Source organism: Quercus lobata, chromosome 4 (genome assembly GCF_001633185.2).
Source record: "Quercus lobata isolate SW786 chromosome 4, ValleyOak3.0 Primary Assembly, whole genome shotgun sequence".
NCBI classification, from domain to species: domain Eukaryota; kingdom Viridiplantae; phylum Streptophyta; class Magnoliopsida; order Fagales; family Fagaceae; genus Quercus; species Quercus lobata.
This window is the reverse complement of record NC_044907.1, coordinates 26,008,636-26,080,724: the sequence shown is the minus strand read 5'-3', so window position 1 is coordinate 26,080,724 and position 72,089 is coordinate 26,008,636. Positions and strand designations below refer to the sequence as shown.

The 72,089-nt window shown below is 34.6% G+C and overlaps 1 protein-coding gene, 2 long non-coding RNA genes and 2 pseudogenes across 3 annotated transcripts in view; 4 read left to right on the top strand and 1 right to left on the bottom strand.

Moving 5' to 3' along the window:
• The first annotated feature begins 26,621 nt into the window (after positions 1–26,621).
• On the top strand, positions 26,622–38,799 carry LOC115984386 (annotated as a pseudogene).
• LOC115984389 lies at positions 34,887–37,622 on the top strand. The gene is made up of 2 exons (XR_004090536.1): positions 34,887–34,975; positions 35,621–37,622. It is a non-coding gene; the product is annotated as an uncharacterized LOC115984389 (long non-coding RNA).
• A 1,443-nt stretch (positions 38,800–40,242) lies between the features above and the next one.
• Positions 40,243–41,550, bottom strand: LOC115984909 (F-box/kelch-repeat protein At3g06240-like). Its single transcript, XM_031107894.1, has one exon. The coding sequence runs from the start codon at positions 41,548–41,550 to the stop codon at positions 40,243–40,245; it is 1,308 nt and encodes a 435-aa protein (XP_030963754.1).
• Positions 41,551–54,264: 12,714 nt separating this feature from the next.
• LOC115984387 overlaps positions 54,265–72,089 on the top strand; it is a 22,555-nt pseudogene continuing 4,730 nt past the window's right edge.
• Positions 71,127–72,089, top strand: part of LOC115984390 — a 2,080-nt gene continuing 1,117 nt past the window's right edge. The window contains exon 1 of the long non-coding RNA XR_004090537.1: positions 71,127–71,246. This is a non-coding gene — a long non-coding RNA (uncharacterized LOC115984390). The remainder of the gene's footprint in view (positions 71,247–72,089) is intronic.

Here is a 72,089-nt window from a genome sequence, read left to right as displayed (position 1 = left end):
AGGAGGAGATCCTTTTTTATATAAATAAGAGTTGAACCCCAAGAGCATGGGATCTAGAAACCCTCACAGAAAAGTGTGAAATTTAAAAAAGATCAAGTGAGGAATAGTTGTATTAAAAAGTCCATCATCAGCATGCCCAAGGACAAGTAATGAATAGCATATCTAGCATCTTATTCTTCTTAAGTTCTCATTTTCCATTTGCATAAATTTTTTTCTTTTTGAATTCTGTATTTGTACAAGTTCTCAACCCATACTTATAAATTAATTGTGACGGTTACTACCTTATTAACTCAAAGGAAAAGTGACCCACACAAATTGAATTGACTTGTGGGATGTGCCATAAGGTCTCAAGTTCCATTTACCACTAGGTTTATACTAAAAGAAAAAAACCTTACTAGTTTTTTAGTATGGTTTTAAAAATGGAGTTGTTCAATGAACTAAAAAAATGAGAGGTTTAAGATATTGAAGACAAACTATGATAATTTCACTATTAATTTTATATTTTTTGAAATACAAATAAATAGATTAAAAGTGTAAAATTAGAACAACTGACTAAACAAATACTTAATATCTTGAGAAAATTAAACAATTTTTAAATGTATTTCACATTTTTTTGAACAAATAAAAATAATAAAACATAAATAAATAATCACAAATGTGTGTCTGTGTGTCTATATATATATATATATATATATAGATACACACATATATATATATATATATGTGTGGGTTAAAAAGATCCAACCCAAAATCCAAACCAACCCACATGGATCAAATTGGGTCAGGTTTGACCCATGGGATTGACAGTTTTTTTAATTACAATTATTATTATTAAATTGAGCATTAGAATAACACCACTACAAATAAGAGAAAATTATAATCAAATAATCCTAAGCACAACATCAAACCAACACAAACTATACGAGGAAAGCTTAGGGTTTGGGTTTTATTTAGGAAAATGGGCAAAATAAATAAATAACAAAATTATATAATATATTTTTAAATATGTATTAAATATAAGTGGGTCGGGTTGGATTAAGCGGATTTGTGATTCTAATGACCTAAACTCAACCCGACCCACAGAAAAATAAATAAATAAATCACAACCCAATCCAACCCATCAACTCCTAAAAAATGACCCAACCCGGTAGGTTGGGTTGGATCGGGTTGGTTGCATGGTATAGCTTGATGGATTTAAATAAAGAGGTACCGTACGGTGGAGTATAGTTTGGACTTTGGAGGACAAACCAAATTCTCAAAACGATGCCGTTTGTTAGCCCAAATGTTTCAGTATGCTCCTTTAGCGCCAACTCCCACTCTCTTTTAAATGAACGATTATATATATATATATATATATATTTAAACAGAGCTCCTTCACACTTTTTTGAGACCAGAAGAAAGACAACCAATTGCCCATAGGAAGAACAAGAAATTGTTGCAAATACTATTTTGGTAAGCTTCTTTTTGCTTTAGGTTTTAATTTTCTTGTAATTGCTGTTTTTTCAGTTTTTTTATCTAATCGAAGAAGAACAAGCAATGCAATTGCATCAACGCAGTGTCCGCAAATACTGTTCATCTCCTACCTTTAATCCTCAAACAATGAGGTTTCTTCTTCGTTTCTTTACTCCTAAAATCTCAAAACCTCTTCTTCACCTCAGTAGCAACATGACCTTCCATTTATTTTTTGAAATACAGGGCTCTAACCATTTGACTCTGTTCATTTGGTCACCAAAGTCCACAACCAATACATTTCATCTCCTACCTTTGAGCCTCAAACAGTGAGGTTTCTTCTTCGTTTCTTTACTCCTAAAATCTCAATACCTCTTCTTCACCTCAGTAGCAACATGACCTTCCATTTATTTTTTGAAATACAGGGCTCTAATCATTTGGTCACCAAAGTTCACAACAAATACTGTTCATCTCCTACCTTTGAGCCTCAAACAGTGAGGTTTCTTCTTCGTTTCTTTAATCCTAAAATCTCAAAACCTCTTCTTCACCTCAGTAGCAACATGGCCTTCCATTTATTTTTTGAAATACGGGGCTCTAACCATTTGACTCTGTTCATTTGGCCTCAAAGTCCACAAATACTGTTCATCTCCTACCTTTGATCCTCAAACAGTGAGGTTTCTTCTTCGTTTCTTTACTCCTAAAATCTCAAAAGCTCTTCTTCACCTCAGTAGCAACATGACCTTCCATTTATTTTTTGAAATACAGGGCTCTAACCATTTGACTCTGTTCATTTGGTCACCAAAGTTCACAACAAATACTGTTCATCTCCTACCTTTGAGCCTCAAACAGTGAGGTTTCTTCTTCGTTTCTTTACTCCTAAAATCTCAAAACCTCTTCTTCACCTCAGTAGCAACATGACCTTCCATTTATTTTTTGAAATACAGGGCCCTAACCATTTGACTCTGTTCATTTGGTCCCCAACGCAACGTCTCCACAAATTACTGTTCATCTCCTACCTCTTCTTCACCGCACCTTTCTGTATTTTATTTTAATTTTGATTTGCAGAAGATGCTGTCTCTCTTGTTCCTCTTCTTCTTGATGTGTTTCTGTTTGTAGCTCAACTATGTTATATTAACCCTTGTTCTTCTTATTATCATTCAAAGTGGAACTAATGAAAATTCTTGAAAAGCTCCATTTTGATCAGGAAATTGACACTTATGACTTTATGTTTGTCTTCCTGTGCTTCTGAAACAGATATTATGAGGTGTACTATGTGCAGCCAAATCATAAAAAAGACATGCGTAATTGATTGTCCTTTCAAAAAATATTTTGGAGATCAAAATAAAGAGACGTTACGGAAAATCAGAGACCATTGCACACTCAAATTGATGAGAGAATTTTTGACTGATGATTATCCTACTGATGAAATCAAGGAACGGGTTATAGAAGGGTGGTATGGCTGCGTCAATAAAGAAGGTTCCCAGACAGTGCCATGCGAGACATACAAAGCCCTGCCTGAAGTACATTTGGCTGCGAAAATTTTTGTCAAAGATGAAAATGGGAGTCCAGTAATTACATGGGCTTGTTATTGGGCTTTTAGAGGAAAAATCATTTGTAATTGGGCCACCTGGTTGGTCGGCCCAGTTTGATAGTTTCTGCTTTAATGCTATTTTAGTTTGTGAAATTGTTCTGTCACGTGCATTTGTCAAATTTGTGTTCTTTACTTGTCTTTCGGAAAAGACTTTCACGGAGTGCGTGTTTTTTTCTTATGAATAAAAAAAATTTCCGAGGAGTGCGTGTTGTTGCTTGTATGTATTGTAAACTCTGAATTTGTAATGAAATTGTTCTGTTATATTTTGTGTTTACGAAATATTAATTATTACTATTAGAGTTTAACTAAGTTACCTTGGGACATATATGGTTAAAGGATGACATTTGTGGCTTCAGGCTACAGAGCAGATTGCAGTACCAGCAGATAGAAAAGGAAAAACAGAGAACCTACAAGTCGTATTGTATAAATAGTTCTAGATTTACATGTAGTTTAACCTTGATGTAATTAGTTAGTTAGTAGTGGACACGTGTTAGCTTTGTATTGGTAGATTGTTAATTAGTTAGGTTGTTAATAGTCAGTCAGTTTCTCACGCCTATTCTCATTGTATATAAGGAACAGTGTTCATTTTATTTAATACACAGATTCATTCACATACAAACTTTTCTCTCTCTCTCACTCTTTCTGGTCTCCATGAGTTCCACCCTTGTTGAAGGTGTATGTGCTTGAATTCTACAATATATTAATAAACTTTTTAAGAAATATTTATACAAAAATAAAAAAGTAATTGATTTTTTTAAAGCTTTTTCAATTTCTTGTAAAAAGTTTCCTAAAATAGATTATTAGAGCATTTATTAACAGTCTCTTACTACTATTATTATTATTTTTCAATGTCCTATTACACAAGCTCAATGTGAGTAACTTCTAAGCTTTCTGAAGTTTCACTCAATCACTGATTGAACCAATTCGACATCTGAAATTTCTTCTGCTTATGAATCTGCTATGGTGATGTGCAAATAAAAATACCATTACCGAGTACCAAACAGACTAGGGAGTAATAAAGAGTATATATTAAGAATAGGGATTTCAATCAAACACTAGTAGTAGTCAATCGACAATAATGTCGAGTTCGATGAGTTCAAAGTGGAGGTGGGGGCGAAGGTATTCGATGTGGAGGTGGAGCTGGGGGCGAAGGTCGAGAAGATCCAGATTAAGGTTAAGCTCCAATAATAATTTATTTTTACCAGAGGAGTTGCTGGAAGAGATCCTGTCATGGCTTCCAGTTAAATCATTATTTCGTTTCAGGTGCGTTCAAAAGTCAATGTCTACTCTTATCCGAAACCCAACTTTCATTGCCAAACACCGTCTTCACCATCAAACAAATACAGAAAATCCAAGTATTTTGGTCGAGAGCTCTGGTTTATTTTGGTAGAAGAGTCCAACAGAATACATCATGTTGTGTTATCAACCAAAAAAAAAAAAAAAAAAGACAAAAACAAAAACAAACCAAAAAAAAGGAATACATCATTTTGTCACTTGCTTTGAGCACTCTAAGAGAGAAGTAGATCAAGGCAAGAATTTTAAAAGAGCGTGGGGCTGAAGAAGTTGAAGGCTCCTTGAAGGAAGGAATAAGAAAGAATGGGATTAAAAGGATTGGGAAGGCAGCAATTTGGACAAGAGTAGCCATCCATTTACTATTTCCACCCTGGTCATAATTAAACCTCCGAAGAAGAACAGCAGCAGCTTGACCCACAATGAGAAAGAAAATGTTTCAACTAAAGTGGCAAATTGCACAACATGGGACTAAGTTTTAGAAATAGATTTAAGCAAGTATACCCAAGTACATCTGGAATAATCATCCACAATTATAAGAAAGAATTTGAAAACATCAGTGGTAGGAACGGAGAATAGTCCCCACAAATCAGTGTATGAGTTCAAAACAAGCATGAGAAACATTAGTACAGGAACGAAAAGGAAGCCTTTTTTGCTTAGCAATTGGACCAATTATACGAAGATCATCTTTACTGCTATTTACGATAGAAAGCACCTTATTAATGAGAAAGTATATTATGTTTTGGTAATACCAGCTTAGCATCTGTTTTGGTATTTCTTACCTAAAATGAGTGATACCTGTTTCAAAAAACTACATTAAACTACTCTAATAAATTATTATTTTATCTTCCTGATAGTATAGAAGATTATGATTAATTTGTTGGAGTAGTTTGATATGATTTTTTGAAACAGGTGTCACTCATTTATTGGATAGAAAATACCAAAATAGATGCTGAGTTGGTATTATTGAAACATGGTATACTTTCTCCTTATTAAGAAGGGCTAATTTCTCATTAGAGGGATGACCTAAACAATAGTGTCAAGCATTTAAGGGACATGTATGTATAAAAGAAACAACTGATTTGAACATATTTGACTTGATGTCTTGCTGCAGGAAGTAGAGACTGCCATGTTCTTTACCTAGACCAATCATGATCCAATGAGCAAGGTCCTGAATGAAGTACAAATTAGAAATGAAGAAAAAGCAGCAAAATAAAGATTTTGTAAAATAACTAATGGAAATTGAATTGAAACTAAAGAAGGTACATAAAGTACACCAGTCAAGATAAGAGTTTCACTAAGTTTAATTGTGCCCATTTGAGATACAAATGTTGTTTTTCCAATAGATAAATGAACAACAGTATTGATGACAAGAGTATTTGCACACGTTTCTTTCTTTTCTTTTTTTGAGAAAATTTTTTCATGTTGATTTGGCAATGTGGTGGTGTTAACTTTGGTTGGATTTTTGAGTAGGTATAATTGGATTCCTTTTTTAAGTTTTTTTTTTTTTGGGAGGGGAGGGGGCTCAAAAATTCAATTTTTGGGTCAAAAAGTAAAATTTATTCAAGTCAGACTTTTAGTTTCTGTTTCTCAACCAAAAAAAAAAAAAAAATTGACTCTTTAGTTTTGGGCTAAAACATATAAATAAGATAGGCATAAAAAATTAGAGATATGGTGCTAGAAAGTAATGAAAATGATGAGAAATATTCAAAACAATACCTTAAAATTCTAGTCATTATGTTTATATTTTTAAAGAGAAGAAAAACTTGCTACAATTCAAAACTTATATTATATTTAAACTTAATAAAACATGTAATATGTGTTCCATGTGTGTGTCTATATATATATAGGGTAATATTTAAAATATTCAAATTAGCAAGATTTTTTTTTTTTTTTTTTGAGAAACAAACACACACATACACAGGAGGGAGGGAAAGGGGTTTTAACACAAAATTAGCAAGAATTGACTATGTTAATATTTATTAAAAAATAAAGAAAAAAAGAAAAGAAGTCCTTTTAGGAATTGTGGCAGCACAGATTTGGTTCAACCTAGGCTTAGGATCACAATTAATTTGTATTATGGGTTAACAATAATCCACATTGAAAAATTTAAACAAGAACTATGCAGCTTTGAGAATAAAATAACATAGAAATATTTATTCATAAGGTTTGTTGGAACGGTTTTTTTACAGAGTTTCTCCCTCTTGTTTTTCCAAGAAATCCCCTCTTTATATTAGTTTCCTCCCTTTTATATTCCCCCCTACTTCTCCTTCATTCTTATCATTTCCTTCATTTGACCTGTTTTCTTCTTCAGCATAAGCTCCAGCACGAGCTGTGCTTATATAGTTAGGCTATCCCATCGGGCTTTTCCTTCCTCAACATTATGATGAATGGAGACTTTTGGGGCTTTTTGTCTGATTCTAATCAGTTATCCAACATTAAATGCAAATGTATCAAACAAATTATTGTAAATCTATCAGGAAGCTTTAGAAGGCATCCTCGAATAATCCCGTAAGTTTCGAAATTCTTCCTCGGAAGGTCAAAAAACATGTTGACTTTGCTTGCTCAGTGTAGATATTTACTTCGGATAGGATCCACGGTAATTTACCATTGGACCCATGATGACATGCCCTTTGGTATGTGGTCCAAGGTATGGCTCCTTTGGGGAGGTTTTCACCCTAAAGGAGTACGTATTGGGCCTAGTTTAGCCCATGGCCTAAATAATTGATCTACAAGGCCCAAATAACATTCTTTAATGTCATCACATTAAAAATAGGTTTACCGTTTACGTGGTCAAACTAAATAGGTTTATGGGCCCTTTGGTCTCTGTCGATTCATTCTTTAATGTTATGTTTACCCTATATTTTATTTGACCACGTAAACCTATTTTTAAAATGCATTATACTAGCAGAGCATCTTTATTTATGCATGTTGTATGACCATAGCCCCTAAAACCGTAGAGAGATATTGCTTTTATTCATTAATTTCTATAAATTTATTACTTTGGCTATTGTTATTTTTTACAATTAAATTTAATAAAAATCAATGGCTAGAAAAAATGTGTAACTTATATAAAGTTACACTAGATGTGACTTGAACTCATCTTTTACTTTACATATTCATCACACAAAAACAATTTCATCTTTTTTTTTTTTTAACCATACATTTCAAAATTTATTTGAGAACAATTCAACTTAAAATTTTAGTTGTATTTTCATTTAAATCCCTTATTTTGTTTCTAAAAAGGAAAAACTATTCCCTTATTTTTAAATTTAATTTGTTAGACAACCTTTTGGAAATTTTACCCTTTTAAAAAAAATATAATTGTTCTTTTTATCTAGCTTATTTTCAAAATTATATAAATCAATAAAATAAATTATCTCCAGTAGAACATCCCCAATAAATATTTGACTTAGGTGTGGTTTGGATACGAATGATTTCGTGTTTGCATTTTTTGCGTTTTTTTTTTTTTTTTTTTCAAGCTGTGATTGTTGACTTTTTCCAGTGAACAGTGCACACCAGTGGGTTCCATGCATTGTTCATGAGACCCACAAACTTCACTTTTCAACAACTTTTTCATTAAAAATGAGTCCCACGGTACTATTCATACATTTAAAAATTATTTTGTTACAATATTTTCAGTTTTCAACTGTATCCAAATGGACCCTTAAATCATTCTCATAATGACAAAGAAAGTTTTTTTTTTTTTTTGGGGGAATATAGTTAGATTAATTTGTAGGAAATATTATTATGGAATCAAAGATATTCTAGTCGAGAAAGTCTATATGCACAACAAAGTTTTACAATATTTTCACAAGCTCTTTTGGGTTATGGTGAGTGTCAATATAATCGTTAATATATGGTAAGCTTTTATCTATTGAAAAATATTGTGAAATTTTGATATGACAGAATAATGAACCAACTCAAAGTATTTTTTTACATTTTTCTTTTTTTAATTTTAGAGTTTACAAAACCTAAATTTGCTTGGATTTAGATGATTAGATCCCTTGCAATTATTGTATGATCTTACAGTTAGAAATGTGAAAAAAGTCAAAAAAGTTAAAAATTAAAAAGTCAATTATTGTTGTCATTGGAGTCCAATACGCTATTTAGGGAGTAAAGATGAGACTATGAGGGTTTGGGGTACATTTCGGTAGGTTGTTATCTTTCTTTCTTTTTTTGGTTATATTTTATTTTATTACTTGATTTGGTTTGAAAGTTTACATTTCTCTTCTACATTGATGATTCTAAATTCAAATGTAGAAGACGAATCATTACCACCAATGTGATTGTGTTTATATTTAGGTACATGTTGATTTGGGAAAATTAAACTTTACCATCCTAAACTATATCCCAGATTACACTTTGCATCCTAAACTTTTCAAATGCACATTTTGCACTTTAAACTATGACCCTTGTTACATTCTGCATCTCGACATTAAGTTTGCTATTATGTTGGATGGAAATCTCAAGCACGTGACTTGTGAGTCTTCCTTAAATGGTACAAAATAAAAAGAACAACTGCCCCCATTCCCAACTCATTTCTTCATCCCAAACCCAAAATTTCCAACATTCATATTATCAAATGTTATTAAATTTTATATAGATATATATTTTTTTTCAAATCTTTTGAAGCAAAAACTTGCACATAGAATCTTGGAACTTGCACAAAGAAAGCAAAAAAATACATGGAAAACTAGCACTTAAAAATATGAATGAAAGAGGTTGTTTGCAAAATTGGTGGGCCTAATGCTAATTTAATCCGTTAAGCTGTGGGATCTAACGACACATAATCCAAAAAGAGCCAAGCTTGTGTAGAAGAGAAGAGAAACTAAACCCACATGTAAAATAGGTTGAAACTTATCAACCTGTCAGAGAAGAGAGATGGTGCCCTGGATGCTTTTGTTTTGGGTACTTACTATTTAGGGTTCTATTATTTTATATTATTTTACTTTATTTTTGTGAGAGCGAGAAGAGTGGTTGGCCAAGACAAAGGAGAAGCTGTAACGCAAGAGAGGAGAGATGTGGGACAAAATTGGCTAATCCCCTTTTCATCCAAATTATATAGCCTTAAGCTCCCCTTCCCAAATTAATTAGGGAAATGCCCCTCTTTTAAAACTCGATTTACTCAAAATCAAGTTAAGCCCTATAGTGGCATTTTTACAGAGCTTATAGTGACGTTTTAAGGACTTAAAATGACGTTTTGGAACTCGGCCTCCATGAACTTGCCTATAACTCGATTTCATGGAGGTCGAGTTCCAAAACGCCACTATAGGTCCTTATAAAGTCACTATAAGTTCCTTAAAACGTTACTATAGGCTCCTTAAAATGCCACTATAGGGCTCTGGAATTTTTTTTTTTTTTTTTTAACTTGATTTTGAGAAAATTGAGTTACAAAAGAGAGGCATTTTTCTAATTAGTTTAGGAAGGGGGGGCATAAGGCTATATAATTTCGGCGAAAAGGGCATTGGCCAATTTTGTCTGAGTGATGGGTAAGAAGTGAAGAAATAAATTTTTTTTCTTTGATTCATGATTGGGAAGAGGGGCATTTGGTCTTTTTATTCTGTGCCACTTAGGCAAGACTAAGTGGAGTCACATGCTTGAAATTTCTGTCTAACATAACATGAAACTTAACATCAAGATGCAAAGTGTAACAAGGGACATAGTTTAAGATACAAAACGTTTTTGGGTGATAAAGTGTAATTTTCCTTGTTGATTTGGTTTGGTGTATTCACTTCTTTCCTTTTCAAGAGCAATCAGTGTTTAATATGGATTTTGCTTTGTGTTAAAAGAAATGAAGGAATGGAAAATTATAATACTAAACCCAAAATAAATAAATAAAAAGATATAATTTATATCTATTTCTATCTATACTTCTATATCTATCTATTCCATTTGGAAATGTCCCAAAATAAAGTTCATTACACAAAATTTATAAATAAAAGTATTATCTTACCATTTACTTTATTTAAAAAGTCAATATTATTATTTGTTTAAATTAATGAGGATAGTTTTTTTTTTAAAGAAATCTTTTTACTTGACAAACAATGCATTAAATGATATTCTCTTAAAAAGTTAAATCATGACAATTTGGACGAGGCTCGTGAGTACTATTTAAGAGGCTTTCCCAGTTTAGATTCCTACTTTTGGATACTCAAAATACCCTTAAATGCACTAGTTTAAGAAGTCTAAATAATAGGGTTAGACATTAAAATTACTAATTTAAAAATTCCTAAATTTTAAAAAGCAGATTTCTCCATTTTCCATGTTTCTTTGTCAAATTCAAATTTAAAAATAAAACAATTTTTTTAAGAAATAAAAAAGTTCTTTTTTAGATTTTTTTTTTATATTATTATTTAGAATCACCTCAAATTTTAGATAGTTTCAAACTATTTTCTTTCTCTCTCACGGTATAGTAGTATACTAAAAACTTCTTCTTTCTTCTTCTTTTTTTAATAAATAAAACAATTTTAAGATATGGGACAACCATTATGCCAGATAATATTACAGAAGAATTTGAAACATGAAGTCAAAGAACAACTACAATGACAGCACATTATTCTCCGCATTATTCTTCCTAAGCAAGGGCATAACCTATAAGATGAGGAAGATAGGTAACAAAACATGAGTGGAATAACCAAATAGCCTAACTTATGACTACAGAAAACAATCAGTAAAAAAACCTCCACATTGCATTAAGCCGTAACCTGCCCACCATTAATAAATCTAATTAATCACTTGCCAAATAATTGATTAACTTCCCATCAAAAAAATAATTGATTAACTTAATCACAACTGGGCCTAAAACCCCAAAATTTGGGATAAGATTCTTAGGAGAAAGAAAAATGGAACGGAATGAAAGAGGTGGATTATTCTTATTTGGAATTTTGGACATGCAATGGACAAGGATAATAAGGAACATCATGCTAAGGGGATTGAGAAGAAAAAATAAATTATGTCAAGAAAGTGATAGAATGCTCTTGGTACAGTGTACTAACCACACAATTCATTAGGTGAATTCCCAGCCTAAATATAAAGGTTGAACAGAACACAAACCTGTGGCTTGGCTAAAAGAAGCACATCATGATGAATACCAGAACATGAAAAACTATCTTTCTAAATGTGTAAGTAAAAAGCTCAACAGCATGAACAATTTCACAAAAACTAGCTAGCAATCACTGAGGTTAAACCAACCCATCTAGGAACTTTTACAACATTGAAATGCTAAGAGGACCACAAAAACTATAATAAAGTCATCTACCTACAGTAAATATGGTTCCACCAAAGTAAAGGAAACTTAATTTATCAAATTAGCAAGTGGTACGGACCCTCAAGTGACCAAGTCTGTGTGAATTTCCCTAAAACAAACAGACACCAAAGCAAACAATAGCTGAGATGTTATTGCAGAAAAAACTACTCAGATTAATAACCAGACCTCCCCCAAAATTCTATCACAATTCCAATGCATAAAAAATCAACAATTTACGGATCCATCAACAAATGACAGAGATTGAAGAGGAATATAGAATTAAAATTTAACAAATACATCATCCATATGATATCATCTCTAAATCACACATAACTTACTGAAAAATTATTTTTGATGTAAATAATTAGGAGCTCAGGGCTTCAGGCACCTGTGAGTGAAACTAGGCTCTCAACAAAAACCATAGCTTGTATTGGGATGAGTGAATTTGGAAACTCTGGAATTTGAAGTTTCATAATTTCTTTAGGACCAATGTTATACAAGACTATTGTGCCATCGTCAGCAACAAGAAGCACTCCATTCTTGGAAAAATATAAGGGCCTGCCAATTCCTAACAAGGGTCCTACAACAAGTTGTTTGGTCCAAGAATCCTCAACCCCATATTCACGCATCACCCATATATCAAAGTATTTCTCTGTCATAGTCATAGTATACTCCTCATAAACAACAAATGCAAGGCAATCATTGAACACAGAAAAAACTTTGTTCCTCCGCATACTTGAAACACTGTCCACGGGGTACTTCAGTTTTCAAAACACCTCGTCTGGCAACCTCATTATTCGAAACACCTCATGACTCATGTCAAAGGATAGAATTATCTCCCTATCACAATTCTGCCCGAGTTCGTTTATGCGGCCGTTGTCAAAGAAACCGAGCCAATGAATAACACCATTGAAGTATATTGCATAACAACAAAGCAACCCAACGTTTGAACGATGAATAGTGGTGTCAATTGCTTGGGTCTAGGAATCAGCATTTACGTAGTAAACATGAAAAAAATTGTAGTAGTCTGTAAAGAGTGAATTTTGGGTAGGTAGAAAAAAAGGAAAACTTGAAATAAAGAGAAAGAGGGGGGGGGTTGGGTTTGGAGGTAGCTAAGGTGTGGGACAGGACAATGCTGACTAAAATATCCTCTAAATTTAATCCCACTTAGTTGTAGCTTCAACAGTGACATCATGCTTTCTGGGACTGAATACAATGAAGTCTATGCTTAAAGCAACACAACCTTCAAGTTCAAAACCATGTTAGTGTGAAAATCTGGCGTCACAAGATTTAATAAATAATTTTTCACAATTGATGATGTAGGCAAGCCAAAATATTGTGGCTTACTTTACAAATTAAATGGGCATAGGAGGCAGTACAAAGGATCAGGTGCTGAAGAATTGACAATTATTTTACCAAGCAGTTTTATATAGTAATTTCGCTGCCTCTCTTATTGTTTTAAACTTTGTAATGGAAAGAATTTCTAAGAGAATAAGATTAAAAAAAATAAAATAAAATAATAACAGAACAACCCATAACCAATATACAACTAATGGAAATACATATATTTTTCTAGGAAATAACGATAGCTCTAACAAGCGTGTCAACAATGAGTAGATGAAAAGCATCTTGCATAATGAGATGAAATAAGGCTTTAATTATGAAATAAAGCAACCCAAAGAAGAGGGGGAAGAAAGGCCATCTGTAAAGAGTTCTTGTCAAATTAATTGAGGGGGCAAAGTAGCAGTAGGCTTAATGAGAGCCATGAAGCCTGGAAGAATGAAGTGCTGTTTGGGATTTCTTTCAATTAACAAGGGAATGCCCTTCTATAAGCAATGGTAAAGATACTTAAAAATAAATAAATAAATAAGCAATGGTAAAGATTTTTCAATAAGATGAGCAAAACGGGAGACAAAATTTGGCATAGCATGCCAAAAGAAAGAAACAAAGGAGAAAAAAGGGCAACCCCTGCATCCAACATTCGTGCAATACAATGCAAGGGGCAATGAGACCAAACCACCCAAATGCTAGCATGTGATGCACCCAACTATGATCTCAACCTGGACACTCGTGGCTTCATGCCGTTCAAGATTTATGCTCATTTGTCTTTCCAGATGCCTTGAAAGGCTAGAATGATCTAGATCACACATACTCATAGCCCCCAAAATTTAAAAGATGCAAAGAGTAAGGGTGAGATGATTATCATCGTTTTGTTACTCTTAAGGTGGGGGATGGCTAAATTATTATAGGGCATCACAACCCACTAATCCACTATCTTTTCCATGGAAGCAATTGTGGACACCAAAAGCTCCTACCAAGGTTAGTTTCTTCATTTGGACTGCGTCGTTGGGGGAAAATTTTACTGTTGACAATTTGAGGAGGCAGCGAGTGGTTGTGGTAGATTGATGCTGTATGCGTAAGTGGAATGGGGAGGTTATTGATCACTTACTCCTACACTGCCCTATAGCTCGGGAGCTATGGAATATAGTGTGTTCACGATTTGAGGTACATTGGGTCATGCTGCATGGTGTTGTGGAGGTGGAGCTCCTCGCTAGCTGGTCCGATAATTTCAACAGACACAAAAGTTCAGTGATTTGGAGTATGATCCATCATTGCCTCATATGGGGCGTTTGAAGGGAAAGGAATGCTACCTTCGAAGGGAATGGAAGATCGATTAACAATTTGAAGCTTTCTTTCTTTCAGACTCAGTTTGAGTGGGCAAATGCTTCAGGAGTTTCTACTTTGATTCTTAACATGATTTTTGTAGTTTCATTGCTAGTTAGTTTAGATTTTCTACTGATTCTTTAGCACACTACCTGTGTGCCTTTTTCTTTTTTTTCCCCATTGTATCTCTTCTTATATAACTCAATGAAGTTTCTTACTTATTAAAAAAAAAAAAAAAAAAAAAAAAAAAAAAAAAAAAGAAAAGAGAACACTGGCATATACCAATGAATTTTATATCTTCCCATAAAATCTCAATCAATTGGACCCCAAAAATAACAAGAAATCAGAACTTACGCATTTGACATTGCCTTACAGGATACAAACCTTATGCAGACTCCAAAAAGAAAAATTGTAAACTCTCTCCAAAATTGGGCTTTTTAGAATGCAAAACCATATGTAGCAACTCCTCCAAAATGAAACCTATAATTTTACTAAAATGTTGGTCTGGTCAAATACTGACCTAGCATTTCTACATTGTATGGGATGTTAAACAGTTATGACATCATTCCAAACAATAAAACACGAACCATTATACAAATATCATCAGTTAAGCAAAATTTACTTCTACATTTGTTTAGAAAAATACATTAAAATTTAAGGGGTAAAATCCAAACTCTACGACATTACTGTGTAAATTCCAAATAATTCCAAACTTTAAGAGGTAAAATCTAAATTTTGAAATTTCAAAGTGTAAAATCCAAACATCACCAAACTTTATAAGTGTGATTTGCAATTTATCAAATAAATAAATAACTTTGTTTCTAAATTACTATTTTTTATATTAAAAAAATACATCTATTAGAAAACTTTGGTAAATTACCCATTGAAATTCAACTTTGATGTTTGAAAAATGCTACATACACAACACTTTCACAATAAATCTTAAATGACATGTCATCACAGATTATTATTAGCGGAGTAGAAAAGTAATTTTAGTAGTAGATTTAAATTAGAATCAATAACAACTAACCATCAATGATTTGTTATGAAAATGTTATGGACGTAAGTACTTATTTTAATAATTTTTCGAAAATGAATTATTTTCTGAAAAGTATTTTCTATGTTTCAAAATTTGCATCTATTTGATGTAATTACCATACATCACTACATCTATTTGTAAGTATCATTTAAAGATGCAAAAAACATGAAAACATGACATTTTATTGAAATGTTATTTTTAATTTAAACTGACTCTCTATATATCTCTCTACTTTAGAATAGAAAAATTGAGTCTATTGGGATGTTATTTTTCATTTTAGCTCAACTGAGCCTAAAGAAGATTACAAAAAATCAGGATTGTTTGGGATTATTAGAATTTTATGATCCTGAACGATCGTAACGATCCTACCAAAGATCTTTAAAAGATCCAGATCGTTTTTGGCAAGTAAGATCATAAAATCAAAAAAGTATATGATTCAAATCGTGATTTCAACAACCATGGCACTGCCTAAGCATGGTCCACAACTGCAACCTAATTTGGTCTCTTGTTTAGAACCCACAATTTATTTTTTGTTTGTCATTTTCTTCCCATTTCTAGGTTTTTTCTCATCTTGTTTTTTGATTTTTTAATCAAAATGCATTAGGTGGTAAATGCTTGCTATTCTAACACATTCATCCATCACTACTAAACTGGTTTTTTTTTTGGACTGTGAGAAAGTTAAAATAAAAAATTAGGGGCTATGAACGCATTTGAATTATTTTTTTTAACTGAGTTTGAAACAGAGATGGTAGAAGATTACTCCAAGTTGTGGAATTGCTAAAATTTAAATTAGTAAATTCTATACAAATTTCCTATAAAATCTCTTATATATACAAGTATACAATATTCACTAGAACTCTATTGTGGGGTCCCTTAACGAGTAGTAAACAATAGGGCCGGTTCTACCATATGGGCAACTAAGACAATGGCCTAAGACCCACATATAAAAACAATCCCATATCCGTGAAAAAAAAAACTAATATAATATAATATATTATATAAAAAATTATAATCTCTTAAGGCCCATTGGCACCCGGACATATAGGATACCGTGAGCTCGGGGGTCTAGCCGTAATTACCTAGCAAAAAAAAAAAATGTTGTACACTCTGTTAATTGACTCCATCTCCTAAGAAGATGAAAATACTCTTCCATTATCTCTAAAACAAAAGGCAAAAAAACATACACACTTTCCATCTTGATTTTTGAAAAAACCATACCCTAATTTTTCCCTGCTAGTCTGCTACTACTGCAGAAACTACGGCTGCTATTGTAGAAACAGAGGATTAGAAGAAAAAAGATGAAAATAATGAATTGAATCATTCAATTTTTCCCAATTCAGATTTCATACTTTCTTTGTAGTTGCTCATCAATTGGTACGGTGTGGATTGCTCTCCTTTCATCTTAATCTCCGGTTAACTTTTATTGCCTCTCAGTTTCTCTTTGTTCTTGTTGCTCAACGAAAAACTTTCTCCGTTTATTTTTTATTCTCTGCTAAAGTAATGCATGAAAGTCAACAAAAGAATTTTATTCTATCTGGTCCTTTAATATGATCCATTTATTTAGTTTTTAAATTTTTTTTTTTTTTTTTCCTTTTAATCTCCAAACTGAGCAGTTTTTACTAGTTATTTTACTCTTTTTTAGTCCTATACTCCTATCCTATGATCCTATCAGGTCCTTTACACATTAGACACTATGTACACAAGACAATTTACCATAATCCATCTTCTACCACATCATCTCTTATCAACTACGAGTTATCAAATCTATTAAATTGGTAGTTAAAAAAAAAAAAAAAAAAAAATCTATTAAATTGGTTAACCAAAACGTGCTTGGATGACTATGTGTACCATTTTATCACATCTAATAATTAGACTTTTACTTTCATTTTGCCTTTTTTTATTACATGTTTTTGTTTTAATTCAACTTTTAATTGTACAAAATGTGTAGGGTAGATAGGCATTACAAGATCGCTTGATTGAAGAGATAGCTTAGTGGTAAGAAGTTCTTATATCTCATCACCTTGCAAATTTGAAGTTGTGAGTTCGAGTAATGACAAGTTTCATTATTGAATTCAAGTAATGACAAGTTTCACTATTACTTAAGTGGTCCCACGCCATGTCAAATTTGAGTTTAAGTGGGTCGGGACAATAACCAAACCCATAGATTCCTTTTTCTATTTAAAAAAAGAAAAAGAAAGAGGATGGGTACTGCAAGTGTAATGCCCATCAACTTAAAAGGAGCTTTTGGGCCTACGGCTGTTTTATAGGAATAGTTATGGAGGCTGTATTTGTAAATTTCAGCCCAAATTTCATATTAGCCCAAGTGAAAACCTAACTGGGCCATCGACTCGTTCAAATCAATATTTGAAACCCATCAAGGCTGCTGGTTTAGCTGGCTTTGTAACTTACCGTTCTTTCAAAAGACAACTTTTTTTCAAATTTCCAAGTAATGGCTTTTCATATGATAACTATATACGTGAATTTGGTTTTTTCTTTTTTCTAAAACTTATTTAGGTTTTTTGTTGAGTTTAATCTTTTAAAAATTACCCTTTTTACGTACAAATATATTTGGGTAAACTAAGTATTTGGTCTTTATCTTTTACCATATATTTTAATTTGGTCCTGAACCTTTCAATTATGTTGATTTGATCCCTAAGCTTTCAGTGTTGGTCCATGCCATTATTTCTTGGATAGAAATTGCTAACGTGACTAATGGCAAAAATAAAAAATAAAAAAAAGTTTCTATTAATGTGGCAATAAACTAATTTTTTTTATTTTGGTCATCTGTCACATTAGCAATTTCCATATAAAAGATAATTATAAGGACTAAATTGACACAGTACTAATAGGTTAGCGACCAAATTGACACAATTGAAGGGTTAAAGACCAAATTGATATATAGTGTAAAGGATATAGACCAAAAACCTAGTTTACCCAGTAATTTTAACCATTTTTAGCAAAATAAGAAAATTAGCAACCAATTCAATCTAAATGCGCACTTTATATGCCTTTTGGCTTCTTGGAAATACCAGCAATACGAAAGTACCATATGTTCTTGACCAAGAGTCTAGGACTTTAGGAACTTATTGGATCAAGGCAGCCTGAAGTTATTGCCTCATTGATTCCACACTCTAATACTTATGGAATGCCACGAAAACAATGACTCGGAGGGATTGAGATAAAGGTTACTCTAGTAAGACAAACATTCAAAGATGAACTGACGCATTGATTCGTCCTTTAACTTGGTCTGGGGTAAGAAGGTTTTTTGGTAATAACCTAGCCTTGTAATACATGGTTTAATGTTTTATTAATAAACTATCCACCTAGCTTGAACACTTGCATATAAATAGGTCATTTTTTTTTTTTTTAGTCTCAAATAGGTCAGGGAGCTGAGTGGCACAAAGAAGAATATGTAAGAACCAATGATCAATCTTTTCCTGTCACCTTGGATTTGGGTTCATAACTACTGGAATCCTTATTCTGCCTCCACCATTATCTTTTGTGTACTTGCTTTACGTTCTTCTCTAAGCCATTCCTCATGGATTCATCTCATGATGGCAAATTGGCAATGCAACTACTTCTTGAATTTAGGTAAAGGGAATACAGGAAAACACTTTTAAGAATTGAGCCAAGACTTGAATGACAAATAATCTTACATTTGTTAACCTTACCATGGAAAAGACTCCATACTTCGTAGCAAATATGGAGGATTATTTTCCAAGTAAAAAAACCTTCCATACGATATGAGTAAAACATGACTTGTATGCCCTCAGATTCATTGTTTGTTCTTATGCACAAACTAATTTTCATCTTTTTCATTCTTACATGATGAGAATAGCAATTGAATCATGAGTTTTTCCCTGCCTTGTTGTGTTAGAGATAGTGGCTTATATTCTGAATATAAAGTACCACTAGTTTCAGGTTTAGAGGCCTTATGGACGAAGTGTACGAAGAGTAGCATAGCCACGAAATGTCATTGTAATTTCCCATTTGAGAAATTTCAATGTATGGGATTAAGATTCCTTTATAGGTACTATGAAGTTATTGTAAAACTCTTTTTATCTTTTAATAGTGAATTTTCTATTGCTTGCTCCCTTGGATATAGGTACTTTGTCGAACTATATAAATTTGTGTTTTTTTTTTTTTTTTTTTTGTTTACTAATATTGCTAAGGTGTAAGATCTTCAAAAAATTGTTGATAGGCTGGCCTAGAGTGTTATCACAATTCCTTCCCTACAATTAGATTATTTGTGCCGCTGTAAAATCAAATGTGAAGAAACAGCAGTATACATCAAAAGCACACAGAAGATATTGCCACCTAAAAGGGTGGAAAAAACATTGAAGAATTTGAAGTCAAGAAGTTTCTTACACACGAAAGTCAGGAAACTAAACGATGGGATTTTTTTCTTTCTTAAATGTGTAAATAGAAAATGGGGTTGCCAACTAAAACCACTCTAGACATCCACCATGTCATATGCACTCTATCCTTCCTATCGGAATATAGGAGAACCAAAATGAAATAATTTTTTTTCTAATAAAAAGAAAAATAATTTTATTAAGATAAAGATAAATTTAATATATTTTGAACCATAACCGACTCAATGATATTTGAATCCTCTTCTGTCTAAAATGAAAATAAGGTTGAATCCAAGCAAAGGAGGACGGATCTTAAGGGGACCACTTTCTTAACGAAGAAGATTGGAATAATGCGTAGAATCCTCATTATTCATTGCCCTGTGATTGAAATCCAACAATTGAGTATTGTGAGGGTGACACGTACGTCTGAAGTCAAATGGAACAAAATTTATAGGTGATGGTGGTGTAAAACTCTAAAAGCGTTGATTGACATTTAATTATGTGGGCATTTGACATTGGGCGATGTTAGCATTGGAATAAATGATCTCATTAAAAAGAGATCAAATAAAAGGTAAATTGGTGCCAAAAATTATATTGTTTCCTATTGACTTCATTATTGAAAATATCTCTTTCATTTGCCAAGTGATTAATATTTTTTTTTTTTAAATGACAGGTGGGTCATGTAGCTTGAACTTACCATTTTTTTTTTATAACATATATTTTAATTATATCTACCTTAGGAAGTCAGCCATCTTTCGCTTGGAGAAGTATTTTGGCAGCTCAGGCAGTGGTTCAAAGAGGCGTAAGATGGCAAGTGGGCAATGGTGAACAGGTTCAGATATGGAGAGATAAGTGGCTCCATAACCCGAGCACATATAGGGTCGTTACACCCGAGAATCCAGACCTGCAGGTGACACGTGTGTGTGATCTTATTGAAGATGACCGAATGGAATGGAAAGAGCAACTGATTCGCCAAGTCTTCCTAACCCAAGATGTGGATGCAATCTTAAGCATCCCACTAAGCACACAAGGAGTTAGAGATCGTCTGATATGGGCAGAAAGCAAGAACGGGAAGTTTACAATTAGGAGCGCTTACAGGCTGGCCCAAGAAATATCCACTGAAGGGAACTCGCCGGAAAGCTCAAATCCGGCTGCCCTGAAACAGGTTTGGAAGGACCTTTGGAATATGCGGGTGCCAAATAAGATCAAGCACTTTGCATGGAGGGCATGCAGAGACATCTTAGCCACGAAGGAGAACTTATGGAAGAGATGCATCACCAAGGATAATCTTTGTGAAGCTTGTGGGAAAGAACTGGAATCAGCATGTCATATTTTTTGGTTCTGTGATAGTGCAAAGGAGGTTTGGTCATCCAGTAAGCTGATTTTGCCTATCGAAATCAACCCATCGTGGAAGTTCATAGATGTGTTGTGGAAATTACAAAAATGGTCGGACTCATGCCCTGACTTGGTGGAGTGTATTGTCACGTTGTGCTGGGGTATTTGGAAATACCGAAATGAGAGACGACACGGTGGAGTGCGTAGAAATGGATTAGCTGTCGTTAGAAGCTCGCTAAGGTTGTTGGATGAGTTTCAAGTGGCGAATGAGAACCCACAACCCCCGAGAATGGCAAATATAACGGAAACCAAATGGTGTCCTCCACAACCGGGAAGCTACAAGGTCAATGTGGATGGGGCAGTTTTCACTAAACGGAAGCAAGCTGGAATTGGGGTGGTGATACGTGATTCGGCTGGAGAAGTGGTTGTTGCTTTGAGCCAGAAGCTTGCTCGTCCTTTAGGTGCGTTGGAGATTGAGGCCAAAGCCATGGAGGTTGCAGTCCAGTTTGCGCTGGATGTGGGAGTCAGAGACGTCACTTTTGAGGGCGACTCACTCAGTATCTGCAACGCACTTAGAGGTGGGAGTGAGGTGCCTTTGTCTGTGCAAAACATTATATTCGGACTGTTCCATCTTGTACGAAAATTTAGATCCTATGTTTTTTCCCATACCAAACGGCAGGGGAATATCCCTGCCCACTTATTGGCCCAACACGCAAGTGGTGTAGAGAGCTACGTTGCATGGGTAGAGGAGTGTCCTAGTTTAATTGAGCATGCATGTGCTAGTGATATTTGTACTTGATTTTCCCATTCTGAATAAAAGTTTTTGTCTTCTTATCAAAAAATATATATATATATGTGTACAAGTTTTTATATTTTCAAAATGTCAATATAGAAAAATTTTATTTAATATTAGTAAATTAGTATTAATTCATCGATTTAATATATTTATATTTGTGTAGGTTTAGAGCATAAAGTAGTGATCCTAATGTTTAATAAAGGTTGTAAAGCTATAAGTGTGCTTTGATCAATTAGGTTCTATTGCTATTTACTTTAAAATTTATTTTATTCTAGTTAAATTTATGTTACCAAAACTTGAATACAAAATTAATTAGTAGTTTTGCAACAAAAAAAAGTATGAAATGTATATTTAAAATGAAATTAATTATAAAATCAAGAGTTAAAGAAATATTATTTAATTAATATTTAAATATAAAGAAAGTCCCCACTTAAAATTATTGCTTTAGGCTCCAAAATACATTGAGCTAACCCTAGTACCAGTCAATTATAAACCAATAATGCATATTTTTTATTATTATAAATAAGTAGTAATATTTTTGCAATAATTCATGGGTTTGCATCTATAAATTCCTTGTTGTTGTGCATGTCTTTTTTTTTTTTGTAAAAAAAAAAAAAAAAGGATTGACTCAATACAATTTGAAGCTTAAAGCAATAATTTTAAAAAGGGATTAATTAATTAAAAAATATTTAATTAATAATATTACATCTAAATACAATATTTAAATACTTTTTTTTAGATATACAAAATTACTAATTAAGTTTTTCTATTTAAATATTACTAACTCGTTATTTTCTATGAGTAATATTGTTAAATCAAATAATTTAAAATAGTATTTTATCCATGATAATTTTTTTGAAAGGTTATTTATGCCAAAAAATTATTGGGATAAAGCCTTTTTCTATTGATAAGGGACTATTTTGGGACTTTTTCTTTTTATTGGGATATTAGTCTTTTCAGTGGAAGCCTTCGGCCTAGGCTTAGAGGCCGCCTTAATGAGAAAATATCTCTTTTAGAAGTATTCTAAGTTTAGTGCCCGTTTGTTACTGTTGTTTAAACAACAGTTTTCAGTGTTTAAACAATAATACACAATTTTTCACACAGTTTTTCACCTACACATATTTTCAAAAAATACAAATAACGTTACTAGAATAACATTACCAAATGTGCCCTTAGTATTCAAAACGATCAACATTACTTCTGAAATTGGCCCAATCAACCTAGGTACTGTTTTTAGAGATACTATTGAAGCCAGGTTGGGAGTGGTGGTTCACAACTATCAAGGACATATCTTAGCTTCCTTATCCAAGAAAGTCAGGTTACCACCCTCCACAGATGTTGTCGAAGCTTTGGCGACAACTAAACTATCCTCTTTGCTCATGACTATAGTTTTTCTTCTATTATCCTTGAGGGGGGATCCTGAAGTTGTTATCAAGGCTCTGAGAAGTGAAGATGAGTCTTTTGCTACCTTTGGTCATTTACTTTCTTCCATTAAACCTACTAAAGATTTCTTCTGTGTTATCTCTTTTTTCTCGTAGTTATAGAACATGTAATGATATGGCTCATAATCTAGCTAACATATGTGAGACATTTTAGTGATTTTTCAGTGTGGATGGAGGATATTCCTTTACACCCTGTAATGTACTTCTTATTTATTATGGCTAATTTTTAAATGAAAATTCGAGGTATTTCTTCTATTTAAAAAAAAAAAAAAACCTAGGTTCAAAAAGTAGAAGGAAGTCAAGCCCAAAATTCACTCTTCTTGTTAAATAGAAGCTAATGGTATACTTTGAAAAGAAACCTCTCTCTCTCTCTCTCTCTCTCTCTCTCTCTCTCTCTCTCTCTCTCTCTATATATATATATATATATATATATCAACAAAATATGTTCTTTACATCCCAAAAGAAGTGCATATTCTTCAATCCAACTTCAAAACAACATAGTTCAATAAAAATATAACATCTATAAAACTCACCAAATAATAAATATAAAAAATATAACATAGTTTATGTCTTTCTTATTTTGTTTTTAAGTTTAAAAAATATAGGTTGGATATAAAAGGTATTTGACAAATTTAAAATAAAAATGAATATTTATTTGTTATACGAGTTAAACGAGTTGTGGTAAAGGGTCATTTCAAGTTGACACGAATAAATTGGCGTGTCAAATGTATCAATTGGTGAGAGATCACGCCATCGGTCAAGGAAGTTCAATTGATTACATTTTCCCTTTACATTAAGGTTTTTATAACGGAGTTACCATTTATTTCATTATTATTGGAAAAAAAAATCACAATTGAAAATTTTATCATTTTATTGATTTGAGAGGAATATCCATTGTTCATAGGAAATTACATGGCTTTAGTCCCAAATACATTCTAAGATAAAGTATATGACTTTATTTCCTACTTACAATCTAGAAATTGAAAATTACATGGATAAGCAGTTAATTTACTAATTCTTAATCTAAGCTCAAAGGTTATGTTATAAGATAGGAAGGTGTTAGGGACTATCTTGTCTGGTGAAACAGGTCTTCTAGACTATGGTGGCCAATGCTTATGTCATATCATTCAATTAATCAATATATTATCAATCAATTGCATATTTATTACTTTAATTTAAATTAAAATGTTAATTGCTTGAATTTAAATGTGTGTGCATGTGATAAACCTTAATTTCATTTTTTAATCATCACATTTGGATTGAAATCAATATCCTAGATTCAAGAATTTGAGGGAATTATGAAATTAAGATTTTTTTTTTTCTTTCATATTTTGGATATAAACTTAAGATCAAAGCTAGTATTACACTTGAACATGTGACAAATAACTAAGAACATGCGAAGAACACATATGACAACATTCAAGAATATCAAGAACATTTAAGCATATTCAAGGAATTTAAATGATCAACTAGCATGATTTAATCTTAAACCAACATTATAGGAAAATGAAAAACAAACTAGGGAAAAGGATTACACATGCATGTAAGATCCACACACTGAAGGAGAAGGCTTTTGGTGGAGGTACTAAAGGTGGAGTAGAGAAGAACTAGGAAAGGGAAAGTGAGGCTCACTCAATATCTTGAGTCTTAAGAAGATCAAGATATGACAAGACTAGCTCTACTTCACTATAACTCTAGAGAGTAAGAAGAGAAAATATTTATCTGTGCTTTGGAATGTGGGAGAGAGGGGGGGGGGTTATGTAGTAGTGGTGGAGAAAATATAAATGAGCGGTCATTCAATGAGGGTTGACAAAGTTACAAAGGATGAGAGAAAGTCATGAACCTAGACCCAATTTATAGTTTAGGGAAGACTGGTGTATTAATTTCGGAGGTTGATGGGAGTGGTGAGCAAGCAAAATGACTAAAATTTTTAAAAACCTATAATAGCCCTTAAAGCCAACTTTGAAAAATCATATCTTACTCATTTTTAATTGAAATTGCCTTGTTCTTATGCTCAAATTGAACCCCCAGATGTCTCGTTTCTAGCAAAATTAACTTCGCTCACAAATTCAAAATGTTTTGAGAGATATCAATGAAATAGTGAGTAGAGGTCATTTGTTGTAAAATAGTTTCAACACAATTAACATTAATAGACCCCAAATTAGCTTCTAATTAGCATTAATAGGCCCCAATTACTTCCACTTCAGAATTAATCAGCCCCAAATCATTCTAATTATTCGAATTAAAAAGATAATTACATAAATTACTCATTGAATAATTAATATATAACCATCTAATTAATTAAATGTGAGCAACCTTATTATAATTTGTAGTCTTAGCCAATCGAATTATGACACATCATTAATTTCATATTGATTATAATTACAACCAAATTAGAATTAATTGTTCATAATTACATATAGTGTCTGTTTGGCATGATTAATTTTGTCAACTTATTTTACTATTCAGCTTATTTTTGCTACTATTTAGGGGCCCTATTGCATTTTTTGATACTATTTATGAGTCTCACTGTACTATTTCAACTAACTTTTACATTTATTTACACGACTTTTAACAAAAAAATTTCAATTTTAGTAAAATAAGCGAATCTTAAGCAGACCCATAGTCTTACATAATTTGTGAGGGCATCTTGGCTATTAAAACTTAATATGACAATAACTTTCAATTCGATGGTTCAGGTTGATTCGTTAATAATCCAAACCCGCTACGGCTCAACCCTAATCCGTAAAAACCTATATCGTATTTGTTTCATGTTGCCAAATATTGATACTCACACACAAGCATATATATTTTTTAACTTTTATCTATTGAATTACTAGAAAAACTTCTATTAATGGATGTCCTTAGCGCATTTTGTAATTAACTATTTTAAGAAAATTTTAATATCACTTTCATACAAAATATAAAAATGTGTAAAAAAAACAAAAAGTCAATTATTTTTTTATTTTCCAATAAAAAGTTTATAAAATAACAAATCCCACCAATTTTTTTTATCAAATCTCCAAAACTAAATTAGTAAAATCAAATCAAATAATCACCAGATTCACGCATTGATCAAACCGCGCATTCAACTGAACCCAAATAAAATCATTATTGCCAAAAGTGGGGTCCCTCTGATAAAATCATAAAAACCAAAAAGGAAAGTCCTGAGCAGAGAGAGCATTGTTGCGATCGCAAATTCGCAACCAAGAGAAGAGACCATACATAACCATTTCATGCGCAAAACAACAAACTCGAAATTTCCGATACAAAAACTTAGCTCAGCTCAGCGCGGCGATGCGAGGCGATACGATACGAGATCCCCGATTTTGAAGCCCATAAACGTAATTCAAAAATCTCGGAGTGGTAGTAGAATAACAGTGATATAGATCGGAAATCGGAACGAAAAAGATGGCTCCGGTATCGGCTTTAGCGAAATACAAGCTGGTGTTTTTGGGGGACCAGTCCGTCGGCAAAACCAGTATCATCACTCGCTTCATGTACAACAAGTTCGACAACACCTATCAGGTCCATTTCGCAAATTTTTTTTTTTTTTTGGCGTTTGAATGAATGTAATGAAATTGTGGTTGAATTGAAATTTTAGATTTTTCATGATGTAACAATTTTGTGTGTGTTATGTATGATACTATGATCTAGGTGTTGTGAGGGCAATGCTACAAATCAAATTCATTGAGCAAAATTGCATTGGCATTGAGATTTTTACTTGACTTGTTCAAAATTCAAATTAGAATTTAAATGATGCTAAATACTTAACTAGAAATGAGTATTTTGATGCTTCCTTGTCTCACGTAATAGAGGGTTTGACTAATTTAATTCATGTGAGAGGAGGGAGCATTGCTCCTAGAGCATCGAATAATTTTCTGCCAAAAATGCGGTATCTATAATTGGGGTCCATTCTTATGGGAGAGGACGATGTAGTACAAAGTGAGGGGGCCATCTCAATAGCTTGAACCATATAACGATGTTGAAATTAATGTAAGATTTGTGATCTTTGGACATTTTGGAGTGAATTTAACAGACATTAGCTTTTCAGAACTTGCTTTAAGAATTGCGAGATGACACGTCTCTTGTGATCCTAATTTTGCTAGGGATGTAGTTTTGCTATTAATTTTTTATTTAAGTAAAAAACAATATCGTTCAAGAAAGGATAATAAGTTTCATCATTTGGACTTGTTTATTCTTTGTTATCTTATATGTGTTATTAATTGATAACCAGGCTACCATTGGTATCGATTTCTTGTCAAAGATTATGTACCTTGAAGATCGAACTATCCGATTACAACTTGGTATGATTCTTAATTTAAAGGGGTTGTGAGGTATTCCTATTACATTCATTTTTTCACTGTTGAACCTATTTAAATTGCATTTTCAATTTTTTTTTTTTTAAATTTTATTCATTTCCACATATTAAACCTCAAATTTTGAAATGTTTGATAGGGATACAGCAGGACAGGAAAGGTTCAGGAGTCTCATTCTGAGCTATATTAGGGATTCCTCTGTGGCAGTCATTGTGTATGACGTTGCAAGTATGTTCTTTGACTCATTTCTTTTAATGATGTGGAAACTTTTTTTGTATTTCTCAATTTTCCATTTGCATATCCTTGTTCTATTCATGCATCCTAAAAAATGATTGAAGTTAATTGTAGCGTCTTGCACAAATGCAATGGTTCATATCAAACTCCTTTTTTTTTTTTCTTTTTTCTTTTTTTCCTTGACAAGTATGATAGCTCATATCAAACTTATAAGGTTGCTCATTCAGAAGCTTAATAGTTTGGCGCATAATGTTTTTTAATTGATTAGTCAAGTTTTATATGTTTAGTAAATTTCCTAATGATTTTAGGCACATTTTTTCTTTAGACAGACAATCCTTCTTAAATACTTTCAAATGGATTGAAGAGGTTCGCAAAGAATGAGGCAGTGATGTTATCATTGTACTTGTTGGCAACAAAACAGATCTAGTGGAGAAAAGGTATTGATTATTGCCTTCGCTGCAATTTGTTTTGGATAAAGTTGATTCCTTGTGTTATTTCGTTTTCACTTGGTCAGATTGTTCCCTGATCAAATGCTGACTATAGAAATGACACTTCAATTCCTTTGTGAGATTTATGGTTACCTCTTACATTATTCATTGTGAACGGTAGCCAAATCAGTTGAGTTAAAAGTGAAGCCAGCTAGAAAGACAAAAATATAAAAGTTTTCCACTAGCAAAAAGTGAGGGGAAAAAATGACGGTTTTATGCTAACTTTAAGCTCTACATTTATTGCGATTATGCTCTAGAATGTCTTGATATGTATGCCTATTTAATTTTTTCTCTTACATTTTTTATATCCTTGCTTGACCAAATTGAGGTCTACCTTAATTCCTACATTGTTAACTCTTAACTACTATTGGCAAACGACATACATACACAATTTACAAAGTTGGTAATGGAGAATATCTTGTTCATTTACATGGATGCTTTGGAGATCACTTATAGTTCAAAGTTCCCAATGGATATTTTTTTCAATGTTAGTTATGCTTATTGTGGTTAATGTTTAGTGCATTATTTTGTGCTTATGACCTGGGCATCTTGTGAATGGTTGGACAGGCAAGTTTCTATTGAGGAAGGAGAAGCCAAAGCTCGTGACCTGAATGTTATGTTTATTGAAACCAGTGCCAAGGCTGGCTTTAATATTGAGGTAAGCAATTAATTTCCTCCACTTTGGATAGCTACTTTATATAAATGTTAAAGGCTTGATGCAAGAAATCAAATACACATGATTTTGGTTTGGTGCACTTCAAACACTGCAAACTTCATTTTTGGAAAGAAACGAGTTTTAGTGAATTATGCTAATGATCTGACCGTCAAAGGTTCTGCTATTTTGCTCTTTCAAACTGTGAAATTCATTTGTTGGTCTCTTTTCAATAAGGTAAATATTCTAGATAGAGTTCATACATACTCAATGGTTACAGCAGCTGTTTCATGCTTTATCCGAATTTCAGATCTCCTAAAATATTTCATGTCTGACCAATCATTTATGTTGTAATCTAATTAACACAATGACAGCATATGATTATTTCTTTCCCAGCAAAAAATATAAATAAATTAAAAAAAAAAAAAAAACCATCTTATGTAAGCTTCTTTCTTGTTGTCAGGAACTGTTTCGGAAGATTGCAGTAGCCTTACCTGGAATGGAAACACTTTCCTCGACCAATCAAGAAGACATGTTTGATATCAATCTTAAGTCTAGCAATGCAACTGCAACGCAGTCCCAACCACAGTCAGGAGGATGTGCATGTTGATATATGCTATGGACCTATGATCCAACTTCTTTGCCCCATCCATAATGTCTTATGAATCATATAATGTGTCTGTAAAGTCCTTGTTGTCCTCTTTTTGTATCTTTGTACCTATTTTTGGTTTCTAAAGGATTTACAATTTGGCAAATTTTTTGAAAATACGCATTTTCAGTGAACTAAACTACAAACTCTTATTCTAAAAGTGATTATATGCAATTTAATGTTTGGGTCTACCCTTTATTTTGAAAGAATCTTTATGTTATGTTAGGTATGTGTTAAAAAGGTGACTTTTTTGCTCCAATTTTCAATTCTATCACCTGTGAGACTGATCTCCCCTCCCCTTTATTTGGTCACCCCATAAATTGAATTCTTCCCTATATATGTATAAAAGATGAGGGAATTGCACACATCCAAAAATTAGTTAGGACTTGGGACAATAAAAAAAGACCATTTTTTCCTTGTCTACATGATTCGCCTTCTAGTTCTTGAGCATAGCCCTTCCTCGCCCAAAAGTCACAACCGTTAAGTGCATGTGACTATTTCACTTGAGGAGCTTGTAACATTGTTGATTACCCATTCACCCTTCCAAGGCTTAAAGTTTTAGCTATTGTCATCCCTCTAGTTGCACTGATTGTCCTATGCACAGGATGTATGCATTCTCACTCTCATAATGTTTAATGTACAGATTCCAAAGCTATATGAGATACACACATGGTGAGGAAGAGAATGTATACATTAGATGCATGAAATGGTTTCTTTTAGTTAAGTTCTATCTTAAAATTGACTATTGGAGAGAATAAGAGACATATGTTGTGCCAAAAAAATTCATGATGAGCTCATAAAATACCTTATGCCCTTCACTGGCATGATAGGAAGTTAAAAAAAAAAAAAAAATTGTGAGGTTCCTGTAAGGTTATAATAGCTTTTACAATTTTTACCAAAGGCTTTAGGATAGTGGATACTCTCTAATGATGACTAGAAGATAAAAGTTAGACATAGACTTCAATAATAAAAGTGCTTGAAATTGTTATAAATAAATTCATTTAGAGTAGTGATGGGTTCAATTGACTCAAAAGACGTGCCACAAATTTAGAGATCTAAAATTCAATTTATCATTAGGCTTATAAAAAAAAAAAAAAAAAAAAAAAAAAAAAATTGTTGAGCATGGTTTTAAAAACGAAATTGTTCAATGGAATGGAAAAATGAGAGGTTCAAGATTTTTGAAGTTAGAATTGTAATAATATCATAATTTATTTGATAATTATTTGAGATACAAATATATTAATTAAAATTATAAAATTGGAATAGTTGACTAAAAAAAATATCTTGAGAAATTTAAACAACTTTTAAATGTATATCACATTAACTAATGAGAAAAGTGACACTAACTGACGATTTACGTCTTAGTTTTCTCCTAATTTTCTTCTAAACTCTTCACTTTTTTTCAATAAGTTTTCTCCTATTTATTCTCCTATACTCTTCACACTCTTTTGGATATTGTAGTGAATGTGAGAGTATGTGAGATTTTCGCTCTTCTCCCGTGGGAACTATTAGGGGTCATAATTCGTGTTCGCAGGTCTAGTTCGTATCATGTTGAGCCATGAGTATTCGGCTATATGAGTTCACCTGGAATCCAACTTATTTAGTAAATGTGTCAAGAACCTCAACTCTAACACAAACTGGTTATTAAATAGGTTAACCTGACACGACACGTTTAACCCGTTTAATTCACAAGTTATATAAAAGGTCAATTCAAATGACTCGTTTAATAATCAGTTTGATTAATAAGTCATACTTGACCTAAATAACATGTTATCAATTCTTATATATCTAAAATTAAAAATACAATTATAACTATAAATATAGTAATAAACATATAATTACAACAAAAATTTAAGCAATAGTAGTAACAAAAGCTAATGCCTTTATAAGCTAAACGGGTCAAATGAGTTCACATGTTGAACTCAGACATAACCCGTTTATTAAATAAGTCAGTTATGTTGACCCGAATATAACCCGAACTCATTTAGGTTCAACTCATGACTTGTTTATAAATGGATTAGTCATATCGGGTTTGTGGGTCATGTCAGATTTTGCCACCCAAGATTTTTTATGTGAGATTTTCACTAGGTATCGTGGAGTGTGAGATTTTTTCTCAATGAATTTTCTCATATTTAAATAAGAATCTCATATTTAAAGAGTTTTGTGGCATGAGTTTTCTATATGTGTAGAATGAGTTTTCTCATATTTAAATATGAGAATCTCACTTTTCTCATATTTAAATAAATGGTATAGAAAACTAAACTCATCCTTCTAAATAAATAGTATAGAGTTTTGTGGCATGAGTTTTCTATATGTGTAGAATGATCACTTGTAGTATAGGAAAATACTCGCCCTAGAAAATAAACTCCTCCTAAATAAATAGTATAGGAAACTAAACTCATCCTTCACTTGTAGTACAGTAAAATAAACTCCTTCTAAATAAATAGTATAGGAAACTAAACTCATCCTTCACTTGTAGTATAGGAAAAAACTCGCCCTAGAAAATAAACAGTACTCACTTAACTTCCCTAGAAAATAATTAGTACTAGAATGAATCTTCTCTCTCCTTCTTCTACTGGCTCCTATATCTGCTCCTGAACCTCTTCTATTGGCTCCAAAATAAACTAATAAACTATCTTCTCTCTAGAAAATAAACAACCTCACTTGCTCACTTGTAGAATGAAACCTCACTTGCTCACTTGTAGAAACCTCTTCTATTGGCTCCAAAATAAACTAATAAACTATCTTCTCTCTAGAAAATAAATAAATAATCAGTACTAGCACTATCGCATATCCCTCAAAATAAACTAATAAACTATCTTCTCTCTAGAAAATAAATAAATTATCAGTACTAGCACTCTCCTTCTAATGTCTTTATAATCTCTTATTTAACTCTCTCAACTCCCTCTACTCCTGTGGCGTCCTCCTAATCCTCTCTGAGTTTTTATTTTTCTCTGTGTTCTCCAACGTTATATTAACCTTGTTTTTATCATCATTATCGGATGTGGGATTTCACTCACAAACTGTATACTGTTTTTTAGGCTTTTGTTTTCCCACCTTTATATTTTTAAACATTAAAATTCTTTAAGCCAAGTTTTTTGCGGTAATTACCCCTATTTTCTTAGTGGTTTCTGATATTTTCTTAGGTTCTCTTTTACATACAAGAGTGCTTAGTGAAATATTAGTGAAATATTATCTAGAAGACGTTTGCATACACAATATATAGATTCTCAATTTTGATTAGCAAATGGACACTTATGACTTTTTATTTGTCTTTCTGTGCTTCTGAAACAGATATCATGGCGTGTGTATGCAGAATCATACACGAAAGATGCGTAGATAATTGCTGCTTCAAAAAATATTTTGGACCTCAAGATGAAGAGAAGTTTCAGAAGATCAGAAAAAATAATTACTCAGTCAAATTTTATGAGAGCAACGTTGAGCGATGATGATATTAGTGACGAAGACAAGAAAGGGCTTATAGAAAAATGGTATGTCTGCTTCAATGCTAAAGGCAAAGAAAAGAAAGCAGGGTCGTCCTCTTCAGCTTCAAAATGTCAAGCGTCCTCGTCGAATGAAGTAGGATGCAAAAATACCTGTTTATTCGCAGATTTATTCTCACGTGGGGCAAAAAAAACAATTATTGAACAAGGAAAGGAGTGGGTAGAAGCAGAGGTGAAACCGAAGTTAGCAAAGCTGTGGGGGGAAATCGATGAAGAACTGGTGGCCCAAATAATGTTGGACTTAGAAAACATGTGGGAAATCGATGAAGTACTGGCGGCCCAAATAATGTTTGACTTTGAAAACAAGGGGGATCGGCAGTGACATGGGCTTTCAAAAACAAAACAATTTGTTATTGGGCCTCCCAATTAAATAGAATCTGCTTTACTGCTATTTCTGTATGTGAATTTGTCATTGGGCCTCCCTGTTTGGTCGGCCCAATTAAATAGGATCTGCTTTAGTGCCCGTTTGGTTCAGCATTTGAAGCCCAAAAAGCACTTTTTCAAAAAAGCTCAACCCAGTTTTGCGTTTGGTAAGCTCAAAACGCAACTTTTTTATAAAAGTTGCGTTTTGAACTTTTAGAAAAAACTGAAGGCAAAACGCGGAAGGAAAATGGTGAGGCAACGGTCCATAAATGAAAACGCGCATTGCGCGTTTTGATAGTTACCGTTGCTAATGATGAAATTCTAGAAATACCCATGAACAAACACAGAACAAATACTACAGAACAAACACTACAAATCATAACAATAAACAATCTTTCTCTCAAACATAATCAGATTACCAGAATACAAACTCAAAAACACAGTTTTAAAATTAATCAAATCATAACAATAAAAGCAAAAAAAAAAAAAGACAAAGGACAGAAGCTTGCTGACCCATCTGGAATGGGTTGGGGACGAAGATGAGCAATAGCACGAAGATGAGAGCTCCTTGGAATGTTCTTAAATGACGGAGAAAAGGAAAATTTTCTTATCAGAGAGAGTTTTGGAATCAAGTTAAAAAAAAAAAAAAAAAAAAAAAGAGAGACGGAGCTGGAGAAAGGACCTCCTGGAATGTTCTGATGAATAAGGGAGAATGAGGGAGAAAAGGAGAGTTAAAAAGAGGGGTAGAGATAGTGGAGAACGTGTGGAGGAGAAAAAAAAGAAAAAAAAATAAAACTAAACGTATGGCTGGCATGGGTGAACGTGAAATGGAAAAGAAAAAATAATATAAAAAATAAAAAAATCCAAATTGAGAAATATTAGAGTAATATTTTCACAATATTTTCACAATAAATTTTAAGTAACAGATTGTTATTAGTTAATATTGGTTAGTAAAAAAATAATTTCAGTTGTGGGTTCAAATTAGAACTAGTAACAACTTTCCACATAAATTTTATTGTGAAAATATTGTGAAAAATGTTGTAAACGTAACACTTCTAATAATAAATTTTACACAGTAATTTGTTATTGGTTCTCATTTGAACCTACTAATGACATTATTATTTTTCTTATCTACCATTAACAACTTGTCATATAGACTTTATTGTGAAATTTTTGTAAAAATATTGTGTCCATAATTTGCATTAAGAGAGATAATTAAAACAAAAAATTCACTTATATATATATATCTTGTCCTTTTTGGTAATTTACAACTCAAACCTCCACTTTTATAAGTGCTAGCCAAACACTCAGCTTTTTCAAAAAGTACTTTTTAACCGTTTTTACCAAACACTCAGCTTTTTAAAAATGCACTTTTTCATTATGCACTCTTACAAAAAGCTGAACCAAACTCGCCCTTAATACTATTTCTGTATGTGTTCTGTTATTATGAATAAATAAATAAAAAGGGGGTCTTCGTCTTCGAGACTTTCATGGATTTATGTTGATTTGTTTTGATAAACAAAAAAAGGGGTCTACGACGAGTGCGTGTTGTTGCTCGTAAGTAAACTCTGAATTTGTTCTGTTATTTTTTGTGTTTACAATGCTGTTATTATTATTATTATTTTGGAACTGAAAAAAATGAGACAAGTAAACGCCCTTTCACGATTGGCAATTTGTTGAGCTCACGATATACAACTCAGAACTAGAAGTATCCTTCTTCAATTGCCACGTATAACGTTTTTTTTTTAAATGTACAAAAAAAAATTATAGGGTTTTATTTGAAAAATAAAAATTCATAAAATCCAGAAAATTGATGTAATTATGCATATGGATAGGTTAAGATTTATTATGCATTTGCAATCTGCTTCACTGTCGTAGTAGACTGTTGTGTAGTTTGGTCAAAATTCAACAAACTGTTATGTGAAAATAGGAAAAAAAAAATCCACTTTACTCCCAATAACTTTGATCAATTGTCATTTTATTCCATTAAGTTCTAAAGTTACCATTTTAGTCCATTAACTTTGATAATACAGTCATTTTAGTCCTTTCGTCCATTGTAATTAAAAAGTTTCTATTAGGGTCCGTTGAGTAAAGTGTATTTTTGCTTAAAGTGCACTTCAGTTGAGGAAGTAACAAGGAGTATAATTTTGGATAGAAAAGAAATACATGTGGTTTTATTATTAGTGGTGTGCTTGAAAGCAGAGGTGAGTGATACCAAGGAGAAGGTGAAGTAGAATGAGGAGAGTGGAAATGAAGCCTTGGTAGCGGCATTGCTTCAGATGAAGGGAAGCTTCTGCCCAATCCCAATGCACAAATTGATGAACATGAATCCCACAAGGCTGCCAATGAGCTCTATGCCATTGGAAGGTACCCCGATTTGATGACTTGCCTCAGAAGAGTAATACAGGCAGTGATTGTAACAATGACAACAAGAATATTTCCACGTCATCTTGAGACTGCTGAATCAGATTTTGCAGCTGCCAAAACTGAACGTTGTCAAGTAGTGCCTGATGCCTGGAATTAAAACCTCCTAAGTTTTATGGAAAGGGTCTAAATTGCCTTAGGTAAATTTTCCTGATCATTTACCTTCATATTATTTTCTTCATAATTAGTATATATGTTGGAACACATTTTTAGTTTGGACTAATGTATATCAACATTATACTGGGATAACATTGTGGAGAGCTGTCTAGATTGGGTGGCTATGACAAGGTGTGCTTTTTTTCCACTGAATGAAGTTACCATTTTCACATGCATTATTAATCCAGTGCTATATTTTGAATTACCATTGTTTTTTGTTTGTTGAAGCTAATCACACTGGAGCAATTGTCAATACCAATGTATAGTAACTTGTTAAAAAAATGCCAACCTACTAGTAATTTTGGGAATGGCTTTTTCTTCAACTTTTGTCGTCAAAGAGTAGCTCGGATTATTGGATGTATTAGTAGTTCTTTTGATTTCAAGAAGTAAAGTCACAGCTTTGGCAATGAAAACAATTCAAATATGTTAAGTACATTCTGGTGATGATGTTTTCTGGTTGCAATTTGTCACAGGACCTATGTTAGAAAACTTCTTTGACCCTCCTTGCTATATGCATCTTTTAACATTTAACATGCTTTACAAACTTTTCTATTCCTGATTACTTGGCCAACACGTAGCAGAGATATTGTCAAATTTGATTCTTTGTAACTAAAAATTGTATAATGGTTTACATATAATATCATAATGAAGAGGATATTTACAGAAATAAGTGAACTGATGCTCTAAAATAGTACAATCATGACAATATGTTTTTTATTTTAGGTGTTTTCGAAGTAATTAACTATATACCTTTTTCAATCTGTAGGTACCATTTTCAGTGTGTGTCTGTGTAGGGTGCTTCCAAATATCAATCTATCATTGAACTTCAGAATTTGACTTGTACTTTTTCTTCATATTCTTTCCATTTTAGGTGTGCCCGTTCACATACTCCATGAGTAATTGTGTTGCACACCCTTGTGGCGAACTTTATATTATATTACTTGCCCAAAAAAGAAAGAAACAAGCTATATATTATCAAAATAAAAAGGTTAAAACTAAGAAAATATGCAAGAAAGGTGGATGCATTATTTCCAATTATCCATTATTAATCTAAAAATTCAATGCAAGTAAAGTTCACTAAAACAAGGTCCAAGGACACAAAAATTTAAGTTAGGGTTTGTTTCTTGGTATGTTCTGATGCCTATAGAATTATGTGCTATGAGTTAATTTTCCACACTACTATTGAATTATGACTTATGAGCCATTATTGCAGTTTTCCTCATTCTTTAGGTAGTTGCTGAAAATGATACATTATTGTCTTCTCTTTATGGTTAGTTGACCTCTTGTAAGTTGTGCAACAAGTGGGAGTCTTTCAAACCCCCAAAGTAAGAAACATGACATTTGATCTTGTTTATCACTATTGTCCTATTTTTTCCATGCCATTACCAATATTGTTATAATCTCATATACATGAACTCCATTAATTACACATTGCAAACCATTTTTTCCTGTTCTTAATAGTGTAGATATTTTCTTCTTGTATAAAGTATCCATAAATACTCTTATCCTTTAATCTGTGAACTTTGAGGACAAGTGAATCATTTAACTAGTCACATGTTATGTCAAGCAACAAAGTCCCTTTCAACAAGATTGTGGAAAGAAAAAAATGAAAAAAAAAAAAAAATTAGTCACTTTATTATGAATAAATAAACATAAGAGACCACTTTTAGAGGCGTGTTATTCAAGTGAAATATGGAGTTTCTTAGGACTGGCAGACAACAAACTTGGTCAGAGGCGTGTTATTAGGGCTGGTTAGAGAGGTTTTCTGGGTTTGTGATCTTTGTGGTAAAGATGGTTGGGGCATTTAATTTTGGCATATTATGTGATGTGTAATAGCATGAAAAGAATCATTTCCTGATTTGCTCCTAATAGCTGCGGATAAGGAGAAAGGATGTTCCCATTAATTCTTATGTGGAGTACTCAGAAGACAGGGGCTTTTGTTCTTGAAATCTTAGGTTTGTTAGGGATTTTCAAGACTAGGAATTAGAGTCATTCAATTCTTTGATGGGCCTATTATATTGTAATATTACAGTGGGTGAGGTTTTTGATAGACTGTTTTGGAGCCTTGTAAGTTGTAGCTCAGTTGGCATTTCTTGTACATTTAGGGTTCAAATCTCCCCTTCCCCAACTATCAAATTACAGTGGGTGAGGTTGTTGACGGACCAACTCGTTTATTGGTCTCTTTTGAATAAAGGAGAATATCTAAATGACAAGAGTTCATACATACTTGATGGTTACAACAGCTGTTTAATGCTTAGCTGAATTTCTGGTCTCCTAAAATATTTCATGTCTGATCAATCATTTAGGTTGCCATAATCTGATTAACACAATGACAGCATATGATTATTTCTTTCCCAGCAAAAAAAAAAAAAAAAACGCTCTTATGTAAGCTTCTTATTGTTTTTGTATTTCTAAAAACCTCATAGTCATGCAACTTAGTTTTCATTATCGATCCCTTGTATTTCTAGAAAGATTGCTGCAGCCGTACCTGGAATGGTAACACTTTTTTTGACCAATCAAGAAGACATGGTTGATGTCAATCTTAAGTCTAGCAATGCATTTGCAACGCAGTCACAACCACAGTCAGGAGGATGTGCATTTTGATACATGTTGTGGACTTAAGCTCCAACTTCATTGTCCCATCCTAAATGTCTTATGAATTATATCGCTTTGGTGAAGTCCTCGTTGTCCTCTTTTGTGGCTGTGCCCCTCTTTTGGTTGGTAGCTAAAGGATTTATGTACCATTTGGTAAGTTTTTAGAAAATTCGTATCCTCAGTGAACTGAACTACAAGTTCTTATCTAAAAGTGATTATATGCAATACAATTGTTTGGGTATATCCTTTATTTTGAAAGAATCTTTGTGTTATGTTAGGTTGTGTTAAAAAGGTGACTTTTCTTCTCCAATTTACAATTCTATCTCTTGTCAGACAGATCTCTTCTCCCCTTCTAGTTCAAGAGCATAGCCCTTCCTCACTCAAAAATTAGAACAGTTAAGTGCATGTGACTACTTCACTTGAGGAGCTTGTAACATTGTTGATTCACCCTTCCAAGGCTCAAAGTTTTAGATATTGTCATCCCTCTAGTTGCACTGATTTTCCTCTGCACGAGATGTATGTATTTTCATTCTTATATTGTTTAATTTACAGATCCCAAAGTTATATGGGGTATGCACATTGTGAGAAAAATGATATATGTATTCTATTCTCATTCTTATAATGTTTAATGTACAGATCCCAAAGTTATACGGGGTATTCTCATTGTGAGAAAGAAGATGGATATATTGAATGCATAATATATTTTCTGTGTTAATAGCAATCTTAAAATTGACTATTGGAGGGAGAGACTAAGTGAGACACCTTATGCCCCCATTGACATGACAAGGAAGTTAAAATGAAATTGTGAGCTTCCTGTAAAGCTATAATTGGTATTACAATTTTACAACCAATGATTTTCAATCATTAAGTTGGCAAAGACAAAGAAAAAAACAATAATATATTCTCTATTTCTCTTGGTTATGGAGTTACTCCAGCTTGAGTTATTACAGCTGACCCTCTAAGAATTCAAATGTGATTAGATGAGTATATGAAAAAAGATAAGAGTAGGACCTAAAGAAAAATTACCAAGGAATTTCATATCCATGAATAACATTGGCAAAACAGAGAGCATGTATCATGTATGGGAAGTAAAAATTAATAATAGTAAGAATCAGGCAAATCAAAATCACTGCTACTATTATAAGATATAAAGACCAGATAAAGATTTTACGAAGCTTGGAAGAAATCATACCACAAATCCTAGAATAGGGTAAAATACCCTCTTGAAATTTTCTCTATAAATATTCATCTACTTACACTAACAATAGTTTCCAACAAATTATATGAAACTTAGTTTGTCACATTACCCAGGGGTACGGACCCTCCCTATCCTAAAGTGACCAAGTCTGTGAATTTCACTAAAACAAATAGACACCAAAGCAAATAATAGCTGAGATGTTATTGCAGAAAAATTTGCTCAAACCCTTATCTAGCTCTCACTCTACATAGATTAATAACCAAACCTCCCCCAAAATTCTATCACAATTCCAGTGCATAACAAATCAACAATTAATTGATCCATCAACAAATGACAGAGATTGAAGAGGAATATAGAATTAAAATTTAACAAATACATCATCCATATGATATCATCTCTAAATCACACATAACTTATTGAAAAATTATTTTTGATATACATAATTAGGAGCTCAGGCACCCTTGAGTGAAACTAGGCTCTCAACATACACCATAGCTTCTCTTGGGATGAATGATCTCGGAAACTCTGGAATTTGAAGGTTCCTAGTTTCTTTAGAACCAATGTTATACAAGACTATTGCGCCATCGTCACCAAGAAGAAGAAGCATTCCATTCTTGGAAAATTTTAGGGGCCTGTGAATTCCTAACAAGGGTCCCACAACAAGTTGTTTGGTCCAAGAATCCTCAACCCCATATTCACGCATCACCCATATATCAAAGTATTTCTCTGTCATAGTACCCATCTTATAAAAAATAAAAGCAAGGCAATCATTGAACACAGAAAAAACTTTGTGTCTCTGCATACTTGAAACACTGTCCACAGGGTACCTTAGTTTTCGAAACACCTCATCTGGCAACTTCATTATTCGAAACACCTCACGACTCATGTCGAAGGATAGAATTATCTCAAAATCACGATTCCGCCCAAGTTCATTTATGTGGCCGTTGTCAAAGAAACCGAGCCAATGATTAACACCATTGAAGTAAATTGCATAATTAGAAAGCAACCAAAGGTTTGAACGATGAATAGTGGTGTCAATTACTTGGGTCCAGGAATCAGCATTTAGGGAGTAAACATGAAAAAAATTGTAGTAGTCTGTGAAGAGTGAATTCTGGGTAGGTGGAGAATTCTTTTTGTAAGTGACAATTCTAACCACCTTGTAATCACTAGAATATTGATCATAACCAAATGCAAAAAGTGTTGTATAGTTATATGGAGGAAAAAAAGGACGCTGGGGAAGTGGGGGACAACGAATGATCTTACGTTCTCTGATTGCTGGATTCCATAAGGCAAATACATCGGAGCAACCAATGCAAATAATACCATTGATGCAACTAAACAGGTTGATATATGTATGTCGACGAAGTACGGTCAAGCACAAGTCCTTTGAAAAGTCCACAATACGTACAGCATCATCATCAGGATAAGGGTGCTGAAAGAAGCCATATCCTGTTGAATCAGAGCTCATGACCAAAATACTTGGATTTTCTGTTTTTGTTTGATGGTGAAGAAGGTGTTTGGCAATGAAAGTTGGGTTTCGGAAAAGAGTAGACCATGACTTTTGAACGCACATGAAACGAAATAATGATTTAACTGGAAGCCATGACAGGATCTCTTCCAACAACTCCTCCGGTAAATATAAATTATTATTATCGGAGCTTAACCTTAATTTGGACCTTCTCGACCTTCGCCCCCACCTCCACCCCCACGTCGAATACCTTCGCCCCCACCTCCACTTCGAACTCATCGAACTCGACATTATTGTCGATTGACTACTACTACTACTACTAGTGTTTGATTGAAATCCCTATTCCTAATATATACTCCTTTATTACTCCCTAGTCCGTTTGGTACTCGGTATTTTTATTCGCACACGTTTCTTAATTTTTTTTTTTTTTTTTTTTTTGTTGAGAAATTTTTTTCATATTGATTTGGCAGTGTGGTGGTGTTAACTTTGGTTGGATTTTTGAGTTGGAATAATTGGGTTCTTTTTTTAAGTTTTTTTTTTTTTTTTTTTTTATTTTTTGGGCTCAAAAATTCAATTTTTGGGTCAAAAAGTAAAATTTATTTAAGAAAAAATTTTGGACGTGGGAATCCAAACATTCACTTAGACTCCTTAGTTTCTTCTCAACAACAAAAATAAATAAATAAAATTAATTGACTCTTTAGTTTTGGGCTAAAACATATAAATAAGATAGACATCAGAAATTAGAGACATGGTGCTAGAAAGTAATAAAAATGATAAAAAATATTCAAAACAATACCTTAAAATTCTAGTCATTATGTTTATATTTTTAAAGAGAAGAAAAATTTGCTACAATTCAAAACTTATATAATATTTAAACTTAATAAAACATGTAATATGTGTTCCATGTGTGTGTCTATATATATGTATATTGGGTAATATTTAAAATATTCAAATTAGTGAGAATTGATTATGGTAATATTTATATATTTATATATATATATATATATTTAAGTCCTTTTAGGAACTGTGGCAGCACAAATTTGGTTCAACCTGGGCTTAGGATCACAATTAATTTGTATTATGGGTAAACAATAATCCACATTGAAAAAATTGAACAAGAACTATGCATCTTTGAGAATAAAATAACATAGAAATATTTCTTCATAAGGTTTGTTGGAACGGTTTTTTTACAGAGTTTCTCCCTCTTGTTTTTCCAAGAAATCCCCTGTTTATATTAGCTTCCTCCCTTTTATATTCCCCCTACTCCTCCTTCATTCTTATCATTTCCTTCATTTGACCTGTTTTCTTCTTCAGCATAAGCTCCAGCATGAGTTGTCCTTATATAGTTGGGCTATCTCATCAGGCTCTTCCTTCCTCAACACTATGATGAATGGAAACTTTTGGGGCTCTTTGTCTTATTCTAATCAATTATCCAACATTAAATGCAAATGTATCAGACAAATTATTATAGATCTATCAAGAAGCTTTAGAAGGCGTCCTCAGATAATTTCGTAAGTTCCGAAATTCTTTCTCGGAAGGTCAGGAAACACGTTGACTTTGCTTGCCCGGTGTAGATATTTACTTTGGATGGGTCCACGGTAATTTACCATTGGACCCATGATGACACGCCCTTTGGTTTGTGGTCCGAGGTATGGGTCTTTTGGGTAGGTTTTCACCTAGAAGGAGTACGTATTGGGCCTAGTTTAGCCCATGGCCCAAATAATTGATCTCTAAGGCCCAAATGACATTCTTTAATGTCATCACATTAAAAATAGGTTTACATGGTCAAACTAAATATGTTTACGCGCCCTTTGGTCTCTATCAATTCATTCTTTAATGTTATGTTTACCCTATATTTTATTTGACCACGTAAACCTATTTTTTTAAATGCATTATACTAGTAGAGCATCTCTATTTATGCATGTTGTATGACCATAGCCCCTAAAACTGTAGAGAGATATTGCTTTTATTCATTAATTTCTATAAGTTTATGACTTTGGCTATTGGTGTTTTTTACAATTAAATTTAATAAAAATCAATGGCTAGAAAAAATGTGTAACTTATATAAAGTTACACTAGATGTGACTTGAACTCATCTTTTACTCTACATATTCATCACACAAAAACCATTTCATCTTTTTTTTTTTAACAATACATTTCAAAATTTATTTGAGAATAATTCAACTTAAAATTTTAGTTGTATTTTCATTTAAATCCCTTATTTTTTCTCTTTAAAAAAAAAAAAAAAATTCCCTTATTTTTAAATTTAATTTGTTAGACAACCTTTTGGAAATTTTACCCTTTTTAAAAAAATATAATTGTTCTTTTTATCTAGCTTATTTTCAAAATTATATAAACCAATAAAATAAATTATCTCAAGCAAAACATCCCCAGTAAATATTTGACTTAAATCATTCTCATAATGACAAAGTAAGGTTTTTTTTTTTTTTTGGGGGGGGAAGGGGGGGGGAATATAGTTAGATTAATTTGAAGGAAATATTATTATGGAATCAAAGATATTCTAGTTGAGAAAGTCTATATGCACAACAAAGTTTTACAATATTTTCACAATTTCCTTTGAGTTACGGTGAGTGTCAATATAATCGTTAATCTATGGTAAGTTTTTATCTATTGAAAAATATTGTGAAATTTTGATATGACAGAATAATGAACCAACTCAAAGTCTTTTTTTACATTTTTTTTTTTTTAATTTTAGAGTTTACAAAACCTAAATTTGCTTGGATTTAGATGATTAGATCCCTTGCAATTATTGTATGATCTAAAAGTTAGAAATGTGAAAAAAGTCAAAAAATTTAAAAATTAAAAAGTCAACTATTGTTGTCATTGGAGTCCAATACGCTAATCAGGGAGTAAAGATGAGAATGTGAGGGTTTGGGGTATGCTTGGGTAGGTTTTTTTTTTTTTGGGTTATATTTTATTTTATTACTTGATTTGGTTTAAAAGTTTGCATTTCTCTTCTACATTGATGATTCTAAATTCAAATGTAGAAGAGGAATCATTACCACCAATGTGATTGTATTTATATTTAGATACATGTTGATTTGGGAAAATTAAACTTTACTACCCTAAACTATACCCCAAATTACACTTTGCACTCTAAACTTTTCAAATGCACATTTTACACTTTCAACTATGACCCTTGTTACATTCTGCACCTCGACATTAAGTTTGTTGTTATGTTGGATGGAAATCTCAAGCACTGAAGCACGTGACTTGTGAGTGTTCCTTAAATGGTACAAAAAAAAAAAGACCAAATGCCCCCATTCCCAACTCATTTCTTCATCCCAATCCCAAAATTTCCAACATTCATATTGTCAAATGTTATTAAATTTTATATTGATTTTTTTTTTCTTCAAATCTTTTGAAGCAAAAACTTGCACATAGAATCTTGGAACTTGCACAGAGAAAGCAAAAAATACATGGAAAACTAGTGTTTAAAAATATGAATGAAGGAGGTGGTTTGCAAAATTGGTGGGCCTAATGCTAATTCAATCCATTAAGCTGTGGGATCTAACGACACATAATCCAAAAAGAGCCAAGCTTGTGTAGTAGAGAAGAGAAACTAAACCCACATGTAAAATACGTTGAAACTTATCAACCTGTCGGAGAAGAGAGGTGGTGCCCTGGATACTTTTGTTTTGGGAACTTACTATTTAGGGTTCTATTATTTTATTTTATTTTATTTTTGTGAGAGCGAGAAGAGTTGTTGGCCAAGACAGAGGAGAGATGGGTAAGAAGTGAAGAATTCATTTTTTTTTTCTTTGATTCATGATTGGGAAGAGGGGCATTTGGTCTTTTTATTCTGTGCCACTTAGGCAAGACTAAGTGGAGTCACATGCTTGAAATTTCAGTCTAACATAAAAGAAAACTTAACATCAAGGTGCAAAGTGTAACAAAGGACATAGTTTAAGGTACAAAATGTGTATTCGAAAAGTTAAGAGTGCAAAGTGTAATTTAAGATATAGTTTAGGGTGATAAAGTGTAATTTTCCTTGTTGATTTGGTTTGGTGTATTCACTTCTTTCCTTTTCAAGAACTATCAACAGTTAATATGGATTTTGCATTGTGTTAAAAGAAATGAAGGAATGGAAAATTATAATACTAAACCCAAAATAAATAAATAAATGAATAAAAAGATCTAATATATATCTATTTCTATCTATACTTCTATATCTATCTATTCCATTTGGAAATGTCCCAAAATAAAGTTCTTTACACAAAATTTATAAATAAAAGTATTATCTTACCATTTGCTTTATTTAAAAAGTCAATGTTATTATTTGTTTAAATTAATGAGGATAGTTTTTTTTTTTTTTTTTTTTACTTGACAAACAATGCATTAAATGATATTCCCTTAAAAAGTTGGATCATGACAATTTGGACATGGCTCATGAGTACTATTTAAGAGGCTTTCCAGGTTTAGATTCCTACTTTTGAATGTCCAAAATACCCTCAAATTCACCGGTTTAAGAAGTTTAAATAATATGGATAGACATGTAAAATTATTATTTTAAAAATTCCTAAATTTTAAAAAGCAGATTTCTCCATTTTCCATGTTTTTTTGTCAAATTCAAATTTAAAAATCAAAATTTTTTTTAAGAACTAAAACAGTTCTTTTTTAGATTTTTTATTATTATTATTATTATTAGAATCACCTCAAATTTTAGATAATTTCAAACTATTTTTTTCTCTCACGATATAGCAGTATACTAAAAACTTCTTCTTCTTCTTCTTCTTCTTTTTTAATAAATAAAGCAATTTTAAGATGTAGGACAACCATTATGCCAGATAATATTACAGAAGAATTTGAAACGTGAAGTCAAAAAACAACTACAATGACAGCGAACATCAATTTTAATATGTTATCTCCGCATTATTCTTCCTAAGCAAGGCATAACCTATAGGATGAGGAAGATTAGATGGGTATAACAAAACATGAGTGGAATAACTAAATAGCCTAACTTATGAGTACAGAAAACAATCAGTAAAAAAACCTCCACATTGCATTAACCCGTAACCTGCCCACCATTAATAAATCTAATTAATCACTTGCCAAATAATTGATTAACTTCCCATCAAAAAAAGAATTGATTAACTTAATCACAACCGGGCCTAAAACCCTAAAATTTGGGATATGATTCCTAGGCGAAAGAAAAGAATGGAATGAAAGAGGTGGATTATTCTTATTTGGAATTTTGGGCATGCAATGGACAAGGATAATAAGGAACATCATGCTAAGGGGATTGAGAAGAAAAAATAAATTATGTCAAGAAAGTGATAGAATGCTCTTGGTACAGTGTACTAACCACGCAATTCATTAGGTGAATCCCCAGCCTAAATATAAAGGTTGAACAGAACACAAACCTGTGGCTTGGCTAAAAGAAGCACATCATGATGAATATCAGAACATGAAAACTATCTTTCTAAATCTGTAAGTAAAAAGCTCAACAACATGAACAATTTCACAAAAACTAGCAATCACTGAGGTTAAACCAACCCATCTAGGAACTTTTACAACATTGAAATGCTAAGAGACCACAAAAACTATAATACAGTCATCTAGCTACAGTAAATATGGTTTCCACCAAAGTAAAGGAAACTTAATTTATCAAATTAGCAAGTGGTACGGACCCTCAAGTGACCAAGTCTGTGTGAATTTCCCTAAAACAAATAGACACCAAAGCAAACAATAGCTGAGATGTTATTGCAGGAAAAACTACTCATAGATTAATAACCAGACCTCCCCAAAAATTCTATCACAATTCCAATACATAACAAATCAACAATTTACTGATCCATCAACAAATGACAGAGATCGAAGAGAAATATAGAGTTAAAATTTAACAAATACATTATCCATATGATATCATTTCTAAATCACACATAATGAGTTTTCTCATATTTAAATATGAGAATCTCACTTTTCTCCTGCCCTCAAAATGTGTACCGAAGTCAACATGTGTAAAATTTTTCAATATTTTCGTAAACTGGGTTGGTAAAATTAATGAGTAATTAATTCAATATGCTATTGAATGCACTACATAGATGTAGGTTAATTAATTCAATAAGATTCTATAAATTCATTGAAGTTTAAAGAAATAATGTTAAAAAAGGATTAATTAATTAAAAAATATTTAATTAATAATATTACGTCTCAATACATTATTTAAATACTTGTTTTTTTTTTTTTCTAAATATACAAAATTACTAATTAAGTTTTTCTATTTAAATATTACTAACTTGTTATTTTCATTGAGTAATATTGTTAAATAAAATAATTTAAATTAGTATTTTATCCATTATAATTTTTTTGAAAAGTAATTTATGCCAAAACAATTATTTGGATGAAGCCTATTTCTATTGATAAGGGACTATTTTGGGACTTTTTCTTTTTATTGGGATATTGGTCTTTTTTAGTGGAAGCCTTCTGCCTAGGCTTAGAGGTGGCCCGAATGAGAAAGTATCTCTTTTAGAAGTATTACAAGCTTAGTGTTCAGAAAGATCAACATTACTTCTCTCGATATCAATTTTTGGAAAAGCAAAAATATAGAGGAAATTGGACCAATCAACCTAGGTGCTGTTTTCAGAGATACTAATGAAGCCAGGTTGGGGGCGGTGGTTCGCAACTACCAAGGGCAGATCTTAGCTTCCTTAACCAAGAAAGTCAGATTACCACCCTCCACAGATGTTGTCAAAGCTTTGGCGGCAGCTAAACTATCCTCTTTGCTCATGACTATGGATTTTCTTTTATTATGCTTGAGGGGGATTCTGAAATTGTTATCAAAGCTCTGAGAAGTGAAAGATGAGTCTTTTGATACCTTTGGTCATTTACTTTCTTCCATTGAACCTACTAAATATTCCTTCTGTTTTACGTCTTTTTTCCCATAGTTGTGGAACATATAATGTTATAGTTCATAATCTAGCTAAACATGAGAGACACGTTAGTGATTTTTCAGTGTGAATGAAGGATGTTCCTTCACACTTCCACAGTGTGCTTCTCACTGATTATGGCTAATTTTTTAAAGAACATATAATGCTATAATTCATAATTTAGCTGATCATGAGAGACATGTTAATGATTTTTCAATGTGGATGAAAGATATTCCTTCACACTTCTATAGTGTGCTTTTCATTGATTATGGCTAATTTTTTAATGAAAGTTCAAGGTATTTCTTTTATTTAAAAAAAAAAAAAAAAAAAAAAACTTAGGTTCAAAAAGTAGAAGGAAGTCAAGCCCAAAATTCACTCTTCTTGTTGAAAATTTATATCTTGTACCCGGCATATATATCGGGTACACCATATACTACCTCTTTGTTAAATAGAAGCTAATGATATACTTTGAAAAGAAACCTCTCTCTCTCTCTCTCTCTCTCTCTCTCTCTCTCTCTCCATATATATATATATATATATATGTGTGTGTGTGTGTGTATTTCAACAAAATATGTCCTTTACATCCCAAAATAAGTTCATACTCTTCAATCCAAATTCAAAATAATATAGTTCAACCAAAATATAACATCTATAAAACTCACCAAACAATAAATATAAAAAAATACAACATAGTTTATGTCTTTCTTATTTTCTTTTTAAGTTTAAAATATAGGTTGGATATAAAAGGTATTTGACAAATTTAATATAAAAAAGAATATTTATTTGTTATACAAGTTAAATGAGTTGTGATAAATGGGTCATTTCGAGTTGACACGAATAAATTGGTATGTTAAATGTGTCAATATTTGAGAGGTTGTGCCCCCAGTCCATTTTGAATTATTTAGTTTGGGCCAAACCCATGTGAATGAATAGGTTCATGTTGATGCTCCTCAATATGGAGGTTTGATTGACTACATTTTCCCTTTAGATTAAGGGTTTTACAGTGGAGTCTCCATATATAATTATTGAAAAAAAAAAAAAAAAAAAAAAAAAAAAAAAAAAAAAAAAAACAACTAAAAAACTCATCATTTTATTGATTTGAGACTCAATGCCCATTGTTCATAGGAAATTACATGACTTTAATCCCAAATAAATTCTAAGACAAAGTACATAACTTTATTTCCTAGTTACAATCTAGAGATCGAAAATTACATGGAGAAGCATCTAATCTACTAACCATTGATCTAAATTCAAAGGCTATGTTATAAGATGGGAAGGTGTTAGGCACCACCTTGCTCAATGAAACTGGTCTTCTAGACTATGGTAGCCAATGTTCATGTCATATCATCCAATCAATCAATTGCATATTTATTGCTTTAATTTAATTAATTGACATGTTACTTGCTTGAATTTAAATGTGTGTGCATGTGATAAACCCTAATTCCATTTATTAATCATCACATTTGGATTAAAAAATAAATTTTAGTGAATGTGTGTGAATGGTGATATTTTAGATTCAAGGATTTAAGGGAATTATGAAATTAAGATTTTTTTTTTTTTTTTTTTCATATTTTGCATATGAACTTTAGATCAAAGGTAGTACTATACATGAAGATGTGATAAATAACCAAGAACATGCGAAGAACACATATAAACAACATTCAAGAATATCAAGACCATTTAAGCATATTCAAGGAATTTAAATGATCAACTAGCATGATTTAATCTTAAATCAACATTATAGGAAAATGGAAAACAAACTAGGGAAAAGGATTATACATGCATGCAAGATCCACACAGTGGAGGAGGAGGCTTTTGGTGGAGGTTCTAGAGGTGGAGTAGAGATGAAGAACTAGGAGAGGGAAAGTGAGGCTTACTCAATATCTTGAGTCTCAGGAAGATCAAGATATGACAAGACTAGCTCTACTTCACCAAAACTCTAGAGAGCGAGAAGAGAGGATGTTTTTGTGTGCTTTGGAACGTGGGAGAGGGGGGCTTATGTATTAGTGGTGAAGAAAATATAAATGGGAGGCATTCAATGAAGGTTGACAAAGGATGAGAGAAAATCATGAACCTAGACCCAAATTCAAAGTTTAGGGAAAATTGGTGCATTAATTTGGAGGTTGGTGAGAGTGGTAAGCAAGCAAAATTACTAAAACTTTGAAAAACCCTGTAACTTCTATAATAGCCCTTAAAGCCAACTTCTAAAAATTATATCTTACTCATTTTTAATCGAAATTGTCTCGTTCTTGTGTTCAAATTGAATCCCCAAATGTCTCGTTTCTACAAAATTAACCCCACTTACAAATTCAAAATGCTCTAAGAGATATCAATGAAATAGTGAGTAAAGGTCATTTGTTGAAAAATAGTTTTAGCACAACTAATATTAATAGGCCCCAAATTAGCTTCTAATCTATATGTATAATAATAGGTAAAACTGAGAGAAAATCCAATTAGATTTCAAATTGAAATTCAATTAGAGTCTAATTTTGTGCCATGTGTCTCATCTAATCTAAGTTTTAAAATTTTTGTGCCAAGTGAGTTAATTCAATGTAGAAATTAGATTTCAATTAGAGTTTAATTTTGCGACATGTATCCCATCTAATCTAAGGTTTTTTTTTTTTAATTTTTGTACCAAATGAGTTAATTTAGTGTAAAAAATGAGAAGTCTAATATAAGTAAACCATAAAAAGCATAGGGTTAGGCTCCTCTCCCGTTAGAAACCATCCCGTTCTCTCCCTTTTTTGTATAGATAAAGGACATGTGGTAATTAAATGATCTAATGGTTCAAAATAAGCCAACTCAAACTATCTTTATTTCTGTAATCTTCTACCCTTCGCCTCCCTCTACTTTCTGAAACATCACCACCTCTGGACCCATTCTCTCCTTGTTTTCTTACAAACTCATCATCGTTTCAAACTTGATCACTTATGAACTTGAGCTTTTCAAAGGAATCAACAAAAAGATCCTTTTTTTACTATAAGAATGCAGGTATAAAGGTTTAATACCACTTTAAAAAACTTAAGACTTGTTATAATCACAGCCAGAAAATTTTACAGAAATTCAGCCCATTTGGCTAACTTTTACTGTCAAAATATGAATATGAATAATGAAATCTTTAATCTTTTCACCATTTTGCATCCTAAGAAGCAAAAATACCCAAGTAGCAGTAAATTGGGTTCTTAAAAAAAAATAATAAAATCATTCCCTGCCATAGTGTTCTTCTAGTTTGAAAAACAGAGTGTAAAGAAAGCTAGTAGCCAAATCAATCTCCAGGCTTCCATATGGATTTCATTTATAAGGATAATTACAAGCATTTGAAAAATAAAAAGACTACAACAAAAAGGGATAAACTCTAGTTATCTGATGTTATGTGCAACTTTATCTTTTTCTCTAATTTTATCTTCAATAGCTTCAACAAATGGTGATTTACTAGGATTCATATTCTTAACACTACTACCCATCAGAAACCCACAAACAAATACAAAACAAAAACAGAAAAATTACTTCTCTATCGTAATCCCATCTTCATAACCATTGTCATACCTTTCTGTTACCATTGACACCACAAAGAAATTACTCACATCAGAAATCACAAACACAGGTTACGCATCCCTCAACCCAAAATCACTATTTAAGCCATCTTCGGCAGAGAAACCTAGATAAAGTGAACAATTACCCTCAATCCAGTCAAGCCACTCCACGAAGTATCGTGCTGCCACCGAGATCCCGCCGGAAGCCTTCCTACCCACTCATTGTTGTGCCACTTAAAAAAAAAAACCAAGGAGAGATGGGTTGTTGCAGAGAGAAGGGAGAGGTGAAGAATAGGAGATTGAAAGAAATAGGATAGCTTGAAGTGGCTTTTTTTCAACCATTAGATCATTTAATTGCCACGTGTCCTTCATCTATACAAAAAATGGAGAGAACGGGAGGGTTTCTAATGGGAGAGGAGCCGGACCCAATTTTTGAATGATTTTATATTTATGAGCATTTTTCTTTGTAGAACTAAAAAAAATTCAAGTTTATAAGTCATCTATATATATATATATATATATATTAATAAGCAAAGCCGAAAGAAAATCCAATTAGATTTTAAATTGAAATTCAATTAGAGTCTAATTTTGCATCACGTGTGCCATCTAATCAAAAATTTTAAAATTTTGAACTAAGTTAGTTAGTTCAGTGTAAAAATTGGATTTCAATTAGAGTTTAATTTTACGGCATGTGTTCTATCTAATCAAATTTTTTTAATTTTTGTGCCAAATGAGTTAATTTAGAGTAGAAAATGATGAGTCCAATATAAATAAATCATAAAAAACATATTCATATATCTAACACTATATATAAAATTAGAGGAAGAGAGAGTTTGAATAATTTTATATTTATGAGTTTTTTTTTTTTTTTTCATTTTTTTTTATAACTAAAACCAATTCATTTGACACAAAAATTATATATATTAATAGGTAAAGTTTAGAGAAAATCTAATTAGATTCTATAATTAAAGTCCAAATTTGTGCCATGTGTCCTAAATTATTTATTTTTAGAGAGAGTTTTATTTATTAATTTTGGAATCAAATGTTAGACCATATCATAAATATCCATTCAAGTAAGTTATTTTGTACAAAAACCAAAGAGTATAGAATTAATGAACATAAAAATATTTAAAAAATAGACAATTTACACTTTCTACCTAATAACATTTTTACAAAACTTTTTAAAAGAGTTAAAAAAATATATAAGAATGCCTATCAATAATTTAAAAAGATTATTATACTATGCATCTTAATGTGTATCTTTTAAATATATCCATGCATATGCATGAGGTTACAAGCTAATTAACATTAATAAGCCCTAACTACTTTCATTTCAAAATTGATCAACCCCAAATCATGATCTAATTATTCAAATTTAAAAGATAATTACACAAATTATTCATTGAATAATTAATATTTAACAATCTAATTAATCAAATGTGTACAACCTTATCATAAGTTGTAGTCTTAGCCAATCGAATTATAACATATCATTAATTTCAAATTGATTATAATTATAACCAAATCAGAATTAATTATTTATAATCACATATAGTCGAACTTAATTTGTGAGAGTACATCTTGGCCATTAAAACTTAATATGACAATAACTTTTAATCCGATGGTACGATTAAGGCTCGTGACTAGTCTTTTGGATTGTTACGACATCATGATCACTTTGATGATATGACATTAATGATCTAACAACTCAAATTAAGATGCTAATTCCGGGTATAAAATTACTGTTTTGTCCTTTTATGAAGTTAAATACGAGTTGCAAAATTGGGTGTTAACATAATTGCAAGTCATGTGAATTGACCTACTTATGACACGATTCTTATCATATTACTTTTAGGTCAATCCGTTTATGATCCAAACCTGTTAAAACCTAATCCTAACTCGTAAAAACCTAAATCGTATTCGTTTTGTGTTGCCAAACATTGACACGCACATATATATCCCTCATTTTCCAATATCGTAACTTTTACCTATTGAATTATTTAAAAAAAAAAAAAAACTTTTATTAATGGATGCCATTAGATCATTTTGTAATTAACTATTTAAAAAAAAATTAATATCACTTTCATGCAAAATATAAAAAATGTGTAAAAAAAAAAGGCAATTATTTGTTTATTTTCATATAAAAAGTTTATAAAATAAATAAAAATAAAAATAAAAACCCACCATTTTTTTTTTAACAAATCTCCAGAATTAAATTAGTAAAATCAAATCAAATAATCACTAGATTCACGCATTGATCAAACCGCGCATTCAACTGAACCCAGACAAAATCACTATTGCCAAAAGTGGAGGTCCCTCAAATAAAATTATAAAAACCAAAAAGGAAAGTTCGGAACAGACAGCATCATTGCGATCACAAATTCGCAACCAAGAGAAGAGACCATATATAACAATTTCACGTGCAAAACAACACACTCGAATTTTCCGATATGAATACTCAGCTCAGCTCAGCTCAGCGATACGATACGAGATCCCTGATTTTGAAGACCGAAATTCGAAAAATCTCGGAGTGGTAGTAGAATAACAGTAATAAAGATAGATCGGAAATTGGAATGAAAAAGATGGCTCCGGTATCAGCTTTAGCGAAATACAAGCTGGTGTTTTTGGGAGACAAGTCCATCGGCAAAACCAGTATCATCACTCGCTTCATGTACGACAAGTTCGACAACACCTATTTGGTCCATTTCCCAATTTTTTTTTTTTTTGTTTTTTTTTTGGTTTTTGCGTTTGAATGAATGTGATGTAATAGTGGTTGAATTGAATTTTTAGATTCTTCGTGATGTTACAATTTTGTGTGTGTTATGTATGATGCTATGATCTAGGTGGTGTTGTGAGGGCAATGCTACAAATCAAATTCATTGAGCAAAATTGCATTGGCATTGAGATTTTTACTTGACTTGTTCAAAATTCAAATTAGAATTTAAATGATGCTAAATACTTCAACTAGAAATGAGTATTTTGATGCTTCCTCTTCTTGCGTAATAGAGGGTTCGACTAATTTAATTCATGGGGGAGGAGGGAGCATTGCTCCTAGAGCATCGAATAATTTTCTGCCAAAAATGCAGGATCTATAATTGGGGTGCATCCTTATGTGAGAGGACGATGTAGTACAATGTGAGGGGGCCATCTCAATAGCTTGAACCATATAATGATGTTGAAATTAATGTAAGATTTGTGATCTTTGGACATTTGTGAGTGAATTTAGCAGACATTAGCTTTTCAAAACTTGCTTTAAGAATTGCAAGATCACACGTCTCTTGCGATCCTAATTTTGCTATTAATTTTTTTATTTAAGGAAAAATAATATCATTCAAGAAAGGATAATGAGTTTCATCATGGTCCGTTTGGATTGAGGGGGAGGAAGGGGAAGTAGAGTAAAGTAGAGTAGAGTAGAGTAGAGTATATTTAGCACAAAATTAGCTTATTTTTAACCAACTCTACTCTACTCCCCCTCCTTCCCCCCCTCCATCCAAACAGGTTAGACTTGTTTATTGTTTGTTATCTTATATGTGTTATTAATTGATAACCAGGCTACCATTGGTATTGATTTCCTTTCAAAGACTATGTACCTTGAAGATCGAACCGTCCGATTGCAGCTTTGGTAAGATTCTTAATTTAAAGGGTGTGAGAGTGCCTTTTTTGTGACACTCAGGCCCAAGGATCCCGGGCCTAAATAAGTTGTGGTTTGGTGGACCAAGCCTTGATTCACCGCAACTAACAGGCTGTTTAAGAATCAAGTAATGCACAGGGCATGCTTCCTATAATACACGTAAAATGACAAGTAAGGATATTCATATTGAAAGACATATCAAAACAGAAAGTTAAATGCAGAGAACAGGATCAACAAAAGAGCACAAAATAATGTTATAAGGATCTTTAAATCAGTGAGACATATTTCATTAATATTTTCTTTGTTATGGTTACAGTATGCTCACTAAGACGTGATACAAGGTTCAATCATGCTCAAAAATTACAGTCTTGAATGGCTATTTCAACCTTCAAAACTTGCAAAGTTTGATCCTCTTTGAATCCGAGTATGTGCAATAGTGGCTTTTACAGGATACCAGGAAGCAATGTTATTAACTTTCCCTCAGTTTTTCTCTTCTTTTACAGAATTTTATCGATAGTTTTTCACCTCTCCCAAAAATCTCTCTTTTCTTCGTAACCTCTCCCTCCTTTTATAGTGAAATTCTGGAATCCCAGGGGAAACATTGGTTCCCCTATTTTGTCTTATGGTTAACAGAGCATGTGCCGTGCCCATCACTCAGCAGGTTCTATTCCCTGTTTTTTCATTCTTCCCCTCTTTTTAGCTTTGATTCCTTTGAAAGTCCATGGCTGGTTACCTATTTCGGGATGTGCTGAGGTCATGCCCTTCTCGATCTCACCATTTGGCAATTCTCCCTTTTTGCCTTTTTTCCCATCCCGGCGGAATCCCATTCTGCTGATTTGAAAGTCGTCCATTGCCATTCCCCTTTTCGTACTTCTCCGTTCTGGTTCCCCGAGGCGCTTCCCACTTGCGCCATGAGAGGTCGCTGGTTATTTCCTCTTTTTTTGCTAGGTTTTTTGGTGCTTGTGGCTTCTACTCTGTTTCTTATTTTCTTTTCTTGTCCTTTTCTTTCGAACTATCTTAATCTTCCTTTGACTGTGCTTATGCGCCTGGAAGGATCCGCGCCTCTTGGTGGTTGCTGAGGATCCTGGCTATTTTCTTTAATCTCTTGCCGTGGGTTTCTTTTCCTTCTTGATGCTTCTTCTTTTTCTTTGGGCTTCAAGCCTCTTGGGCCTGCCATTTCTTCTCTTTCGTGGTCCCCTTGCACCTACTTCCTCGAGCTTTGTTTATTTTCTTTTGGGCTTGGTTCACTTCTTTGGGCTTAGGCACTGTGATCTTTTTTAGACCTCAACATTTAGCCCCCCGAGCTCGTGGGTTGCCTAAAGCCCAGCATGAGTAATTCAGGTTTTCTAAGATTTTCGTAGGATCTTCTTTTTAATTTCCCCTGGGTTCCGTTCTTTCTTACTCAGGATCCTGGCCTTTCCTGCTGCTTTTTGGTCACCTTAGTCCTTTACTATGTGTCGTGTTCTCTCATTTTACAGTTTCCTCTTTGCACGGGACGTGGCAGTTGAGTATTTGGGGTAGAATTCCTTTACCCACTTTTCTCGTTTCCCGTAACTTCCATTAATAACCGCTAATTAATCTCTTCTTCAAAATTAAATTTTTTTGGAAACTGGCGTGTCTTTCCATACACTCTCCAACTGCTCTTTGCGCCTTTATTGTGGCTGTTTCACATTATCACTTTGCTTCTTTGAGTCTTTCATTCTTGGGTCTCTTTTTTTTTTCTCTGTTATTCTCGTCTTCCCCTTTTTCGTTCTTTCAATCCTTTTTTCTTCTCATTATTCACAATGTTCCAATGGCTTCTTCTTCTTCCCAAAAAAGAAGAGAGTGCACCCCAAGCCCTTCTGAGGGCGAAGGTTCTTCTGGTTCCGCTCTGAGTGATTCTCACGAAGTTACTGAACGTCCGGCCTTCCCTTTACGGGACCCCTGGTACTCTCCCAGTCCATTTTTTCCTCAGGTATCTCATGGTGAGGCTCCTCCGTCTCCTCATGCCTGGATGTTTTTTGGTCAAGCGGGTTTTGCTGGTTCCGCCCAGGTTCCAGACCCTAGAGAGATTTTTGACCTTCAAATTAGACAAGGAATTCGAGAGGTGGTGCCTATCTTTTTTGATTTTGTCCCGGAAAAAATCCAAGGCTGGCCCATCTAGGTAGACAAGGAATTGTCTAATGTGGAGTTTGTGGGTCGCCTGGAACACGCTGGTATCCTAAAAGCAGTGGCAATTTCCAGAAATCTTGAGGGTTTCAGAGACCCCAAGGGGCTCAGGCATCTGGTACGCCGTTGGTGCCCTTCCCTTCCTGCTTTTTTCTTTTCTGTTGGTGAGTTGACGATTACCCTGGAGGATGTGGTTAATAACTTCCTTCTCCCGATGTTTGGTGATGAGAGTCCCTTTGATATTAACCTTTCTAATGAGGATCTTGTAGTGTAAGATAAGTTGTTTGGCCATTTTGGTGGTCGTACTGCCTCTTTCGATGGTAAACCGGCTAGAATAGGGAGATGGATGATGACCTTTTCCTGTGAGAAGAATAAGGAAGTTAGGTGGGCTGGTTTTCTGGCATTTTGGCTTAGCAAGTTCTTGTTCAGCGAGTTCCCTGGGTATGGGGTTAAGTCTTCATTTTTTCCGTTAGCAATCAAGTTGGCTCGAGGTACCCAATATCCTTTAGCCCCTTTGTTTTTAGGCTATGTTTATTCTCAATTGGATCAACTTCATGGAGATGAGGCTGAGAGTGATTCTTGTTATGTGATTACCTCGTCTCTTCACTGTGCTATTCTTTAGATTTTTATGTGGGACCGTTCTGCAGCCACTTTGGCTAAGTGTAGGAACTTGAAGTTTGTAAAGGATAAATTCCAAGGATCCCCTGACATAGTGAAGGGTCTTTGTGGTAATTTGACTGATACTTTTCCCATTATTTTTCGTTGGATTAGCTTGAAAGGTGGTGGCCTCAATCTTGTTGAGTTATTTGATCAAGCAGGGAACTTATGTTGGAGATCTCCTCGTGAGTTTGGTCCTGGCTTTGCGTGTGATTCTGTGTTGTCTTCCTTTTTATCTTCTATAGGTAATACTTTTGACCTGCGTCGTGGTGATGAGGGCATTCTGGCTTATCTTGCTTGCATTAGCCCCTCTTGGCTTCCTGTGCCTTCTTTGAGTGGTCCAAGATATACCCATTATTCAGCACACCGAGTGCTCCGGCAGTTTGGTTTTGACCAAGACATTCCTCCAATTTTTAAGGACATAGTGCCGTCCCTTCCTTCTTTGGATCCTTTCTTAAGGCTGCAAGCCTTTTCTTATTGGTCACGGAGGAGCCCCCAATTTGTAGTACCTAACTCCCAGAGAGGAGTTTTTGCTTCTAGCGGCTATACTGGTTATTGGAGAAGAATACAGAAGTCTTTTGTCGATTATGTTGGCTCTGGTTTAGTTCGGGAAAACCCAAGTCTTGGTATTGCCTCTGCTCCGACATCCCATAGGTGTTTATCCCTTCCTACTGCTGGGATTGTTTCTGCTGCCGTAAGCAGCAAGACTGGGTTTGCAGAATGGCATGCCTCCAGGGGAGGTTGGGTGACTTATGCACAAGATTTTCTTGGAACTTGGTTGGGTTGCAGTCTCATTATTGGTACTTCCTCTGGAGTACCTATTAAGAAAGGTGCAGTGGAGACAATAGGTGCTGTTACCACTTCGGGTAAAGGCAAGGATGTCAAGCCGAAAAAGACGAAAACAGTTGATGTTGAGGAAAGTACAGAGGGTGTGAAGACTAGTCCTGAGACGAAAAGAAGAAAAACTGGGAAGTTTCAGACACATTTGGTATCCCAAGAAGACAAGGAGGTCGGACAACCTTTGGCTTCAAGGACTCGGAAGAAGACCAAGGTAGAGTCTTCTTTTTCCCAGGTTCCTGTGACTGCTTCAGTCCATGGTTCTTTAGGATCTTCTAATTTTGTATCCCAGCCCCCCTTAGGACCCTCTGGGTGTACTCGTAGTAAGCAAAAAACCTCCAGAGAATCTATAGAGAGAGAGAGAAGGGCAAGACCTCTTTCCTTCTTCTCTCTTTTTCATTTGTTCATATTGTTGCAGTTACTTCCTCTTTGCTGACGAGTGATTGTTTCCTTTGCAGTCCAAATGCAAGTTTGATTTCAAGAAGGGCAAAAGCCAATCTTCTGGTGATGACGTGGTATGTATTTTCCTTGTTCATGTTTCTCCGTTTGTTCTGGTACTGTGTTGTTGTGTCACCCCGTTGTCTTCACTTATTACTACTTCCCCTTTCTTTCTTTTTTTAGGTGGAGGTGTCCCCTCCTATGACCGGCAAAGTTCTAGAAGAAGAAGCTGTTACAGCCCTTTCTATTGCATTTCCTGTTATGGAGGAGGAGCCCCCTAGTGGTGGTCTAGCTGAGGAGACCGGGCAACCGATGTAGGGTGCCCAGGCTTTTCAGGATCCCGAATCTTCTAAGATCCCTACATCTCAAAGTCCTCAGCTTGAGCGTACTACTAGTCCCATCAGAACTGTGTTTCCTCAAATATTGTCAGTTAAAGAGACTTTGGGAGACACACCTTTATCCAAAAAAATAGGTGAGTCATATTTCCCTTTAAAATAGTGTTTCATCTCTATTTCTCTTTGTTCCTCGTTCTTTTGAGTTTCTTCTTTCCTTTCTCCTTAGTGTGAGGTCTGCTCCTAGTGTTACCTCCTCCTTGGAATCAGAAAACTCAAAAGGAGAGTGTGAATTGTTTCCACTGTGTTCCTCTTTTCTTTCTTTCTTTCCCTACCCTCTTTTCTTTTTTTCTTCTTCTTCATGGCGAATCCCCCTGCATCTCTTCCCTCCTTTAGCCATTTCGTCACAGGTTCTTCATCCTTTCTTCAACTTGCTTTATGTCCTTTCCCAGAATCTTCGAGGAAATCAGAGGATCAGGAGGAAGAGGCTCTACCTCAAGAAGCTGGTATTGGTTCGCTCTTCTTTTCTTTTCTTTTTTTTTTTTTTTTGTCACTCCTCTCCTTCTTTTTTTTTAAGACTAAATTTGTTCTTCCTTTCTCTTTTCTTTTACGAATGTTGATACAGGCCTTAGAGATTCTGAGCCTGCTATTCCTGAGGGAATTGTGAGATCTATTCAAATTGCTGATCTTCAGTCAAAATAAAAGGCTACAAGTTTTCCAGTCTCTGCAGGTGGGGACACAGCGATGGGGGATGCTCCGGGAGTGGCTGTCCCAGATCTTGATTCAAGGCTTTCCTCCTTTCTAGCTCGTTTTGACCTTATGGAGTTCAAAAGTCTTCCTGCCAGCCACTTCTACTCTTTTGGGTCTTCTTATGGCAGCTTCCTGCATTTCTCTATGCCGTTAAAGGCCTGCCGCTGTTAGAAAGTTTGCTTAAGAGTCACAGAGATTTCACCAGTGGTTTTAGGGGAGGCATTTTTCTGGGTAATATTTTGATGGAGTTGCTATGTGCTGGTTTCGTTGAGGGATTCTTCTATGGACTCTTTATCTGAAGAAAGGCTTTTGGAGTGGAGAGGGGTGGTCCAAGACCTTCTAGAGGCCAAGTTCAATTTGTCTTTTTTGCTGGATCACTTGCGCCTGTTGGCCTGCATGTTGTTTCAGAGGCAAACCTCCAGGAGCATAGATGTTGAGATTATTGCTGCTGAGGAAACTTTGGCTCATGCTCACAAGGCTTTGCGAGATTTGAAGGTCAAGTGGCAGAGGATTATTTCTTCTTCGACTGTGCCCGTCATTCCTCCAGATGGCTCCTTGTTGGCCGGCCTCATCCTTAGCTTTCTTCCTTTTTTTTTTAGACCCGTATAAATAATTTGGGGTTGTATAAGTTTCTTTTCTTTTTTTTTTTGAACACTGCTCTCTTTTTTTTAGCTTTGTGTTTGTGTTTCAAGACTGCTTCTAATTTCTTAGTATGTGGATCTGCTTTTCTCTTTGATACATTGCCCTCTTTTTTGATAAATGTTCTCTTTTTTTTTTGATACATGACTTTTCTCTTTTCTTTCCTGAGTCCTGGACCATGGTTCCTACAGACTTCACTGTAGGTTCTGGACCAGATACCCAGTGGTTACTTTGTTGTGCAGATACTGAACTGGGTACACTAGGTATCTTTTCCTTCTTTTTTTTTATTATTTTTTTTATGTATATTTTTGAGATACAGTCCCAGTTCGTGAACTTTGACAGGTTCCCCTTTTTGCCAAGTGCTAGGCTAGGTATCTTGGGCATTTTACTTTTGCCTGTGATCCTAGACCTATGCGCTTGGAACTGTCTGTGGGGTATTTGAAATCATCTGTGAGGTGAATCCTAAGCCATGTGTAAAAGGGTATTACATACCCTTTTTTTTTTTTTTTTTTTTTTTGACTCAGGTATCCTTCCTTAAATCTGTCCAAACTTGGACTTTACAGTATTTAAAAAAAAAACTCAAATATTGAAGAAAGGAACTTCATTAAAATATGGTCATCTTTTAAGGAATATAAAGAAAATCATTTAATAGAGTACTGACCACAGAGTGTCAATCTATCGTAGGTTCCTGAACAAAATCATTTAGACGAGAATTCATGACAAAAGCTAAAAGAAATAATAAGAGAAAAACAAAAACACTTAGCGGGTTGTGAAGCTGGCAAAAGGATCCTGACATGCTGAGATCCCTTCATCCTTATGTATAGTATTGTTTCAGCCATTTCCCGTTTATGGGTTCTGTCAGGACTGTCCCATCTTCCTTGGTAAGGTAGTAATACCCACTTTCATGGGCTGCACTGATGATGTAGGCTCCTTCCCATTTTGGGGTGAACTTGGAGGGTCCTGGTAGGTTCCTCCTTACGTGCTCCGTCATCCTTAGTACCAATTGCCCTTCAGTGAACATCCTTGGGCGTACTGTTTGTGCATATGCTCTAGTCATTCTTTGCTGGTACCTCTGGCTTCTTTTCTTGGCTAGCTCTCTTTCTTCTTCTACCCCTTCCAGATCTGCCAGCCTTCTTTCATTGTTTGCGTTTTCATTTTCTTCTTGGCTTTCTTCAAGGACTACCATTGGTGTAGGAATAACTAATTCCACGAGGCTAATAGCTTTTGTTCCATAGACTAGGGAAAATGGTGAGAATCCTGTGGCTGTCTTTACAGAGCTCCTACATGCCCAGAGTACATCTGCCAAATGATCACTCTATTTCCCTCCGTACTCATGCTTCATCTTCTTAAGGATCTTCAACATCACTCTATTCGTAGCCTCAGCTTGGCCGTTTCCTTGTGGGTAGTATGGGGTAGACCTCCCATGTTTGATGTGATATGCTTCAGTTAACCCTTTCATGTCTTTGTTTATGAATGGGGTCCCATTGTCACTGATCAATCTTCTGGGGATCTCAAACCTTGTAATGATGTGGTCTCGAATAAAATTTGTTACGGCTGCTCCAGTGGCCTTTTTCAAAGAGATAGCCTCTACCCATTTTGTAAAGTACTCGATGGTTGCCAAGATCCATATGTAACCATTGGATGGAGGGTTTATAGGCCCTATGAGATCAAGCCCCCAAGTGTGAAAAGGCCATGGTGTTGTCATATCCTGTAGAACATTTGGATGAGTGTGAATTGCATCTCCTAGGACTTGGCAGGCGTGGCATGTTTTGACTAGCTCCTCAGAGTCTCTTTTCATTGTTGGCCAGTAGTATCCCAACAACAATAATTACTTGTACAGCCTTCTTTTCCCCAGGTGACTCCCACAATCACCGGAATGAACTTCCCTGACTACTTCCCTAGCTTCTTTTGGCCCCAGGCACCTTAGGGGATCCCCACTGTATCCTTTTTTGAATAAGATGTCGTTCTACAGGAAATACCTGTCCGCTAGTTTCTTGAGCTTGTGGGCTAGTGTCCTGTCAGTTGGCAGGATCCCCTGAGCCAGGTATTCTATGAATGGAACTCGCCAATCTTCTGCGACAAACACAGCATAGCTTTCTTCCTTATCTATTGCCAACCAACACTCCTGACATTTTTCCTGTATAATTGCTGCCTCCCTGTTCATATTTGGCCAGTAATACCCCATGCGTTGCATCCTTCTATATAGGTTGATTTTTTCTGCAACTCCACAAGCTTGGGTATATAATTCTTCTAGCTTCAGCTTTCCTTCCTTCTCGGTGATACACCTGGACAAGATTCCACCTGACAGCCTTCTATACAATTCCCCTTCTATTTGAGTGTAATCCTTTAGTTCTTTAATGTTTCCTCCGAGTCCTGCCTTTTTCATCTTTTCTTTGACTTCGCTCCTCCAATCCCACTGTTTGGACTCTTCGGGGTACATCCATTGGAGGATCCTTACAATAGAATGTTCCTGCCTCCCTATTTTTATCAGCATGTCTCTCCCTTTGAATGGTATTTGGGATCCCAGAGTGGCGAGCGCATCAGCAAACCTATTTTCACTTCTTTGAGTGTATTTTATGCTAAAGGTCTGGAATTCCAACTCCAGCCTTTGTGCCCAAGTTCTGTAGGCTGCTAAGCTTTGTTCCCGTAACGCGAAGTCACCTTTCACTTAGGAAACTACAAGATTGGAATCTTCCAACACTCTCATATGCTTTACTCTTATACTTAGTGCTATAATCAGCCTAGTTAAGTATGCCTCATATTCAGCTGCGTTATTAGAGCACGAGAAACCAAGCTTGAAAGACAAGGGTATGGTGTCCCCATTTTCACAACTTAGTACAATTCCTACCCCATTTGAAGTTGTCATAGCTGACCCGTCAAACCTCATGGTCCATTTCTTTCCTGGGATCTCTGTTACTGCCACCTCACCAGGGATTTCTTCACTCAGCGAGCCTTCCTCCTTTCCTGGGAATTGAACCAGCAGATCTGCTATAGCCTGGCTTTTGACAGCTTTGGGAGTTCGGATGCCTATTCATATTGAGAGAGCAAGACTAGCCATTGTGCTATTCTTCCCATGAGAAGGGGCTGGTGTAGGAGTGCCTTTATGGGGTGGGACTTGGTCACCAAAAGGATTTGATGAGCTGAGAAATACCTTTTTAGCCTTTGGGATGCGTAGATGATTACTAGGCAGGCTTTCTCTATTCTGGGGTACCTGGTCTCGGTATCCTTGAGTGTCCTGCTTACATAGTAAACAGGTTGCTCATTCCTCTAGTCATCTTCCTGTGCCAGCAAAGCTACTATTGCCAGGGAATTTGATGCTAAGTATAACAACAGAGGTCGCCCACGTACTGGTGCCTGGAGAGTGGGCAAATGATTCATGGTGTACTGAATTCTTTGGAAAGCCTCCTGTTGTTCCGTTCCCCAGGTAAACCCAGTTCCCTTTTTCAACAGTTTGGATAAACCTGTCGTAACTGAGGCCAAACCAGGCACAAATCTCCTAATATAGGAGACCCTTCCTGGGAAGCTTTTGAGCTCCCTCACGGTAGTCGGCCTTCTCATTGTGGCGATGGATGTGGCCTTAGCTGGATCTACACTTATGCCTTTGTGATGTACCAGAAACCCAAGGAACTTTCTAACAGACACCCCGAAGGCACATTTCATGGGGTTCATGCGTAGTTTGTACTTCCTGCATCTTTCAAAAACTTCCATCTCCTTATGTATCATGTCATGGAAAATGGCTGTCATGGTTCGCTGGTACGTAGCCCCCGCATTTTTTAGGCCAAAGAGCATTACAGTGTAGTAAAAGTTCCTGATTGGAGTTCTGAATGCCGTCTTCTCTGCATCTTTGACAGCCATGCGGATTTGGTTGTACCCACTGTACCCATCCATAAATGAGAACATTAAACTTCTTGTAGCTGAATCTACAAGGAGGTCGATATTGGGTAAGGGGAATTCATCTTTAGGGCACGCCTTGTTCAGGTTGCGAAAGTCCACGCAACAACGGATCTGACCATTTTTCTTCTTCACAGGTACAATGTTGGAAAGTCATTTTGGGTGTTGGATGGGTTTGATAAAACCAGCTGTTAGCAACTTTTTGACCTCTTGAACTATTTGAGCTTCTACCTCAGTGTGGAAGACCCTAGCCGGTTGAACTACTGGTCTCATTCCTGGGTCCACATTAAGAGAATGAACTACCAATCCTGGGTTTAAACCAGGCATTTCATCATAGGTCCATGCGAACAGATCTCTGTATTTTTGAAATAAGGTTACCAATTGTTCCCTTTCTTGTGCCACCAACTGACTGCTAAAAAAGACAGGCTTTTAGGATCCAGACTCGGTTCCTAAATCTATTTCCTTTAATTCTTCCTCAAGCTGAATCTGGACTTCCTTGACTGGTTCTTCTGAGATTTCTTCTTAGGTCATCATGCAGCTTGGTGGTCCGGGACCTTTTTGCATAATGCATTCAGGTCCCGCGCACCTTCACAAACGGTAGATTAGCCTCCCTCCAAGTTCTCACACCACCATACATTCTTGGGATCCTAAAGAGTTGAGCTCCCTTTTTTGTCTTTTTCTTTCCAGAAGGTTCCTCAGGTCACGAGTGCCCCTCCGTCCTTCTTCTTCTTCTAGGATAGGTGCCCCTGGAGTCCCCGGGGTGGGGCTCTCATCATCTGGCTCTAACTCATCATAGAACATCGTTTCTGCAAAGTTTACTTCTCCTGACTGAAAGGGTTACGATTGGCAAGGATTCTCACAGGCCTCCCATTCAGTCTCCCTTTAATGCATTGATGGAACGTAGATGGAATAAGGCGATGTTTATAAAGCCACGGGCGTCCTAACAACACATGGTAAGATACTTCTGCATTAATCACATGAAACCTTGTCAGGGCTACTATTGGCCCTACCCTTAAGGCTAGCTGCACGTATCCTTCTGTTGATTCCATCGACCCTCCAAATCCTGTTATTTCCATAGGAGCCCTCAGAGTCCTTCTGTCAACTAAGCCCACAGCTTTCAGGGTACTCAAGGCTATGAGATTGAGTGACGCCCCTGTGTCCACCAGTACTCTTCTGATTTAGACACCATTTATGGTGGCCATTAGATAAAGGGGCTTATGGTGGTCCAGGTTTTCAATCTCCATGTCTTCATCAGTGAAGGTTATTGCATTGGTTGTCTCCAGGAAAGCTCGACTAGCATGTGACTCTGCTGTAAAGTATTCCATTCTTGAATTTGCTACTATGCTCATGAGAGACTCTGTGGCCACCCTTCTTGCTTCTGGTCCGAATCCTAGTTGGTTAAATAGTGACTTGAACTTGGGATTCTTCTGGAGGGTCCTGACTGTGCTCGAGTGGAAGGATCCTTCGGATTCTCCTACTTCTGCCTGGTTCCCATGGATTACTACTGCTACCAACCCTTTTCCTTTGTGGTTAGGCAAGGGGTTTCTTTGTACTTCTGAGTGAGTTCTAGGGTTCCTTCACTCAGCTTTTTGTGGAAGAGTCTACGAAGGGTCCAGCAATCCTTGGTGGAATGCTTGACATAATTGTGGATTCTGCAAAACAAAGGGTTCTTCCTTTCTTCTTCAGTTGGTGGCCTGGACACAGTAAATGGCCTAACAACTCCATCTCCGATCCATTTGTCTAAGACATGGTTTAACTCTTCAACTGTACATGGGATTACCGGTGGTTCCTCGAACACCTTCCCATCTGGCCTCTTCCTTTTCTCTCCTACTGATGCTGTCATAGCTTGGGACACGCGCATCCTTTTTGTCCTCATAGTTTATGCTGTCCTTCTGGTCCTCCGTAACAAGTCAGCAAACTGCGTGATACACAGATTTTCAAGGTTGAGCTTGTAATCAAAAAACAAGTTGGCTATACAGGTTTCCACGAGCTCCTTCTCTTCGTGGTCCTCATAGCAATCTAGGGACACATCTTCAAATCTTTTAATGAACTGGACAGGATCCTCTCCAGGTCTCTGCCTTACCATCTGAAGGTTCTGGAAAGTGATCTTGTCCTCACCGGGATAATATTTGGCACAGAATCTTTCCATCATTTCATCCTAGGTTTTGATGGACCCGGGTCTCAGCGTGGTGTACCAAGTGTATGCCCTATCCACTAAGGATTTGGCAAATTCCCTTAGACATAGTTCTCTGTCTCCTACATAGGGGCCCCTAGTGTGAATGAACCTATTCACATGTTCCACAGCACTTCCACTTCTTCCATCATAAGGATGGAACTTTGGGGGTTCATACCCCTTAGGGTATAGTTTGCCAAGAAGTTCTGAAGGAAACGGGGGATCCCAAGAGAATTGCTTAAGGATCCTCGAGAGTTTTTCCCTTTCTTGCTCCAGGAGGGCACTGACATCTGCCAGTGTTAAGTATTGGGGGTTGGCTCTCCCTCCCACTGCTGACCCTCCTTTTGGCTACGTTCCATCTTGGTTACCAGCAGGGGGAACATTGTCCCTGATTTCCTGTGTCCTGCCTTCTTTGAGAAGGCGAATTTCTTGCTCCAGATCCTTCAACATTGCTGTCATCTTGCCCATGAGGTCTGGTTCCTGCCTTGTATGTCTTTGTCCTAACACAACCTCTTGTTCTACCAGGGGTACCTCGCCTCTTTGTCTGGAAGCTACCTCGTTTTCTCCCACAGGCTCAGAGGCCGTAGGTGGCACATTAGTTCCTTTGCTGTTTCTTTGTCTTGAAGGCATGCTCTGTGAAGGGATTGCTTCTTCCCTCTTCTTTGCCCAGTCCCCAGTGGAGTCGCCAAAATGTGAGAGTGGCTTTTTTTGTGACACTCAGGCCCAAGGATCTCGGGCCTAAATAAGTTGTGGTTTGGTGGACCGGGCATTGATTCACCGCAACTAACAGGCTGTTTAAGAATCAAGTAATGCACATGGCATGCTTCCTATAATACACGTAAAATGACAAGTAAGGATATTCGTATTGAAAGACATATCAAAACAGCAAGGTAAATGCAGATAACAGGATCAACAAAAGAGCACAAAATAATGTTATAAGGATCTTTAAATCAGTGAGACATATTTCATTAATATTTTCTTTGTTATGGTTACAGTATGCTCACTAAGACGTGATACAAGGTTCAATCAAATTCAAAAATTACAGTCTTGAATGGCTATTTCAACCTTCAAAACTTGCAAAGTTTGATTTTCTTTGAATCCGAGTATGTGCAATAGTGGCTTTTACAGGATACCGGGAAGCAATGTTATTAACTTTCCCTTAGTTTTTCTCTTCTTTTACAAAATTTTATCGATAGTTTTTCACCTCTCCCAAAAATCTCTCTTTTCTTCGTAACCTCTCCCCCCTTTTATAGTGAAATTCTAGAATCCCAGGGGAACCATTGGCTCCCCTATTTTGTCTTATGGTTAACAGAGCATGTGCCGTGCCCATCACTCAGCGGGTTCTATTCCCTGTTTTTTCATTCTTCCCCTCTTTTCAGCTTTGATTCCTTTGAAAGTCCATGGCTGGTTACCTATTTCGGGATGTGCTGAGGTCATGCCCTTCTAGATCTCACCGTTTGGCAGTTCTCCCTTTTTGCCTTTTTTCCCATCCAGGCGAAATCCCATTCTGCTGATTTGAAAGTCGACCGTTGCCATTCCCCTTTTCGTACTTCTCTGTTCTGGTTCCCCGAGGCGCTTCCCACTTGCGCCATGAGAGGTCGCTGGTTATTTCCTCTTTTTTTGCTGGGTCTTTTGGCGCTTGTGGCTTCCACTCTGTTTTTTATTTTCTTTTCTTGTCCTTTTCTTTCGAACTATCTTAATCTTCCTTTGACTATGCTTATGCGCCTAGAAGGATCCGCGCCTCTTGGTGGTTGCTGAGAATCCTGGCTATTTTCTTTAATCTCTTGCCGTGGGTTTCTTTTCCTTCTTGATGCTTCTTCTTTTTCTTTGGGCTTCAAGCCTCTTAGGCCTGCCATTTCTTCTCTTTCGTGGTCCCCTTGCACCTGCTTCCTCGGGCTTGGCTTATTTTCTTTTGGGCTTGGCTCACTTCTTTGGGCTTAGGCACTGTGATCTTTCTTAGTCCTCAACAAAGTGATTGTGAGGTATTACTGTTTCATTCATTTTTTTCATTGTTGAACTTATTTGAATTGCATTTTCGAAATTTTTTCTTTATTTCCACATATTAAACATCAAATTTTGAAATGTTTGATAGGGATACAGCTGGACAGGAAAGGTTCAGGAGTCTCATTGCGAGCTATATTAGGGATTCCTCTGTGGTAGTTATTGTGTACGATGTTGCAAGTATGTTCTTTGAATCATTTCTTTTTATGTTGTGGAAACTTTTTTTGTATTTTGGGGTCTCAATCATCCATTTGCATATCCTTGTTCTGTTCATGCATCCTAAAAAATGATTGAAGTTAATTGTAGCGTCTTGCACAAAGGCACTGGTTCATTCAAACTCCCTTTTTTTTTTCTTGACAAGTATAATAGCTCATATCAAGCTGTGAGAGTGCTTTTTTCTTTAGCACACAGGCCCAAGGATCCTGGGCCAAATAGTTGTATTTTGGTGGACTGGGCTTGGTTCACCGCAGCTAAATGGGGGCTGATTACGAACCAAGTTGTGCGCAAGTCACATAAATCTCCTCAAGGCAAAAATGCGATTCCTCCTAAGCAATAAAATACCATTATAAGTGTTTTAGTATCATAAAAGGATCCTTTACTCTTACAAAACAAGTAAAATAGATGTTCATAATATTCACAATGAGAAAGAGATTGAAATAGAATATTTAAGGCTTATCTTTTATCGTATAAACATTTTAAAGAATTCCTTCACTTGGTACCCCGGGCGTATTGTCATGGGATCCCAGGACGTACTGTCGTGGGATCCCGGGGCGTATGAGGCCTGTAAGAACCCAGAATCTCTGGTTCTCTGCACTATACAATCATTCTCCATGCTTGTTATGCAATGGAGTTTTGTCCTTTCCTTTTACCTCTATAGGTCCTACACAAGAACAACTATACAATGCACATATCTTCAAATAATTGTTAGTTTCTTAGATTAGGATATATATATATATATATATATTAATACATATACATATATGTAAATGAATTTCATGAGAATGATTCAGCCACGATGATCCTGGCCCCAATTCTCACAAACTTATGCTTTTGCACAAGACTTGTGGGATTTGGAACTCAAGTCTGAGTGGCTTTGCTTGGGCAGGGACTCAGCTTTACAAGCAAGAATATATATGTATTGAACAGCAAGAAGCAGTAAAGAAATATGCAAAGTAATTGTTAGAAATTCTCAAATCAATATGAGATATTTCATTATTTTTCTTGATTGTGGATTACAAATGTGCTCACTAAGACGTGATACAAGGTTCAAATAAGCCCAAAAATTACAGACTTTGATGGCTATTTAAGCCTCTAAGACTTGCAAAGTTTGAATCCAAATATGCGCTATAGTGGCTGTTTCTGGGATACCGGGAGACATTCCTCTGTTTTCTTAAATTTTATAGAGTTCTAATGACTTTGTTATGATATTCTTCCTACTAAAAATCCTCTGCCTCTTCAACATGGGTTTTCTCTTCCTTTTATAGTGTGTTTTCTAGGGCTCCATGGTACTAGTGATTTCTCTCTTTTGCCCCTCAGAGCTCGTGCTGTGACAGTTGCTCAAGGGCTGGTCTCTTCCCTTTTTTCTCATAATTTTCATCTTTTATTGCTGTTTTCTCTAATGGCCTGTTTGGATGTTAAAGAAAGGAGGGAGAGTAAAGTAGAGGGAAGGAGAATAATTCATTTACTTTGTTTGGAAGTTTTTTAAGGAATGAGTGGGAGGGATTTGGAGGGGTTTAGAGGGGTTTCAACTACCTCCAACCCCTCATTTTTAATTCCTCCAAATTGGAGAGATTTGGAGGGAGAGTAAAACACATAAATTATTAAATATGTAAATTACCTAATTTACCCTTATTACATTAAAAAAATTACAAGGCATTTTAACGTTAAAAAAAAAAAACACTGTAACCCTCAAGGTCTCAGTTCTCTCGAGCTCTCTGTGTTCTCTGTGTTCTCTCAAGCTCTCTCGGCGCTCAAGCTCTCTCAGCTCTCTCCGCTGACACTGGCTCTCTCTCTCTCTCTCACAACTTCTTCACTGTTCTCTCTCACGCCTACCATTCTCTCACAAAGGTAAACTCTATTTTTAATTTCTGTTTCATGGGTTTCTTTTAAGTTGAATCAAATAATTATGTTCTTAAAATTGTGATTTTATTGGGTAATTTCTTATTAATTGTGATTTTATGGGGTAATAACATGTTATTTGTGGGTGGGTTTCGGATTTGAGGGTTTTTTTTTTTTAAATTTTAAAGTTTCAAAGTATTGCTCATAACGTGTTTGATAAAGTGCTTGAGTGAGTCTAGATTGTGAACTTGCATAAATAATAGCTTAGTGTTTATAGCTTAGTGTATCCGAATATGACCAAGAAGTACAAGATCGAGTTCTCTAGGTGTGGGTGCAATGGAATCATCAATCACCAAACTGGTTTCGTGAGAGCTGGGTCTTTCTTGGTCTTTGCTTTCTTGCTTTGGCTTTTGCAGTAATAGAACAAAAATCGATTGCATTTTCTTGATGCTGATTCTTGTAAAGATGAGACAATTCTTTGTGTCTATAATCAGAATCTGGTTTTAGGGTTAAAGTGTTTGATAAAAAGAATTCAATGAAAATACAGGTTTATGTTTCACAGAAAAAGGTTTGTTAATGATTTGTTGAGTGTATATGGTCATATGGTTGAGTTTGGCTACCCAAAGATTTGAATGGTTCCGTCTAATATTTGGTCTCTGGCGCATTTGTTCTAATGCATGTGATATTTGATTTGATAAGTGTGTGTGTTTGTGTGTGTGATTAGCATTTCAACAAACCAATTATGGTAATCCAAAATTCCAATTATCTAGGCTTTCAACTGTTATTGCGTGCTTATATTGGGAATAGTAAATCCTAAAGATCAGATTGAAATGAAAGCTATGAGCATGAGGC

Excerpts from the sequence above, each read along its gene's own strand:
- LOC115984909 (XM_031107894.1), bottom strand. The coding sequence starts at position 41,550 with ATGTCGAGTTCGATGAGTTCGAAGTGGAGGTGGGGGCGAAGGTATTCG.